The 72,089-nt window shown below is 43.3% G+C and overlaps 1 protein-coding gene across 1 annotated transcript; it reads right to left on the reverse strand.

The window, feature by feature from the left end:
• Positions 1-354: 354 nt before the first annotated feature.
• ASHH1 (SET domain group 26) lies at positions 355-48,874 on the reverse strand. Its single transcript, XM_087379385.1, has 11 exons — positions 48,464-48,874; positions 36,898-36,956; positions 35,985-36,049; positions 35,683-35,839; positions 34,753-34,839; positions 17,898-17,982; positions 17,553-17,646; positions 17,180-17,378; positions 8,579-8,613; positions 6,738-7,338; positions 355-884 (listed from the first exon to the last, which is right to left on the reverse strand). Exons 1-11 carry the CDS (start codon positions 48,534-48,536, stop codon positions 651-653), a joined length of 1,689 nt encoding a protein of 562 aa, XP_087235511.1. The 5' UTR covers positions 48,537-48,874; the 3' UTR covers positions 355-650.
• Positions 48,875-72,089: the final 23,215 nt, after the last annotated feature.

The raw sequence follows: 72,089 nt of genomic DNA on the forward strand, positions 1-72,089 counted from the left end.
CCCAACTAAGAGCATCTATTTAGACAAACTTCTTTGTACTTGGGTGCCTATCAGAGCTTAGAACTCATTTGCCGAGGTCAAAGACCTTTACTCTGTTGATTACTCATAGGTTCCTACTCCAAATTTTTTTAAGAAATTGTAAGATTTAAGCCTGCATAAAAGATTCACAATTTCACATGTACTGAGAAACGCTCAGAACAGCTTACTTGTTCAAATTTTGTATTAGAAGTGGGCTCAGGATTTTACGGACCTACTAATATGATCGCTGATTAATGGTACGGTCCAGAGAAATGCATAATTAGTTAGAGATTCATATACCCTGAACGTTTGTCCTGGCTGATATAATCCCCATGAATGCACAAAGCTAATGAGTGTCACATGGTACTGTCAATGATTAAAGCGTCACCTAAACCCCTCTTAAAGAGACTTTCATACGTCTCTTCACTTAACAAACATGGATTTACTTTTTAGCATCAATCATATAATAAAAGTTGGACATACTGTCATTCTTTCAAATTTTGTATGAAATGATCGTTTTGGTTTAAGTTCGTTCTGAGCATAATAGAATGATCATTTAACTGCATACAAAGCCATTTTTGGCTGGAATGAAGGGAACAAAGAATTCTTGACAGAATAGAGAGCAAGGACCCTTAACTTGGAAGCTGTGTTTCACTAGATATTCCAGAGGATAAGTAAGACAAGTTTCTCACAACAGAAAAATTGAGGTCAAAAACTGCTCTCAATTGTTTGCACGTAGCTGTGATCCACTCTTCTGCTGAAGAGATGGAAAGGTTGTCTTGCCCATCTTTTCCAAGGTCCTCAACCAATGGTCGCAACTGTTTATGTAATCTATCTAGCTCCGCTGATGCTGTTGTTGCTTCTTCCTGTCACAATGACTGCAAAGATTAGAAAACCAATTCCATGCTTTGAATAACAAGAAATGAGGACAGGATCAGAGTCATTTCCTTGGTGAAGGCAAGAAACATCTGTAATGAGGGAAGAGACTTGAAGGTTCATACCCAAAGGAATTTGCAGCTTCCATTCAGGATAAAAGATCACCAACAAGGCAATCATATAAGACCCGTGACTAGAAAGTTTATATGCCAAAATTAGATATTTTAGCTTTCATTAAAACTGAGACCTTCAGAAATTTGAGTTACATATGAAACTCGTTAAGAGTATAATTTCAAAGACATTCTGACATGTGGTACATTTCAATGTCAATTAAACTGTAAACCTTTCCTGCTGAAAAACATTTACTATCAGATACAAGCATAGAACATCCCAGACGGGATGTCAACAAGCCTTTTTTATGAATTAAGTCATTGCCATTCCCTGATCCAAACTCCGTGCAAGGTTGAGATCTTAACAAACCTGAATGAGCAATATTTTATAGCTAACAGCACAATAGTGTATGAGGCTAATTCAAGATGTTAGTGTTGGATATTGAGAAGTGTGGTGTGAACACCCGTTGGGCACTTTTTACCTCCAGTTACAAGGGTTTCCCCCCCTTATTTTGGAGTTGGACACTGCATCTTTTGACATTGCAGAATGGCACTCCAGCTTTCTTGTGCTCTCCACAACAATTTTGTTCTACACCAATCTCTATCCTGGTCTACTGACTCTATCCCGAATCCTTATCAATTGGTATCAAAGCCCTCTCCCTCTATGAGGGGCTCAAGCTAGCCCTGCTTCACGAAAAAGTCCTCAAGTAAAACATCTTCCTTTCAAGGAGAAAACTTGATAGGTGAAGATAGTATGATGAAGTAAGGGTGCAATCAGCTTCTAGTCGATGCAACCATTTGTACGAGGTTGGGAAAGAAAACAAAAAAGCTAGAGCTGCCGCTACAAAGAGCTTGGACACCACTGCTTAGTCTCTCACCTCCTCAAGAGGACAAGACATGTTAGTGGAGTCAAATTCATCAGCTAACGACTTGCTCTAGGCGACATCTGCTGGTCAGAGGGTTATGTGTCCTCACATCTGTAGCCAAAGGACGGTGCACTTTGTGTATGAAACGCAGCAATTTTCCCTTTTCAGATATGTCATGCACAAACAAAGAAAGCCTCAAAAAACGCTGCAAATACTCCTAGACCGTTCCGGTCTGTGTTAATGCATAGAACTCAGCCAAGTACTGCTCTAATACGAGCGTATCCATACGAGCGAGGATACGGAGGTAGTGACCATGCCTTCTTTGAATCCCTTCCATTCTGAGGTGAATCCCTCATATAATGCCACCACATGTGAGTGTAATCTTGCATATGCATGCCAACAAGAATGATGCGATCCTCATCACACTTGGGGTAGAAGCGTAGAAGTGGAAGTAATCTTCAAGCTTCGTGAGCCACTCTTGAAGCTCATTAGGTGTACGAGTGTCCCCTTTGAACTTATGCAATGTGAGCTTATCTTTTACATCCTTGGCTGCATAGTTCTCATGATTGTAACCACAAGAGGAACGGGCATCATCGCGCTGAAGATTCACATACTGGTGGAAGGCCAATCGCATCACGAATGTCCACAGGCAAGCCCTGCTATGACTGCAAGGCATCAGAAAGCATATCATCAATAGCGACCAGCTGCCCAACACCAACACCTTGCTGAAAAGTAGAACCTCATGTCTGATGAACACGCTGCGTGTAGCTGTATGTGCTCACTATGTACTCACTGGTGGAGCTAAAGGAGCATGAACCCCCGGTTGTGTCTGTCTATCAAACGCATCCCTCTGAAACGATGGCATGCCAAAAGCGTGGGAAGAGGATTGACCTCTCTCCCAAGGGTGTAGGGTGCCTTGTAAACCAAATGCAGCTTTAGGCAGGCTCACCGGTGTAGGAAGAGGAGCATTGAACGCATGCAAAATAGATTGCTCCATCTGTAGAGGTGCAAAGAGCTATAAACTGTAGGATGGCCTCAAGTCCAAGAACAAGGTTGGTACTACAGAGAATGCGTCCTCAATGCCTTGATAATCCCCATACTGGGACGCAAGCTGCTCAAACTGAGGCTGACTAAAGGGCTGAAATCCCGCTGAGCGTGGGGCATCTGCCATAACCCACCACATAGTGCAGAGAATGCATCCTCGCTGTCCGAATGATCCCCATGCTAGGGCATAGTCTGCTTTCCCTTCTCAGATAATGTGCCAAGCTGCTGGCCAATCCGCTGAAATATCTACTCACCAATCTGCTACCCCGCTTGAAGGTATGTATTATGGAGCTTGGAGGGTAACGCTTCCAGGAATTGTGCTTAAGCATCCTGAGATGCAGGAGAGAGGGACTGCATAGTAGGGATATCTGTACCACCAGTGGATGAACCGCCTGTGGAAGGCAATCGCTCATGCTAAGCAGCCTCATCATTGTCATGAAGTGACTCACGAGGGGCATGCTTTTGGGTGCCATGGTGAACTGTCATGGGCGAGTGGAATCTCAAATGTAGCTGGCTTCCTGATATAAGGTGTTGAGACACGCTGAAGAAGCTCGAGAGGAAAGGTCGACGACGAGGCTTCAAAATGGAGCCCAAATGGGTAAATGGAGGTTGGGAAAAAAACCTACTTCTTCCTCTCTCTTTTTTTTAAAAAAACGAAGGGGGGATCCTATGTCACCTAGGACTATTAGGACAGCACTAACCTAAGACCTCCATGACAGTTAGGACACTAACTCGTACAAGGCAACGTATTAGGAGGGGCAGAATTGAACAGGAGCAACCCTAGCTTCGACGCTTGCTCCCACAGTAGCGCTTGTTCCAACTACAGCAACACCACTCGCTCCAATAGCGGCTGACATTGGAGATGTTGCAAAGGTACCAATGCCACGAATGGGTTCGAAAGGCTCTATCAAGCATTCTAGGACCACCGTTTTTCGAGCTTTGCAAACAAATGGGCTGTTGTGGCGGAAGAGACAAACGAATTGGCTGATTGTTGTCTTGCCGCTGCACGGCTTGAGCTGTCCGTCACTTGTTGGATTTAGGTGTCTGGTCCGCCTTGTGCCACTATTGCAAGCTGTCGACTGCCTAATGTTGGCATTGGTTTTGGTGGAGTGCTGCTGGAAAGCTCGGAATGAAGGGTGTGAGGGGAATCAAAGGTGCCTGAGAGCGGAGCTCTGATACCAATGTAGGAAAGGGGGTAGAGGCAGATTAGAGAAAGGGGGTTAGAAGAGCGGAAGGGGAGAGAGAAAGGGGGAGGAGTGAGAAGGGGTAGGGGGGAGAGAGAGAGAGAGAGAGAGAGAGAGAGAGAGAGAGAGAGAGAGAGTAGGCAGCAAGTAGTAGGAGGTAGGAAGGAGAGTAGTAGTATTAGATGTCACATCAAAAGGTACAGAACAAGGGGTGGATGGAGACTTATATAGTCCCTCCCCATTCCCCACCTAAAGGACCACTACCATAGCCCCTTTTTACGCCTTCATTACAATGGCAGAATCTCGGACACCTTTGGGCTGAAATAAGATCGAAGCGGACATCCTCAAAGGTGAAATTTGTGAGAGAATCAATGCAGCAACCCAATTCAGTTGAGAATATTTTTGGACCTTGCCTCATTCTATAAATGATTTATGTATTGTTTGTTAAAGGGAAGCTTCTCTCATAGATCTCTTGAGAGATGCCTTCTTGCGATCAAGGGAAGGACATGTCAGGTTTTAAAGACCTTAGTTTGCAAGGGATGGGAACCCTCTTAAGGCAAGAGCATATGGTGATAGCTTTTGAAAGCACAACGTTTGTGCATGACCAAGAAATGTTGCCAATCCTATATGTGCCTTAAAAAAGGGACCATAGCTTGTATAAGCACAGGACCGAAATCAAGAAAGACGACACGCCTCTCAGATACTTTCTTACACGTCATCAAGCAAAGCAAGTGTACACTTTGTCTACTGTCTCCAAGATGCAGCCAGCATAACCTCAGGCCTACAGAACTAGACCGAGATGAAGGAGTTCAATCTCTTCCATGGGGACAAACAATTGTATGTCATGCGTGTCTGGTGATTGGCAGGCCCAAACCAGAGAATAGAAATAGTAGTTAGCATAGGTAACAGTGCAACCAATGAGGTACGTCTTCCATGCATCTCTCTCTCTCTCTCTCTCTCTCTCTCTCTCTCTCTCTCAGTACAGTAGCCCGTGGTGGGAAGCCGACCTTTCAGACACAGAGTGGGCTCGAGTCGAGCGCCTACAAATACTGATGTTTGCTCGGATGATCCGCAGCAAACCATCGGTACCACACCAGATCATTCTAGCAGAGTTTGGCGCCTCACCCCTACAGCTTGATGCGGCTTTCCAGGCTATCACTTATCTACACAGAGTCAAGGATTTCAGCTCCTCATCCAACGGTCGCCTCCGCCTACCTTGGCTAGCCCTATCCTCCTCTATGGCCTTATCCGTTGATGGGGACCAGCGATGCTGGTATAGTCGTCTTTCCAGTTGGTTCACCCGACTGGGCCTCGACTTAGACCGGTTGCCTCCTTTTCAGTACAGCCTCGACGCTCCACCATCTCCCCTTTCCCCCATTGACCAGGAGGCCAACCGGCTCATTCGAGCGGATCTGCTCCAGCTCCACACCTAGCGGACATGGTTTCTTCACTCCGAGCTTCCTGTGAAGCTCAACTTCTACCGCCGACACTGCCTCCAGATCTCACAGGAGGGCTTCATCACACCTCCGGGTTACACACAGCTTCATCTACCACATGCGCTCCGGATCTCCCTCTATCAAGCAGTTCAGTTTTTGGTTTGAAGTGTTATAAGCATGTCCTAGATGAGCACATCACAAAGCTCAACTAAAGGAAGTCATGAATGCATCTCCATTGGCTAATCAAAGGTTATCAACTCCACAAACCAATCTGGTCAACATAAATGTGTTCCAAGAGCAAGACATCCAAGAAAGCGTTAAAGCCAAGAAAGAAGCTCCAGCACTCACAGAGGCAAGCCAAAAGAATGAAGAAGTGGAAGAAAAGAAAGCAAAGTCTACGTTTTCAAATGTCCAAACCTTTGGAAACATTTCGAAAGGAACCAAATGCGGTTTTTTGCAACAGAGAATAGCACCAAACATTTATCTATTGGGAGATGCGCCTGTTTCAAGAAATGTATGGATGCAAAGTTGGGATATCTTACAAAAAACGTGACTGTAAGCAAGAGATGACCATATGCAAGAAGCTCAAGCCAAGCAAAACAAGTATGCTGATCAACAAAGGAGGTACTTGGAATTTAAAGAAGTGATTTTGTGCATTTGTAGCACCACAAGAATACACATGCGTCCTTGAAAGGAGTGTTAATTTCCCTCATGGCAACTTGCACAAATCGTGGTAGGCAAGCGTGATAATCTCTGCTCATGAGTGAACATACTCACAAAAAACGTGTTTCATTTCATATAATATGTTTCCAAACATGTATGATGAACATGAGCCCCCCCCTCTCCAAAAAAAAGAGAAGCTTTTTTAAAATTTTGAGAAGACAGGATGCGGGGCGGTGTGAGGGATTCAATTAGAGACGTTTTGGACTTTCCAAGTCTAGTTTATACAAACATTGGACTATATTACTTAAATTGCACACTATCTAGGTTATTCACACTTGCATATTTTCTGAGCATCATGCTTAAGAACATTTTTGTTACTTGTTTGTAGCTTCAAGCTTCTTGTTGGGAGTGTTTTCTCATAGATCCCGAACCACACACACCCATGCACACACAAACAAGCACGCAGCCATGCAACCACGGGCACACACTGCACCCAACACTTGATAATGACTGGTGCAAGGAAAAAGTTTCACTGCATACCTCTGCTGCAAAAACCTCGTCACGAGCTGTTTCGGAAGGTAGCAACCGACATACAGAGCGCAGTTTGCCACGCTTGCTACTGGTACTCTTTGATTGGTCTGGTGCAAGAATCCTAGACCTTTTGTTTGTCAAACCCAGGTGCTCTGCCAAGCATGTTCTTTCCTCAACTGTAGCCTCATTATTCGTTATACCATCATTTTTTCCACTTATTGGACCATCGCGCATGTTTTCTTGAGCAGTATCCATAAGGATGGATTCCTTCTTGACCACTGTCTCTACGTCCTTTTCAATAGTTATGCCTCTGTTTTTTGTCGCCACTTCTTCCTCTACTAAATGTATCTCTGAGACGACAGGCAGCTGCTGGCTACTTCTTTCTGCTGTGATGTCCAAAGGTGGTATCTTCATTTCCAAGCCATGTTCTGGATCGTTTACAAGAGGAGATTCTACTGCACCTTCCAATCCAGGCAAAGGAGGTGGTGCCCCTACAGTGGGTTTTGTGCTTGCTTTTCTCAATTTAATGGAGACTTGTGCCCGCTTCAAGAAATTGGACAGAGGTTCATCATCCTCAGAGTCATAAAGGGGAACGTTCTCGACAGAATACCTGGACGAAACAAAATGCAGTCAATTTCTCTCTTGTTTCAGAAAGATATCAAGTAAAATCTTGCATGACGACAGTCTCATTCCGCCCCAAATCCCTTACTTGACTTCCATAAAATAAAAACATATACTCCATTGACAAGTCTTTCTTACTGAATTTCTCCTTTTGAATTCCTTTCAAAGAGATTCCCCTTCATCATTTCTTTCAAATATGCTTCAAAGGCCTGTAAAATAGACTATATCTATAATTTATCACATCAAGTAGCAATTAATGGAAGTAGCACAACCGTTTCTCACCGGTTTTTCATCCACCATTCAATGAGTATTCTACACACGTCTCAAATACTGAATTTGGTAAGCATTGTTGCAAAAGGGATGTCTACATGCACTGCTGTGTGCATGATATAAATGAACCATGCACCCCTCTGTTTAGAATTCAAAGAACAGGATACTCAACTAGCAATCTTGCAGGGTGTTCCACAGTGAATCGCAATACACTAATCTACAAGATTTGCTGAATCCTAGGAGTTCATCAGTGATGAAATCCTCCATCGATACAGCTGAGATCTCTCAAATTGAGAACATAGAAAAGAAACAAATGATGACCAGCTAAAATTGGAAATTGACAAGATGGACAAAGGCACAAAATCCAGAGAATATCAAGGGCAATATTACATAAGATGCTCCTTCAAAGTAGAGAAAGTTTTAAGCTGAGTCCTTTAAACTCAATATAACGCTATTTGCATCAGATAAAATGATGTGGAACAGAATTCCTCTACTCTTGTTTCTTCAACTTTGCAAAGGACTTCAGCATTAGTAAGAAAACAGGCCTTAAACCAATGCTACGTCGCTTACCTTCATGCATAGATCCCGAGCCAGAAGTATACATAGATACAAGAAATAAATGTGAATTATTTGATCAATTTAAGTCTGGGAGACCATACAAATACCATACCATTTGATTTTGGATTTTTTAAATTGTTTTGAAAGACAAATAACTGACAAATTCAGTTCAATTTTGCACTTACGGACTTGCAGCATTCAAAGAATTCAAATGGAACCGTTTGCAACAATAGCTCATGCTACCAAACATCTCTTTCATGCCTATTTGTTCCTTCCCTGTCCTCATTTAGATACAGACAAAATGTCTAAAGGCAATGCAATAACTCAGCTGTTCATCTTTAAAGAAAAACAAACAGTAATTAAGTTTTTAACTAGGAACAATTCACATGACGGAAATATACCTGTCGTCATTATCTTCCCATACATAGGAATCCTTCTGCAGAATACCAATAAAGGACTTCAGAAAGCTATCTTAAAATATGTCAGAAAAAGAAACGACCATTTTATGACAAGACAACAATGGAAACAAACCCAAAGAGCAAAATATCAGTATATCTAAGAAGGAATTGTGCATAACAAAAACAGTCAAAATACCGATAACCAAAACCGTCAGGATACTGATAACAAAACCCGTCAAGATACCAATAACAAAACAGTCAACACACTGATGCCTCTGCTATGGTAGCCAAACTTGAATCACAAGAACATGAAGGGGACTGCATAGCAGATGGGAAACGCCTTAGAAAAGAAATCCTTGATAATAGGGTTTGTCTCGGTGGATGTCAAGCAAACTATCCTTCAGGGCCACACTAAAAGGGTCTCACACATATGGAGGAAGACTTAACAAAGATACATCTGAAGCAGAAGAGACCAGGCATGTAGAAATTTGCAAGCAACAAAATGGAGGGATGGGAAAGTTCACATGAGGAATAAGTAGGGCCCCTCTATGAGAGCAACGAGTCCATCCCAATCTCATGGCAGACTTCAGTGTGGAATAGCAATGGCTCACAGTGGTTGTTACCAAAAAACTTTCATGCTTGTACTTACTTCTGTTATTTATTACAAAAGAGGGTTTTACTTGCCCTCTGTGATGAGCACACAAAACTTGATATTACCCTCAGCCCTACTGGTGAGATTTGGGTGGTTTTATCAGGTCCCTCCTGGTGGGCAACAATGAAGATGCTAAACATGTGTGGCTGAAATCAGAGAAACATGTGTATGATTGCCACACAATTTATATATGGAAATAAGTTACCTCCCCTAAGACGCGATCTGGAGAATGCAGAATGTGTGCATTGCAACCTATACCTCCCCTTAGCCAGATCTTAAGATGCAAGATTTTCCCAAAAGCAATTATGTGAGCCTTGCTTACTGTTGCCACATTAACCTGGGCTGTATTAAAACAGTTATTACAGTCGGTATAGTTAGTACTAGCCCCGAGGGTTAGTACGCTTACGACATTTAGTCCTAAGTTAAGCCTATATGGCTATACTTGTACTTTCATTCACATTATTCTTGAAAGTACACTTGATCTTTTTCCCTCCATTGCATTCCACTCAACAGTGGTATCAGAGCCAGCTTGCTCAACGCTGTCCAGCCCCTGCTCTAGTCAGCTCCACCCACCATCTGCTCAGCCCAGGGACCAAATCCAGCCAACTGTGACCAACAGCACTAATTTCGACTTGCAATTTCGATCTGCAACAAGTCGCCTTCAACACTCAGATCGGCAACAGCATTTCAGTGTTCCATTTGCTAAGTCCAGCTTCGACTTGCAGTCGCAACCAATTGAAAAAGTTGTTGAGGGTAGTCTTCTCAACAGCCTGCTCAGTCCCGCCATTTCCAGAGAACTATTCCTGGTTTAGTTTGTCACCAACAACAATGCAGTCCAATCCCCGCCAAAAATAGTCATGCCAATGTTTTGGAAGCGTTGCTCTATCGCGAGATTGCTCTGGAGGTTCAACCTGTTGTTCACTTTCAGGCTGTACGGACAGTCCGCACGGCTATATAGATTTTCTGTCCAATTGTACAACTGGTTCGAGTCCCAGTTAGCTCCAGTAGTAGGCTTTATTCTCATTTCCATTTGCAGTTTGCACCTCACATTTTGCAGACTCGTCAGCTTAATTGCCTTAGGCATTGCCAGAACAATCAACATTTGGGGCTTTTGTGTCTATTGACAGCATATTGCAATAAGATTGGACTGGCATTTGCCATTTTTAAAGCATAGTTGGCCTTTTCAAATTTGGCTGGACTTTAATGGAAATGGCCAGGTGTGTGCTATAATAAACGAATCCAGAAACCTCGAAAACTCTCCCTGTCATAAAATCGTGGCCTCCTGGATCAATTTGCAGCAGGTCTGGAGCAATTTGGAAGGCTGGGAATCCAAATCACAGAAAGAGGTGGCCTCCTGGTGGCTGGGAAACAGTTCAAAACAGGTACTCTCTCTCTCTCTGTGGACAGCTCGCATGTGCAAACGGGACAATCATACAACAATTGGGACGGCATGGAAGAACAGGAGAAGGGATTCGCGGCAAGGGAAGGAGATCGGGAGACAGAGGAGAAGACAATACACAGGCAAGGGAAGGAGATCGGGAGACGGAGGAGAAGACAATACACAGCCAAGGGGCCAGAAAGAAAGGCTATCCCCCCCCCCCCCCCCCAAAGGTCTTTATGGCAATAGAAAATAGCTTTGTACAACTAGCTCTAAGAAGAGTATGAAGCCGAGTACAACTCTTGAATGAATCTAGGAGCTATGAAGCTCTTCTTTTATAGACTTGGCCTAGCAAAAAGCTAGACCTGTTTTTCTAAAGCTACTTTTTACAAAAGCTTAAGCTGTCCTGCTTTGCCCACCTTGGGGCAGCTTTTGTAGCCCTTTTAGAACCCCTGGGGGGCTCATTAATGGGCAATGTCTTCCTGTTGCTTTTTTAGTCCTACGCAAACACCAACACTCTAACCCATTAAAGGTTAGCGAAATGCATACATTCCTAGTTCTTGGACTAATCCTAGTTCCTTGTGAACGTCCCCACAATTCTCTTTTACAAATGCAAAGCAAATGTAAAAAAACAAGACTTATTCTAGTTAACCTAGGTTGGCATTCTTTGACCGGAGTCATGTCCAATCGTACAAATTTAGATTTTTTGTTGTTCTAAAGTCCAAAAATCTACACAGAAAATAAAAGAGAAAATGAAAGAGAAGAAAAAAGAGGTAACAAATTTTCTCGAAAAAAAAAAGTAAGACATACTTAGCAAGCAAAGAAACACTTTTGTCATCATCAGTACCCAAGCTTAAGCAGCTATACTCGATTTCTAAAGACCCACGAAGTCTCTTGGGCAAACCCAGTGCTTACTAAAATACATCCCAAAAGAGAGAGAGAGAGAGATGATATGATATGATTGTATTAACGTCCTCGTGAGACCCTTCAGGATCTATGGGACAGTGATCACTATCAACAAGTAGTGATTGTTTACATCCATTGAAAGAATATAGCATAAATAACAGCATAAATGTGCTATGTAGTGAGTACTTGTGCTAGCTTGTGTGCTAGACCAAGTACTTTGTTGCAATATTCTAAAATTTCCTTTATGTAGTTTCCTAGCTCTTTGGCTGGCCACTCCAGTAGGGATTTCAGGTTGCTTCTATTGGCCCTATAACATTCTCTGATTTGCGCATATGCTCGACATGTTAGGAGTACATGCTGCTCATTTTCTACTTCTCCTACGGGGCAGATTTTACATACTCTTTCCTCTCTTGGTACCCTGGGTCTTGCCCATCTTCCCCTCTCCACCTCGAGATCATGTGAGCTGGTTCTGATTTTGCAGATTAAATGTCTTTTAAATATTGATATGTCTTCCCCGAGGTATTTCTGCATTCCATAGCTGTCCATCGGATTGATTTTCTGCTTATAAAACTGCATTTTTGCCCCTGGTTCTTGCCATAGCTTTTGTAGCATTCTCTGTGTCACTAACTCCTTGATTTCACATGCATCTTCGGGAATATCAGCAGCGGTTATACCCCATAATTCCATCCATTTCAGCCCCTCTTTGTAGCGATTCGCGTAGCTTCCATTGCTTTGTGTGATATCCTATTGGCGTCCATCTTTCCAACTTTGTTGAGGTATGCCATGAATTGGCACAATGCCTCTCCTTCAAGAGGTATCAGACCTATCTCAGCCAACAAGATGGAGTACGGTGTTTGTGCCTTCACCCCTAACTCCCCTATGAGAAATCGTTTATGCAAAGTCTCTATTTGGTTCCAGTAGGCCCTAGAGAGCCCAACCGTAAAGGACCACTGTTTGTACGAGCATGGTATACAAAAACTTTCTCATTTCCCAGTTCCATAAGTGTGCCTTTCTGCACTTGTTTTGGAAGCTATATAAAGCTTTCAAACCTCCCATGATTCTTCTTTCCACACATGCATTCCACTTGTAAGTGTCTGCAAATTCCAGCCCCAAATATTTGTATGTAGTGACACTTTCCAGAGACTCCCCCTCAAAAGTGAAATCAACCTTTTTATTCCGAGTCCCAATCAACATCACTTTTTTCTTTTATATGTTGACTTCCATTCCTGAGTGTTTGCAGAATTTTCCCAGTGTATCCAAATGTGTTTGCATCTCTTTCTTTGCAAAAAAGACCACATCATCTGCGTAAATAAGCAATAAGAGGGCATAACCTGCAATCTGGACACCTTCTCCGCCATGAATCTCCATCGAGATACGGCCCACACCCTATGTAGATATATCATTGTCTGGAAGATGGCATCAATCTGCAATGGTGTCATTGTGAACTCAGCTTGTATGATCTGGTGAGGAATCGATGGCTTACTCCTGATCATCCTGGACCCATGACAACCTGTAGTCTCTCAAATCTCCGCCACTCAGCTGCCAGTAAGTCACATCCCCAAAAGGGTGCTTCGTACATGGCTATCGGTCTCACTAGTGTATCAAAAAGCCACCCCTTCATCAGGCTATCTTGGAAATGTGACTGGAAGCACTGTCTCTCCAGCCTAGCTAAGGCTCCATGTCCTCATGTGAGTCGTGCCCTAGCTACACATGTCATCGTGAACATAGCCCTGCAAAAACAGCTCCGAGATATGTATATGTCTGTACTATCTCCACTGGCTCCCCTTGATGCGCGAAGTTGTGCTGCCGAAGTACTGCTCGTGAGGTGTTGAAAAGCATAACCTTGGTCTTATCAAGGTTAACTGTCAGGTATCTCTCTCTGCAAAATACCTCTAGAGCCTCAAGATGTCATTGTAAACCTGTTGCAGAGTAGGAGATGAGAACTATGTCATCTACATTCAGTAGGATCTGTATCATCAAATCTAGAGAAAAGCTCGTCTCTTCCAACGAGTCACTCGGCATAGCATCTGCTACGTTTGAGTCCTCATAAGACATCCAAGGGCTTGCTCCCGTATGACATAGGATCTCATCTCTCGGCACTCATCATCGAACCATGGGTTCTGGGGCATCTTTTGTACACTGGGAAGCGTGAGGTAGATCGGGATGTGGGGTAAGATCAAAGTCTGAGGCATGGACCAGGTTTGCATAGAGAGCTAGGACAATCCCATAACATAACTTTAGGTTCCCATACAAGGGTAGGTATATGACTATGTTGGTAAAGAGGAATATTAGAGGGCTTGATATGAGTTCTCCAAGGAAGAAAGTGTATAAAGTTCTCATCCAAAACAATTCATGAGGTCGAGCAGCCTTGTAAAAATCATTGGCACTATTAAAATGGCCATCTATATGCTCAATAGGGAAGCAATGAAAACATTTGAAACCACATTATGACATTGCTGCATATAAGGATTTTGAATTAAGAGTTTTTAATTTGGAAGGATAATCAACTCATCGTATGAATAAAAGAACCTCTAAAAAGAACCCTATGATACTTAATCAAGAAATTCTTCTTATGAACTTTTCTTCCTATATAGATTCTTCTTTATTCCTTGAGAGAAACACCAAATGGTGACAGCTATAGGGTAAGTCTTTGCCCAACAAACTTTGGTTGGACTATGAGGCATGGACAAGCCCTAATTAAGTGATTTCAAATATGAGGGTCTTTGGTTGTTTGGCATATGCACATGTCCCATCTCAATTGCCATACAAGTTGGAGGATAAGGCAGTGAAGTGTATTTTTAATGGCTAAGGGTGACAAAGTAAAGGCTACAAATTATATTAGCCTCGCACTGGAAAGATTATTGTTAGCAGAGATGGTGTTTTTGCTGAGCAAGCAGCTTTGCCTTGGCTGGACTGTACAAAACAGCCTCCTATTAATGCCTCAAATGTCTTTGACACACTGATGCCCCTTTTTAAGTCTCGTATAAATTCAGATCAGCCATTGGAGAGTTTACCTCCCCCACTGCTAGCATTTCTCAGATTCAGTCAGCACATGCTCAGCTTGATTTGACTCCGCAAGATGACAATGCTATTGAGCAAGCCGTTATAGAGGAAAGGACTGTCATTAGATAGCACAAAACAGTCTCCTGATCATTGTTGGATACACTTAAGGACTGCAAGCAATTACCGAGGAAAGGACTGTCATTAGATAGCACAAAACGGTCTCCAGATCGCTGTTGGATGCACTTAAGGACAGCAAGCAAGCTGAACCTTTGGGGGCCCGTACCATAGGTGCACAGCGTCAGACGCATGGACATTTTTTAGATGTTGCATTCATTGCCACAGCCTGTAATGGAGGAACCTTTATGCCACAAGGAAACTCATCCTCTAAAAACACAACATAGTGCAGTTTCAATCTCACGATAGTCACTCATAAGATTGAAAACCATAAACTCCATCATGCATAGCAAGGACTAGCTACTATGACATCCCCACTGACGTCATCAGCGCCCAACAGTGGGTGTAGGCCATAGTATAAAAATATGCTCTCACACATACAAATCCACACACCCACACATACTTGAGCATCCTTTTATACAAAGTCTTCGTACTGAGTTTTTGTCGGCACTCCGGAGGTGAAGGGCAAACTCAGCCATGACGAAGGCTAGCACTAAAGGAGAAGGCTAATCAAAAAGTAGCCCAAAATCTCTTCAATTGCTTGTGAAGTCTAAACGATTTCATTTTAGTCTCTCCCAAACGAGCATCTAAATCTAGCTGATAGGGCAACGCACAATTTTATATAGAAATAATTATCACAATACCAACATGCCGCAACTTGGACGAAAACTTCACAAGGTGAAATTTGCATATCCGCTAATACAGCAAAAGCATATACCTAGATGAATCCAAGAATATTCCCAAACGCATCCTCTAAAAACACAACATAGTGCAATTTCAATCTCACGATAGTCACTCATAAGATTGAAAACCATAAACTTCATCACGCATAGCAGGGACTAGCTACTATGACATCCCCACTGATGTCATCAGCGCCTAACAGTGGGTGTGGACCATAGTATAAAAATATGCTCACACACATACAAATCCACACACCCACACATACTTGAGCATCCTTTTATGCAGAGTCAGAGTTGGTTTCCATTAACCGAAATGACACATGGGAGTTGTGTGACCTGCCTCTTGGAAAGTGTGCCATCGGTACCTTACAAACTTGGACTCAAACTCTTGATCAGGGTATAGACAAGGACATATTTACAATTGCAGAGCAAGAGTGCTCAAACTGAGCTATACACAAAGAATGACTCAAAAGCTGAGAACTAGTGGGAGCTGAACTCCGTGGGCACCCCAACTTGCAAGGAAGATGCCTGCATAATCACAACCTCCATCCCACATTAGTTGCATGCACTAGATCACTAGAAAAAGAAAACTTTACAATGTAAAATCTAGACAAAACTCAGATTTCAAACTCCCCTTCCAAATTGAAGCAGAAAGCTGATGGCAGCATAGACCAGTACAAAGCTCAGCTTGTTACCAAGGGCTATGCTCAGCAACATGACATTGACTTTGAAGAAACATTTGCCTCCACTTCACACATCACTAGTATCCGTTTTGTCATTGCTATTGCAGCTCATGGTAGGCATTGGAAAGTACATCAACTAGACATAAAGACTGCCTTTCTTCATGATGACTTGCTTGAGGAAGTATATTACAGCCAACCTCCTGGCTTTGAAGTAAGGGATCTGAAAATAAGGTATGCAGGCTGTGCGAGGCATTGAAGCAGGCATCCCCGGGGTGGTATGCCAAGATTCATGCACATTTGATACACCTTGGTTTTCAAAAGAGCCCTACGGAAACAACACTTTATGTCTGGAAGTGTGGAGCAGATTTGCTCATTCTGATTCTTTATGTAGATGACATGCTTATCAGTGGGCCATCTACTCAGCAATTGCAGCCTTGAAGGCTGATTAGCAGAAATCTTTTGCCACGTCAGATATGAGTCAGTTGCACTATTACCTTGGCATCCAGCTTGCTCATTTTGATGCCGAAGCATCCACTTACATGTTAACACTTACTTGAGAAGAACAAAAGGTGATGCCAGCTTCAAATTTTTGTTAAGCCTCTCTTACAAGACTGATTTCAATGATCAAAATAAGATGTTAGATGTGTGACTCAAGACATTGTTTCGTGTCACGCTATCTCTCAGATCACCCTTAGTGAAGAGACTTGTGAATATGTAATGTCTATTTCCATTATTTAATGCTTATGGAACATAACCCTAAAAAACAGAACATTTCACGCACATGATCTTGTCGTGCGTGCTATCATCGCTTCTTGCTAGGCAAGTACACATCCAAAAAGTTCTCTTTCACATTCTTATCCCTTACATCATACACAAAATACACATATACAAGTTATGAATATATACTAGAATATATCGAATCTTACAAATTAAAATAAGGAAAGAAGGGAATTTATAAGCAACTTTAGACCAAGTTGTGCGTAAATGAGAAAAAAATAAAAGAATAACTTAGTAAACAAAGCTACGCTTATGTTCTCGTCAGTACCCAAGCACAAACGTATATATAAGAAAACAAATGAAACACCACATACATATACAAGTTATGAAAATCATATCAAAAGGGACCACCTGAAAACCTCTGGACTTGGCTCCCAAAAAGCCTACACAAGGTGCAGCTCCACAAAGGCACCGAACCTTTGCACCACCATACCATTCAAAATTGTAATTGTATGTTAGTTCCATCCCTTCCTCAATGTCCTTCTTTGCAAAAATTCCTACTCTTACTTCTCCAAGTACTGTCCATTTCCGAGTTTCACAGTTTGGATCACTGCACAATCACAATGTATAACTTTTGCATAAATAGCAAGCTCTAAAATGCAAAGGTAAGCATAAAGGCAAATATAAGGCATCCATAATGACACAATATTAAGCCACATCCACCTTAAGACTGTTCTTTCCCACAATGGTATCAAAAACATAGTATACTCTATATTACGCTGACCAGGAGTGATTGATAAACCGAGCCAAACTCCCCTTCTTAGTTGCATCAATGGACTCTGATCCACTTAATGAAATGATGTAAGCATCTTGCAGCCCTGTCCAAATCCATCTTTTGGTTATATTCAAGTGTAGTGCGTGTGCACACACACACACATAGGGGGAAAGGTGGGGGGGTCGGTTTGTGGGGAGAGAGGGAGAGAGGGAGAGAGATAAATTCAACGAGTATCATCACCAACTCGAATACATATACGCAGCATGGTTTGGCTACTTAATCATCACCGTTTATAGCAAAAAGAATACAAAAATATAGCCTTTCTTGTTTTGTAAAACGATAACCTTTACTTACCATCAGCCTCATAAGCCTGTGAACGTATCCTCGCTTCTTCACAAGAAATCACTTCACCACAGTATTCTATGATGAATTCTCCCATCTGGCTCAAAGGAAGAAACACTTTTATAAAAAGAAGTAACCCAGAAATTGAATCTATACAAGAAACTGCGGATTGTGTGGATAGGTGAATTGCAACTACAAAAGTGATTAACAAAAAATATTTTAAAATGTTTTGCATCCATTCTGCAGGCAGTTCTAATGCTGACTTCCTAGATTCAGGAAACCAGGTAGATCGTCTAGCAGCAATACCACAGATAGAAACCCTTCTGCTTGCAATTTATTGCATATATTCTGCGGGCATTTATAGTGCTAAAGTCTAAAGATTTATGCCACTGGCATGTGATATCAAAGTTGCAACATAACTCGTACAATTCAAGGGAAAATCATAGAGCAGCCACCTTACTAGTTCAGATAGAACTCAAAAACTCGCACTCCAAAAAGAACACTTGTTGAAAGGGGGAGCAAGAAGCAAGCAAAAGAGCAGAGAGCAAAGCGTTGAACTCGAATAGATAAGATAGAGAACTACAAGTGAGGAGGGGGTTTTGTCTAAGTGACAAAACCACACTAACCCACTCATTGTGGTTAAGGGAAAAAACCACTTATGGATTACATTGATCATTGCCTAGAAAATGCCAATAATTCTAACACTCCCCTACAGTGCCAATGTGATGATGTACAAGAAAGTGATCAATCGCCAAAAGGAGATTAGTTCAAGGCACTACGATGTCGCAAACTTCTCATGTGGAAGTGCTTTGGTGAAGATGTCTGCAACATTGTCAAGTGTTGACACATAGATCATACAGATCTCCCCTACATGCAACTTCTCTCTGACATAATGATAATGAACCTCAATGTGCTTCGTGCGAGCATGAAACACAGGATTATTTGCCACTGCTATAGCACTCTGACTATCCGTGAGAATTGGAGGAGGACCCCCTCCAATAAGAGATGAAGATCAGCAAACAAACAACGCAGCCAAACACATTCAACTGTCGCTGTGAAAGCTGCCCTATACTCAGCTTCACATGAGGAAGTAGCCGCAGTAGATTGTTTCTTGCTCAGCCAAGAAATGCAAGCTTTGCCCAAAAAGAAACAATTACCACTTGTGGACTGCCTAGTGTCATAGTCTCCAGCCCAATCTGAGTCACTATAAGCATGCATCTGCAAGTCACCCCCTTGGGGAACATCAAGCCATAAGACTTTGTGCCTTGCAAGTAACGGAAGATGCGACATTTCAAACAAAATTTGCAGCCATGGCAATAACTAATCTGATGGTGGTCATTCGGGATGTAGGAGCAAAAGTCTCCACGTAATCTATGCCCTTTTTTTTAGCATAGCATTTGGCAACCAGCCGTGCCTTGTACCTGTGAATAGACCCATTTGGCTTCCTTTTAACTTTGAAAACCCATTTGGTACCAATGGCATGTTTTTCTGGTGGTAAATCCACAACATCCCAAGTCTGATTTTTATCAATGGACTGCAATTCATTGTGCACGGCATTCATCCAGTGCACATTATCCTTGGCTTCTTCAAAAGTTTCAGGTTCTTCTTCATCAAGAAGAGTACCTACATAAGCTGACTCAACAGAAAGAGCCCCCCCTGCACGCCTTACTGCACTACGAGTCCTGCCAAGCAAAGGTGCCTCAAGTCTACTCTCCCTGAGAGTCTGCAGCAACCAATTCGGAACTCTTGAATCTCTTGCCTGACAACATCATCCACTGCCTGGGAAGGAACAAAATCAACATGTGGAGCAGGTGTAGGTTGCTGTAAATTCTGATTTTCAGCATGAGCCTCAGTTGGGTAACCAAAAGCAATAGGTAGCAACCCCTCAAAAACATCATTTAAAGAAGCTGGAATAGTGAATTCAGCATGTGTATGAGCTGAATTCTCTGAAAAAATGACATCTCTACTTACAAAAATCTTGCGTGTGGCAGGATTGTAGAGACGATAGCCTTTGCTTTGTGCACTATACCCAACAAAGATACACTTTAGTGCCTTATCTGACAACTTATGTCAAAACTCCACAGGCACATGGACATATGCAACACATCCAAAAACACGAGAGTGACCCACTGAAGGCTTTCTCCCATGCCAAGCCTCATAGGGAGTGATTGTCTTCAAAGCCTTTGTGGGAGCCCGATTCAAAACATAATTGGCACACATCAGGCCTTCGAGCCAAAATCTATGAGGTAACTTCTTGCTAGTGAGCATGCATCTATCCATCTCCATGAGAGTTCTATTTTTCCACTCACTGGTCAGCGGACCTAGTTAGTTAGCAAATAGACTGTGCTCAGAGACAAATATAAAAGCAACACTTATATATTTCCGTCCGTCCACAAACTGGACAAGAAACAATACAAAAAGGTTCTCCTACTATATGCCTGGCGCCTCTAGATCTCTGAGCCCGCATGCACCACTAAGCATATGTAGACTCTATGTCCAAAGGATCTCTTCCACCTTATTGTCTGGATACTAGCCTAGGTGGGCAGCACCTTGAGCTAAGTCTGCAGCCCTTATAGGTCTCCTTCACCTACTGTGTATAGGCCCAAGGATGGTCCTCCTGCTGCTCCTTACTACTCCAAGTGATGATGAAATGAGGCCAAGGGGCCTTCCTTTTATAGGGTGTCTGCCCCTACCACAAAACCGATTGGGACAGGGCCTGTAGCCGACTTGACTCAGCCTTCCAGCCTTTAAATACCCCTTTGGAGGCTCATTTGCTGGCCTTTTGTTGGCCCTACCTAGCCACATGGTTGATTGCCGCTAGCCCAGGTAGGCCTACCCATAATCCTGCCTCATTACCAAGCCCCTAGGGTCCCAATAACCTTGTTGGACTGGTTCCCTGTGTATTTATGTCCCCTCCATGTATGGACATTATCTGGAACTAGAAGCCCTCCATGATGGTTCTCCTCTGCCAAGTACTTCAACATTCTCTCTGCTGCTGACATGAAAGCTCATGTGTGAAGAACCAAACTTCTCAAGAATGCAAATGTGTGCAATGCATGCAGAACTTGAATGCCAATTGGCCCTCCAATGGAGAAGAGCGCCCTTGTGAGAGTACTTGTTTCTATTTCAACCTACATGCAAGGAGGGAGAGAGATGGCGGATGAATGCAATGTGAATAGAGAGAATGCTACGTGAGATTTACAATAAAAGGGAGACACCCTGTCATTAATGTCCCTTGAGATCACTCAAGTTCCATCTTCCCATTTATACCTACCCTTAGCCTATGACCCATGCATCTACCATTTGCCCCTAGGACCTAGACACGTGTGTGAACATTTTTATTAATAGAATAAGTGTCACATGTCCAAATTCGATGCCATCTGACGCAGTGGCTCTAGCTAAATGAGTCCTATCTATTGAGATGATCCACCGCCATAACAAATCGGTCGGTGTTCATCATAAATACATATACATATTACACCATTGGCGTATAATATATAATAATGTTTTAATGTCTACTAATCACAAATTAGTGATTTCTCGTCATGACACTCCCTTTTGCTTGGATGGACAGAAGTCCTCTTCTGGATCCTCTCTTGTCTCTTTCTTTTGCGTACGCTTCTCTTATACTTCTACATTTGCATCTCCTCTTCATAATCTACAAATAGTCTTCTCTTGGTAGTACACGATCTCTTCTGAATCAGAACTTAAACCTCATCTTCAAGTTATGGTTCCCCCTGATGCTGAATATCCAAAATGCAAAAGTACCACCACTGCAGTGCCTCTTCAATACCTCTTTATGCTCAGAATCCTCTTCTGAATACTAAGGTGCTGAAATCTCTTCATAATAACCTGCTCAATCAGCTGAAACATATTCTCAACAAACAGGTCAGTATTAAAAAGATGTTCTCTCACCTAAATGCTATTGAACTAGGTAGACCTTGGCCCTAGTTGATTTAATGATGGAGAACTACTGAGTCTATAGAAACAATAGACCTTCAATCTCTTCACTTTTTTTCTCAACTCTTCTATTTCAGCTCTATTCATCATATAAGACGCTCTACATGGAGGAGAAAATCATTTATTCTATGTCCATACTCTACAATGAATATGCCTACTCTCTATTCAGTTCACACATCCATACACCAGTGCTGGCTAAATGGATAGCATTTACTCTTGGTTCTATATTCACCGTAGAGTCTTGGGATGAGGAGGTAGAAGCCTCACCCTTTTCCTTGGATCCTTTGCCTTTCCTTTTTACAGAATTGGTTTTGGCAATTTTGGCTAATACTGTAGGACATTTATGCCATGGATGCTCTAGCTTATGTTTCTTACATCTGGCTATTCAGTTCACACATCCATACACCAGTGCTGGCTAAATGGATAGCATTTACTCTTGGTTCTATATTCACCGTAGAGTCTTGGGATGAGGAGGTAGAAGCCTCACCCTTTTCCTTGGATCCTTTGCCTTTCCTTTTTACAGAATTGGTTTTGGCAATTTTGGCTAATACAGTAGGACATTTATGCCATGGATGCTCTAGCTTATGTTTCTTACATCTGGAACATTTACCCTCCTTAATTACCTTTTTCTTCTCATCGTCACTCATGGAAGGAAATGGTATCCATCCAGGACGTGATTGGTTGTTAACATTTTGTACAACAGCTTTCTCTTTTCCTTTGTTGAAAGGTTTCCGAGGATTCAATTTCCTCTCAACAATCTCAGCCAATTTAGTGAGGTCTTTCAAGGTGGTTGGGTTGAACATTTCAATCTCATACCTCACTTTCGGGGTTAGGGCTGCTAAATACTTCTTCCTTCTATCATCCTCGCTCTTCTCAGGTAACTCTAAAGAGAGTTTCTAGAACCTAGCTGTAAATTCAGCATTACTCTCATTATCAAATTGCCTGAATCTTTCCTAGCGGAAGGTCAATTCTTCTTCATGCCTCGGAGGCATGACAGTGGCCTTAAGCTGCTCTACAGATTTAGGCCATTGAAGAATAGGCTCTTTCCCTGTTTGTAATAAGAACCACCACATCAAAGCATCCTTTTGTAGATGCAGAGTGGCAAGAGCAAGCTTCTCGTGATCGGTCTTATCTTGATGGGCAAAATATAGCTCAAAATGGCGAATCCAATTAAGGATTTTATCCGCTTCTCTTGCTCCATCATACTTTGGAAACTCTATTCTCTCTCGAGGTTGAAATTTGGCTCTCTTCGAAGGGGTACCTAAATCTTCATCCCCAAAATTCAGCACTCTCTTAGTCCCAAATTTTGTCGTAATGGACTGTTCAATCATATGGCTAAGCTGAGAAACCAGCTTATCAATGGGAGACTCCTCTCTCCCTCTTGCACTTGGATTATAATCCATGTGTACGGGATTTTGAGTTAAAGGCGTAAACTCAGCACCTTCTTGCTCTTGGATGGAACTCGTTTCTCCCTTCATTTCTAAAGGAAAACTCCCTATCAAGAGATTCTTGAAGGAGCGATGAAAGTAATTCTATACGTGGGTTATCATACTCAATATACATGTAGCTCTCATCTACATTATCCTCTTCAGGAGGAGGTGATGGTGTTCTCTCCCTATCTCCTTCTGGTAGTGGAGGAAAAGGACAACTTCATTATTAAATATACCTTCTCCTTCTTTCCTTTTAATAATTCAAGAGAGAAAATCACTTGCTGTAATTTCAGAAAAGGGGTTTATTTTACAGCAAGAGTCAAGTGTTGTAGAGTTGGTAGTACTTATCCGACTCCTGCTTTACTTGTGTCGAAAAACTATTTAAAATGACCTCTTCTTCCTTATTTATTTCTTGTTTTTATGCTGTAAACTGCAGTATACACTCCATTTGGGCTACTTGTTTAGAGTGGATTGGAGCTGTAGATACCGTTGTAGGGGGTACTTAGTGGGTGGATCACCCCCTTGAAACCTTGTTCTGATCCAACTTTCCGTTTGGGAGAACAGGGGGGGCTCTTTTCCTCACAATTTTAGGGTTTTAAGGGTCTATTCGCACCGGGGGGCGCGGGGCGGGAGGGGGGGGGGGGGTCACCCTGTTGGGACATCCCCTTCCCTATCCAAAGACCAAAAAAATCAGAGAAAGCCCTTACCTTAGGGGCTCCAAATTTCAGGGTTTCCAGGGCCGGAGAGAGCCTTCCTCAGACTCGGCCTTTACAGCCATCCTTCCTTTCGTCAGGCTTCGTCGAATCTCGGCCAAGACATAGTTTCACGTACAGATCTACCTGCAAGCCTTCCGCGTCCTTCTCCGAACGGGGCTGCCACGCGCCTTGCCTCCGTCTTGCTCTCCGCACGCGTGGCCTTTGTCCTCCACTCTTCCACTGTGCCTTCCGTGCGGTCTTCCCTACGCGCCACCTTCTCGTACAGCTCCCTCCCGTGCACGCTTGCACCCTCCCTCGTGCTCACTTCTTCTCCTTCTCTTCCTATCTTGGTAGTGGATTGTCGTTGCTTTAATACCAATGTGAAGAAGCGGACTTCTCGAGAATGCAAACGTGTGCAATGCATGCAAAATTTGAATGCCAAGTGGCCCTCCAATGGGGAAGAGCGCCATCGTGAGAATACTTGTTTCTATTTTGACCTACATGCAAGGAGGGAGAGAGATGGTGGATGAATGAAATGTGAATAGAGAGAATGCTACGTGAGATTCACAATGTGAATAGAGAGAATGCTATGTGAAACACCCTGTCATTAATGTCCCTTGAGATCACTTAAGTTCCATCTTCCCATTTACACCTACCCTTAGCCTATGACCCATGCATCTACCATTCAATGCACCTTAATGCCATCTTCCCTTCCTATTGCCCCTAGGAACTAGACACGTGGTGCACATTTTTATTAATAGAATAAGTGTCACATGTCCAAATTCGATGCCGTCTAAAGCAATGGCTCCACCTCGACGAGTCCTATCTACTGAGATGATCCACCGCCATAACAAATCGATCGGTGTCCATCATAAATACATATACATGTTACACCATTGGCGTATAATATATAATGATGTTTTAATGTCTACTAATCACGGATTAGTGATTTCTCTTGTCATGACATCATGTACTGCCCACGTGGCAACCCCATGCCTATTACTACCTTACGGTCCCCCTCCCCAACGATGCACTCCTCATTTGGGGGCTCACAAGCCAGGGGCTAACCAATCCTATTCCTCCAACACCCCCTCTTACCGACCTACATTGGCCCGATCCCAATCTGTCGATAAAGATGCTCCAGTAGCTCTCGTATCGAGCCCTCTAGAACACTTTGGCATCGTCATAGTTTTCTCCTGGCTCTTCAACAATGGCTCCTACTCCGCCACATCCAATTCTGCTTTCACACACCATTTTGATACACAGGTCCATCTTTGGCAACACCTAATAGCACCCACGAACACGCCTCTGAACTTGAGCTCTCCAAGTACTAGCATCCTCCAACTGTCTCCTTCATGATGGGTGAACAGCCTAAAGCCCTCCAAGCACCAAGCTCTCAAGGTCTGTTTCAACCCATCCTCCGTCCGGCTAGGTCTACAACCAAACAATTTACCCGAGACATCATATCCCAATCACAAATCCAGATTACTTGGACCATCAAGCTCCAATTGTGGTTCTGTATTAATGTCCCCTCAAAGTCACAACCACCATCTTACTTGGCATCCTCAAGTCATGTCCAGGAATTCCCCTCTGCTTCAGTAACACCAGTGAAGCACCCAAATGACTCCAAGCACTCATCATTGTCCGTCACCTTCACAAAGGATCCTGACTCCTTTTCTGACCAATCTTAAATGTCTAACATTCTTACAGTATCATCAAAGTCCACATATCCAATCTCAGCAGCACTCGGAGTTTTGCCACCAAAAAAAGTTCTCTTATCACCGGCTGAGCTGACTCCTCTGACTCTGAGCTGGCACCCTTCTTTTAATCAGCCTTCTTCTTTTTGCAATCTTTCACAAAATGCCCTGACTCATCGCAATAGAAGTACTTCCTTCCTTTCTTTGTCTTTTTTTATTGTCTTCATCTTAAGAGTCCTCTCCGTCGTCAGATTTGGGCTTGCCTTTGCCAGCCTTACCCTTGCCCTAGCCTTTGCTCCTGTCCTGAGCTATTAGGGCCTTGTCATCCTTATCTATGCCATCGTACTTCTTTTCCCGAGGTTCTTGATGCAACAGCTCCTCGAAAGACACCGGCGCCGCCCTATACCCTGCGTTCATCGTAGTCACAAAACTACTATAGCTCCGAGGGAGCATTTCCAACAACAACCTTGCCATCTTAGTCGAGCTCTCGTCCTTAGACCAATAGCCGCTAGTTGATCTCCCAACACCTTCATCTTGGTGATGTGGTCCTATATTGATGCCCCTTCATCCATCCTCATGCCGTACGGCTCTGTCTCGAGGTCCAAGGTTCTCACCTCATTGTTGAGCTCATACATATCCCTCAATGTCGTCCAGACCTTGAAAGAAGTGTTCGCCATCTTTTCTTTTTTTTTGCAAAAAGAGACTTCTATTAAGTATTAAAGAAAACCGTTAGAGCAAGCTCCATACGGGATACACCATGCAATGCATGAAAAGCTCAAGAGCCAAAAAGAAAGGATTGGGGCCGATAGTGCCATCTCAATCCAGTAGAAACCTTCGAGAAAAAGGGAGAACCCCTCCAAACTCGAAGAAATATAGTGCTCCTAGAAGAGGCTACCCGTGAAGGGCCCTGCATGCTAGCCCATATGGCTATCAAAGTGTGAACCATGTTAGTCCAAATACCCGTGAACACCTGTGATGGGTGTATCTGGGTGTCATCCAAGGCCTCATCTGGCTCTCCAAATCTGCCAAGAGGAAATGCTGGCCAAAATCTCCCAAGCAATGTCCACTAAAGCATGAGAAGCTCTAAATGAAGTAAGTGGTACATCCTGAAGAGAGCAGGGCTCTATCACCTGCTGGCGGACCGAGAGTGCCCAAGAAGAAGGCTCACCCTCATAAAACACCTTTGGCCCAGTAAGGGATAACCATGCGACCAAGCCCCAAGTCATGAAGAAAGGGGAAGTATGAAAAATGCTAAGTATCCGAGCAACCCCTTTCCAAACAGTCCTCGCCTGACTGCAGTCCCAAAGGCAATGTCGCACTGACTCCTTTGCAAAATGACAGCGAGGGCAAGTGGGATCAGCCCCAAATCGTGATCTCCACAGGTTCACTGCAATCCCTCCATGAATAGAAAGCCAAAAGAAAAGAGTGATCTTTCTATTTCTGAGAGATTTCCAAAGCCTCCTCCAAAAATTCATACGCAAATCTGTGATGATGAAGAAGCTGTCCCAATGGGGGGCTCTGGAAGGAATCCAACCCCTACTGCTCAGCTGAAATCTCCTGGCATTACCAACCGTGAAACGAAAGAAGGGAATCCCCCTCTCTCGGTGCCCATGATCTATCCACTCCCACTCTCCTAGGTCCCACTGCAAGCACCTGATAGGTGCACCTCCATATAACCACAATCTCCAGGATCCCAGGGCCAAGAGCAGAGGGTCGGGGTCTAAGTACCACTGCAAGCCCACTCCATGGTCCACAAAACCAGCAATCCTCACAAGCTGAAAGTCAACCTCTAGAAGAATGTCATCCGTGGATCTAGAGAGTATATCCACTCCCACTCTCCTAGGTCCCACTGCAAGCACCTGATAGGTGCACCTCCATATAACCACAATCTCCAGGATCCCAAGGCCAAGAGCACAGGGTCGGGGTCTAAGTACCACTGCAAGCCCACTCCATGGTCCACAAAACCAGCAATCCTGACAGGCTGAAAGACAACCTCTAGAAGAATATCATCCGTGGATCTAGAGAGTATACCTCCATCCCCAACGTCAAAGACCAGTGCATCTTCCGCGAGACCTCGAAGAGAGCGATCACCTGTAGAGGAACTGCTGTCCTCGAAAAAGCTCCCATCCAAGTGGTGGAAGTAATAGGCATCTCAACTATCCATTCCACCGGGATGGTTGCATCTATCTGCTGAATCCTGCGTGCTAACCCTCTGAGGTGACTCACAGAGTGTAGTCTCTAATCCTCAGGTAGCCTGATAAATGCCTTCCAAGTGCCTATTGTGTAGGCGGGGCCTCTCTCCCATCTAGACCACTGCATGTAATGGGAAGTGCCCAGTGGTCTGCCATGCTCATCAAGTATACTATCGTTCCAAATGATCGGCTGCCTATCAATCTCTTCGAGGGTAGAGAACGGAACCCTTCGAAGAGTGTTCCTGAAGCTCCCCCAAGCTTTCAGGATGGCAGTCATGAGAGGAGAGGCAGGAGATCTGAGAGGGGCGGAAGTAAAAATCCAGCAAGGGCTGTCTACCCAATCATCTCCCAAGGTAGGTGTGCAAGCCTGAAAGCGTCCAAAAAAGAAATCCTTCCAAGGTTCCTGCCCAGGCATGAGTCCCCTCACCACCACCTTACAAAGCAATGCCCTGCACTGCAAGTCCGAGTCAATGATATTAAGGCCCCCTTCACATGTAGGGAGAATAATGGTCTCCCAGGCCACCCTCGCTGCAACATCTGCCGTGCCATCAAGTCCACTCCATAAAAAATTCATGACTAGTCTAATGAGCTGAGTGATGCAATCCCTAGACCGGCACCAACAAGAACATAAATCAGGCGGTGGCCAAAAGAACCCGGTTCACTACCACAACTCTAGATGCAAGGTCGAGTTTGGCTGAGCTCCAAAAAATGAGCTTTTTCCTTTTACTCTCCAGTACTTGGGCAAACTGTTGTGCTGGAGAGATGCCCAATCCTACCTGGCATCCCAAATACCTGACAAGAACACCCCTCTGAATCCAGGAAAAGCCAATATCAACTCCCGAGCCTGAAGTGTCCTCATCACTGATCCAAAAGCCAAAGGATTTATGCCAATTAATGTGTGCCCCTGCAGCTGAGCAAAAGATATCCAAGGCTGTCCGGAAAGAATCAAGTGACTGCGAAGAGGCCTTAATAAAAATAGCAGTGTCATCAGCCAACTCACAACATTAGGCAAGGCCAAACTTTCGTAAATCTTTAGGTGGCTTGTTGGCCCTCCGGGCCATTTGTAGCCTCCTTTTTCAACCTTGTGTGTTGTTGTTCTAAGAGCAGCGGTTGAGCCATTTTCAACTACAAGATCTTACCAGTAATATAAAAAACTCAGTTGCTGAATCCCGGTGTCATTACACCACCTCCTTCATCACACGTGAAGAGTATCTCATCACCTGCATCCCTGCAATTGTTGGAATAGGATTGGTCACCTCCCCACTTGTGAGCCCCATAGGGGGGGTGGACCATAGGGTAGTACTAGGCATGGGGCTGCCACATGGGCCGTGCATGAGCTGTCATATGGGCAGCAGAGAGAATGTGGAAGTACGTGGCAGAGGAGAACTACCATGGAGGGCACATCTGGTTCCAGATGCTGTTCAAACGTGGAGGGGTACACACGGAAACCAGTTCAGCAAGGTTATTGGGACCCTAGGGGCTTGGGAATGAGGCAGGATTATGGGCAGGCCCGCCTGGGCAGTGGCAGCCAGCCATGTGGCTAGGCAGGGCCAGCAAAAGACCTGTAAATGAGGCCCTAGAGGGGTATTTAAAGGCTGGAAGGCTGAGTCGGCTACAGGGCCTGTCCCAGTTGGTTTTGTGGTAGGGGCAAACAGCCCTATAAAAGGGAAGCCCATTCGCCTCATTTCATCATCACTTGGAGCAGCAATCCAAGAGCATGAAGGAGCAGCAGGAGGACCAAATTTGGGCCTATACTAGGATGTGAAGGAGGCCTACAATGGTAGCAGATTCAGCTCAAGCTGCTGCCCACTTAGGCTGGTATTCTGACATAAGGTGGAAGAGATCCTTTGGACAGAGAGTCAACATGTGCTCAGTGGAGCACGCAGGCTCAGAGATCTAGAGGTGCCTCGCATATAGGAGAACCTTTTGGTATTGTATCTTGTCCAGTTTGTGGACAGACGGAAATATATAAGTGTTGCTTTTATATTTTTCTTTGAGGGCACAATCTATTTGCTAGCACGCATACAAATGAATGGTTTTTGAAGTACACACGTGTTGATGAAGCTTGATTCCATAGTGAAACACTTCCGTGTCGAATTCCTAGGCTATCTATCAGTCTTTCTCCGTAGGATACCCTCTGGTGGGATTTCATTTTCTAACATGGTATCAGAGCCATGACAGAAGTTCTCGAAAAATGGAGCTTGAAGGCAAGGACCTTGCTGAAGGACAACCTTGATTCATTGCTCGGAGGAATTAGCTTCAGTGTCTGAAGGATTCACCCAGGCGGGAGGCTCAGGTTTAGGCAGTCGTCTGAAGGATTGTACCCAGGTGGGTGGCTCTAAACTCTTTACCTCTTTCGGTTCAATAGATGCCAGATCCCAAATTTTGGTGCGATGGGCAAGCTCGGCGGGACTAACTAACCGTTGTGGAAAATGAAGTTTCGGAGCCACTTAGTGTTGAGGGAGTCGTGGGGGATTGTGAGACAGGGATGGAGTGATACCATAACTACTCCAGCCACATCATCTCGATGGCGGTGACAACACCAGCAAACCCTGTATTAGTGAGAGCATGGCATATCCGGGATGCGGAAGCCTTGGCTATCATTGTGGGTAAGACGGCGGATATGGTGCTGCCTCATATTCAGATGACGAACACTAAAACTGTTGTCCTCCCTCCTCCTGCTGCTGCTCCCCGCTCCTCCTGCTGCCCTCCCTTCAACTCCCCTCCTTGCTGCCTCCTCCCTCCCCTCCATCCCTACCTGCTGCCCCTTCCCTTCCCCTCTCCTCCCCTCCCTTTCCCCCCCGCGCTGCTGCTGTAGCCCCTCCCCCGCTGCTATCTCTCCCCCCCCCCACTGCTGCCTGCGCTGCCCCCCGGCGCTGCTGCTCCCGCACCCCCCCGCACTGCTGCTTGCAGCCCCCCCCCCGCGCGCTGCTTGTCTGCTACCCCGTCCCTCTCCTCCTCTCCCCCCCTCCTTCTCTCCTCCCCTCCCTCTCTCCTCTTCACTCCTCCCCCTCTCCTCTTGCTGTCCCCTTCCCTTCTCTCCCTCCCCCTTGCTGCCCTCCCTCTCCCCCCTTCCAGCTCCCCCCTTCTTCAACCTCCCTGCTCCTTCAACCTACCCCCTTCTTCTTCTAGCTTGTTCTCTCTCCTCTCTCCCTCCTTCCTTCACCCTCTCCCTTCAGGTGTACCACTATTTTTTTGGGGGTCTCCTGGGCATCAGGAAAGCGGACGGAGTTTTTTTTTGGGTGTTTGAGTCGGCCTTCCACACCTTGATTGACGAATGGGCACCTACTCAGTCAATCCGTTACTGCACACACCGGCCGCGAGAACCGTCACATTTTCAAAAGACGAGCTGCAGCAGTTGCAAAGGACTTGGAGCATGAGTGTTCCACAACTCTCTTCCCACGCATCTTTGGTTCACACCCCTCCAGATCACAAGCTAGAGATTGGATGCTTGCGGTGCTTCCCCGGGAGCTCGCCCCCCACCTTAAGGATGTTCGTTTGTTGGGGCGAGGTTTTTTTCAGGTGTGCCTAGATTCCCTGGACGTTACGAGAGACTTGCTACAAGCTGGGTTTCTATTTCTAGGCTACAGGAGGATCTTTTTGTTTCCCTTTCAACTGGGCTTTCACCCAGTTGAAGAGGACAACCAGGGAGTTTCTGTTTTCATCAGGTTTCCTAGTCTCCCCTCAGTTTATCACCGGCTTCTTTCAGTTATTGGCGAGAGGTTTGGTGTGGTAGCAGAGATCCCCCCTCTTCCTACCGAGCCCTCTTTGGCTGTTGAGGCGATCAGGATGGATGGGGTACCCAGGGTTAGGGTCATTGTCCAGGACCCTAATATTTCAAATGACCACATCATGCTACAGCGACTCGATGGGTCATTCTTCCGCCAGAGATTTGAGGTTGCAGGTCGACAGGACCAGTGCAAGATTTGCAGATCCTCGGGGCACTTCGCCAGAGATTGGCCAAAGAAGCAAAAGAGGCCCAGAAAGCAACCAGCTCGTACTAGCTTACAACAGAGAGCAGGAGCAAGACCTACCGCTCCACAGGCACCGCCTCAAACACGGGCTCCTCCTACGGTTGCTCGAGTCCCTCCTGCACCCCGCACCACCTCTAGCCCACGGTGGGTTAGGCCCTCTACTTCAAATCATACTTCCGCCGCTTCGGAGGCTACCCCCTTGGAGCCTCGGGAGGCTAATGCCTTGGAGCCTAGTGTTCAGGAGCCTTCTTCCACTCCACCCTAGGATCAGGCTGTACCTCCCTCAGCAGCCCAGGTTATTGGCACCTCATCCGCATCACTTCTTGATCATGACCTAGTACAGGTGTCTCCTTCCGTGGATAGAGGGAAGGGGGTCTTACATTCTCTCCTTGCTTCGGTAGGAATCCTTCAGACCCCCTCCCCAGGACTGGCTCAGCGGAACTCCTTTTTCGCTCTTGAGGACCTCTCTGACCTCCCAGATGATGATATTGTACCTTCCACTTTCGGAGAGCCAGTTATCGACATCCCTATTGAGAGATCTTTCTCTCTCTCTCACCTATGGACTTTCCTCCCCTTGGACCTCGGGTGTATGGCAGGAGGTCAGCTCCGATGGAGGGTTCTTTTTTCGCCACCAGGTCGGGTAAGGTATTCCAACCCGCTTCCTCTCGCCCATGAGGATAGCCAGTTGGAATATACAGGGATGGGGCGGCATCCCTCATTGCCGTCGCAGACAGCTCATCAGGAATCAGCTCCATCCAAGTGTGTCAGGAGGTTCCTTAGACATTCTTTTTCTTTAGGAACACAAACTGGATGCTAGAGATTGCTCCAAGTCAGGTAAGCTACTTTTAGGCCGGACTTTTTGGCTTCCTGCCTTGGGAACCAGAGGAGGTACATGCATATCAGTTTCAGATTCTATTCTCCCTCTGGTCATTGGACACGGTATCATCACCCCCTCCAGGGCTCAGTGGATTTTACTTTTGATTGACGGACGTAAGGTTGGTTTTCTCAACCTCTACGCTCCGAACAACAGAGGGGACCGTGTTCTTTTTTGGAAAGAGTTGCTCTCGTGGGTTGACATTGCAGATTCGTGGATTATTGGAGGTGACTTCAACATGGTTGAGGCACCATCCGATAAGCAAGGGGGCAGAGAAGGCGGTATTCATTCCCTCAAGAGAGCAACTTGGGATGCCTTCTTGTTCAGGTTCAGTGGTAGAGATGTTTGGTCAGATGATGCATTTCATATTCAGCCTCAATCACTTTTGTTTTCGTGGTCGAACCGTAGGGTGCAGATGCCTAACCATGCTCAGATTGACAAATTCTATGTGGATGACTGGGCTCTTGATAGAGAGGGGGACAGTTTGCATTGCACCTAGTGTTTCCATCTCCAACCATTTTCCGGTAGTTTTGTCTATCTCAGAGCCCCATCTGAGAGGACGGTATCACAGTATCAAGATCCCCGATGCCTTATACACAGATGAGACTCTCACAGCGGCAGTCTTGGAGATCTGGGTTTCTCACTTGCAAGGGGGTGGCCGATACTTCACATGTGGCCACAGCACTTGCCAGTATAAGCGACTTTTATTACTCTGTCGCTAGTGCTCAGCGAGGTGAGGTACTCAGGCGGGAGATTGGTATCCGTCGGCAATTGGCAGCCTTGCAGAGGGAGGAGCAGAGACGACCTTCAGATGCTTGGATACAGGAGCGCCTTGCTACAGCAAGGGCTCACTTGCAAACATTGCTTGATCAACGAGCAGAGTATGCCTTTCATGCACGGGAGTCCTTTTGGATACAGATGGGAGGGAGAGTCAATAAATAGTAGAGAGAGTGTCACGCAGCTTATTGACTCTGACGACGTTTTGCAGTCTCATTTGGATACCGTCATGCACTTAGCGACAGATTTTTATGCCTCCCTTCTTTTTGCAGATCCTGACACACAGGCTAGAGATGTGGCTAGAGATGTAGTTTGGCAGAGTTTACCTGTGTTGGTCACACCAGAGATGATATGCTCACTTGTTGATGCACGCTTTACCAACAGTTTAGGACTGCTCTCTCCGCCCTTCATAAGGACAAGTGCCTGGTTCCGATGGTCTTACTCCATCTTTTTTTACAGCCTTTTGGGATATGATAGGTGATCATATTACTTCAGCCCTGCAGGGCATTTGGGACTCGGGTGAGATGCCTGACTCACTGACCGAGGGACTCATACACCTTATCCCGAAAGGTGGCAATAGGAATTCTGTATCCCATTGGAGATTCATCACTCTTTTGGGCACTCTATACAAAATCCTTGACATGGCGAACAACATCCGATTGCCCCCTTCTTCCAGACCTCATCCATGATACTGAGATAGGCTTTGTGTATGGCAGGAGCATATTTGATAATATCTTTTCCTTTTGGGAAGCCACTGAGTGGGCTATGCAGAGCAGGTAGAGGCTGGCAATTCTACTCTTGGACTTTGAGAAAGCCTATGACAGAGTAGATTGGGGTTTTCTTGAGGGCACTCTTCTACGATATGGATTTTCAGATGCATGGATTAGAGGGGTGGCCTCCCTTTACAGATCGGCCAACAGCCAGGTTTTGATTGGAGGGGTAAGGGGTGACAGGTTTCAGATTACCAGGTCAGTTCATCAAGGATGCCCTTTAGCCCCCTTCCTCTTTCTTTTTGTGGCACAAGCTATGAGTATCTTCCTTAGATCTCAGGCTGATCTTTATGGGCTGAGATTGCAGGAGCTTCTTGACTGTGAGTTGCAATACATAAGCTAGAAGATTGGAGTGGCCAAAGCCGATCATAATAATTAGATTTGATGACATGACCATTTCATTCAAAAAAAGCACGACGGTTTGAAATCAAGCAAGCAACTCCCCAAAAAAAAGATTCAGTCAAACACAATCATGTGGGAGCAGCAATCTGAGTATACCTTCACAGCTTGATCTGCTAAGAGACCCCACCCTCTTTCATCAGTCTTTACCAGCTTCGTTTTGACATACTTTCTCCGTTGAAATCTCTGCAGACATTTCAAATAGAATGACAGTTTTGAAGGATGCCCAGAAACTTCGGGAACAAATATATATCAATTTTGTAGGTAACAAAAAAGGGAACCTTACATCAACATTTGTCTTCTGAATTCATTTACAACCAAAGTTGTCATCTATCCATTTAGGATAGTTTCACATCACATCGAGAGTCTGGAATATAGGCATGCCATAGGGAATAACGCATTTGCTATCTGAATGGTATGCCTTGATTTTGAGAGATAGTGAATAAGGCATCTAATGTTTGATTGGGTACAAAAGAAGAATCTCATATGATCAAGGTAAATTTGCCCTGACAAATCCTATACAAGCAAAACGTTTGAGCTTACAGTACCTACCCAGCTGAGACCAATCACATACATCACACATGCAAGGGATTCTATATTATTGCATCTCTAGCAAAGTCACCAGCACCGTACGGTGGGTGTAGAGGTGGGTGTAGACCAATGTACAAGTATATGCTCTCCCATGCACACACCCACTCACACCACAACCACTAAATGCTAGTTAAAAGGTACTCCCCATTCTCTTCATCCAAGTTACAACTGCTCGTGAAGACGAGTTTTTCCTTTCAGTCTGTCCCAACGAACTCATGAAAAAAGCTTTGAAAAGGTGGCCATAAGGGCAGGATGCTGCTAAAAATAGAAAAAATTATCACAGTATCACAAAATCCCATATTGTAAGTGGATACAATGTAATAAATCTCAGGTCAAAGAGAAGTAACCCTCATGTCAAAAAAGTTTGGTGAAAACCATGACAAAAAGAGAATGTATTCCTTATATTCATGACATAAAAAACGAATTACCAATACATACCTGATTTTTACAAAGTTCTCCACAAGGACAGAAGCCTGGTGTGCATTCATTGCTGGTGAGAACATTTAAACATCGATCTCCACAAGCAGATTCAGGATCACCTTTCAAAACTTTGCAAGAACATACAGGTATATCATCCTCCACCAGCTGCTTATGCCTAATTTCAAACTAAAAAAGTCACCGAATGTCAGCTTAGACAAAAAAATCCAATACCAAAAATTTTAGCATTAATAGAATCACAAAATGGTACTACCAAATCTCCAACAAGGATTACCAAAAAAGAGATTCTGGAGCTAGCTTACCCACGGTGGACAAACTCATTGCATTCAATATGCGTGTATGGTAGTGGTATGTCCGTTAATATAGTCTGCAAACCATAGAACACAAGTAAAAAGGATGAAACCGAACATGATGACTAAGATCCCAGTATATACCTTTGTAAGACTACAATATATCCAATCGTACAAATTTAGACTAAGATCCCACTTAGCCTAGAATGTTTAAAATTTTTCACAAGGAAAAATGTTCAATTGGTTATTTGCGTTCTAGGGTAACACTTTTTCCTTTTCATAAATAATCATAACAAGTTTGGAAAATGAATACTTGAGAGTCCTAGTGTTAAGCCGACGTGAATATCTATTCTATCACATAGAAAAGCAAATACATGGATAATTCTTTCGGTGATTGGTTATTCGATGGTAGAAAGAAATGATATCCACTGCATAAGAGCCTGTACCAGCACGCCTGCTGCTTCCAACAGTCTTTTGGAATTCCATACATGAGGGTGCACAACACGAAATTACTAAGTTGCCTCCTCAGCCAGGAATCAGAAAACCCCCTATCTCCCACAAGTGGTGGCATTCCCAAAGCTTACACATACAGCATGCTTGTCACTTGCAGAGTCTCCTCCCGTCCTCTTGTCTGCATGCTTACCATGCTCTTTCAATGACAGATATCATTCTTTGTTTCCTTCCCTCTTTTTTTTCTTGCCCGCCTTACTTTCTCTGTTCTCTTCATTAAAATACTAAGCATCAACTTGAGATGTGCACTTTCCACTGCTCGAAAAAAATCCTTTCGTTGCAAAGATAAACATTTTGGTGAATTTAGCATGCTTGCTAACTCAACACAGTACACACAAGAAAACCAAACAAAATCAGACTCAAACTCAAACCATATTGCACAAAATGATTAGGATCATGGAGAAGAGGGAAAAACCTTCTTTCGTGGTCTACTAATGCCCAACTTTGGCCTTTTGACTCTCTCTGATCGCAAACCTGCACAAAAAAAGAAAGGTGATCCTTTGTTGGACACTTATGAAGCAAAACTTCCCTTACATTTTTTATTACACTATGTGAGCTCTTCAAGTCTTCAAGTCTCCAACCCAAAGGGATAAAAAGGATTTAAAAATTGTACTCCTAGTAGTTTTTTCTTTTTATTTACCACTTTCAAGATTTTAATACAAGGCATTCAATACCTGTTGCAAAGAGGCAATTAGGATGTTTCACAACTAAAGCAAAGTTGCAGAGCATTTATATATCTACATGAATCCACGAAGCCCAAATTCATCCTCTAAAAACACAACAAGTTTCAATCTCATGATAGTCATTCATAAGGCTAACTCCATCATGTTGAAAAGGTCACCTCCCCATCTGTAAACCCCCAAATGAGGAGAGCATGGGGGGGGTGAACCTAGGGTTTGAGGGAGTGCCACATGGGCAGCATCCTGGCTGCCATGTGAGTGCTAGTCAGACAACAAAGAGTGAAAAACCAGGAGACATCAGCATGGCTGCGTCAGAAGCATAGTTGCCAGCCGAAACGAAAACGGAAGAAACAGAAGAAACGGAGTTTTCAGCTCCCGCTGAAACGAAAACGGAAGAAACGGCAATATGATACAATTTATGTATAAAATTTTATTTTTTATACGTAATATAATTATCAATAGAATGCAAATCATACATAATACAATTATCTATACTTGAAGCATCATGCATGCTTCTATGATTCTAAATTTCTATGATAATTGATCTATCTCGTATCATCTATTATCCATGAATGATGCTTCAACAATCAACATGTGTCATGAACTAAGTTCTAAGTTCCAAGTTCCAAGTTCTAACAAGTTTGAAGTTATCACAATCCAAAGTTTGAAAGGGAGGATGCAGAGGTGAGAAAGGATGGAGAGGTAGAAGGAGGATGGGGAGGTGAAAGAGGATGGAGAGGTAGAAGGAGTCGGAGGAGGAGGATGAGAGGTAGAAGGAGGATGGAGAGGCAAGAGACGAGAGGTAGTGGAGGGATGGAGAGCAGGCTGAGGATGGAGAGCAACTGCCAGCCTGCAGGATGGAGAGGATGGAGAGCAGGTTGCAGCCTGTAGGGTGGAGAGCAACCTGCTGAATGGAGGGATGGAGAGGAGAGCAGGCCGCGGGTGCCAAGGCCCAGGAATCAAAGATGGAGAGGCTAGGGAGCAGCAGGATGGAGAGCAGCAGCACAGGAGGTGGCGGAAACGACGACATGAGGCGACGAATCGGCGAAAAATATTTTAATCAAAAGAGGGCAAAAAACAATTTAATCAAAAGAGAGCCAACCACCCCCAACAAAACAACCCCCCCCCCTTTACGCAAAGCCACCCAACAAACAAACCGACACCCACAAAACGGAAGGGAAAAAAAAAATGGTATTACGAAACGGCATTTTCTTCAAGAAACGCCGTTTCCGTTTCCTGGCAAGAAACGGCCGTTTCGTGCAACTATGGTCAGAAGACACCTTTGTGAAAGGGAGATGGCGGAGACAGGAAGTCTTGGATCTGCCCTGGCAGAAAGGATCTGATGAGGCGCATGATTGTGTGGTGATCCAGAAGAAGAGGCGCTTGCATGACAGGGTCCTTGGCAAGGTATATGGCAGGGTAAAGACCTGCAACAGGTGTCTACAGCAGCAAGGCCAGCACATGGCGCATTAATGGCGGGGGGAACCAGCAGGAGTGTCGGCCATAGAACTGGCTAGTTAGGGCTGGTTGCAGCCAGCCAACCAGGCCAGATATTGGGCAGAACTAGGGGCTGGACCCGGCCTTGAAGTGTGGGCCAAAGGCCCTAGAACAGAGGGCCCCAAAGGGGCATTTTTAGGCAGACCAGGTCAGGGCCTGGTTGGCCTGTTTGGGTCAGCCATAGGCAGCCTGACTGGTCGGCTTTTTGCCAGCCCCTTGGGGGCCTATAAACGCAGAGGCTCTTGGCCTCATTCCACATCATCTGCAGCAGCAGATCCTCAGCACACTGAAGCAGCAGATCAGCACCTATAGGGCCTACATCCAGGAGGTGTATAGGAGGCTGAAGAGCTGCAGACAAGCTAAGTTAGGGCTGCACACCTAGGCTGACATCCAGGGCAGCAAGGTGTAGAGATCAAGTCATGGTGACCAAGTCTACAGAAGCTCGACAAGGAGCACGCGGGCTCGAGTCTAGAGATAGCCGGCAGATAGGACAAGGACCTTGTGGTAAGATCAGAGGACCACACCATTGGTGGGACTCCGGATCTATCTCTTTTGTATTGAGTCCATAGCTTTGGACGGAAATATATTAGTTTTGGTGTCTTCTATATCTGGTTGGTTCATTGTCTATTGATGAGTCTGCACATCTATGTGATGCACATTAAGTAAAGAAGTTTGGGAATTACTATCAGTCTTCCGCTGTGCGTACCCTCTGTTGGGTCATTTCTAACACATCACGCATAACAAGGACTAGCTACCATGACATTGAAGGGAAGAAACACAGGAAGCAAAGTTGAATTGAGAGATGTGTTGGAAACTACAAGGGGTAAAGGTTTGTCTAAGTGACAAAACCTTATCCTAACCACACCTTATCCTAACCACTAACTGTAGTTAGGGAATCCTAACTGTGGTTAGGGGAAAAAACCTCAAATGAGGGAAAAATGTCCCTAGCCTACTGATTACATTACATTGGTCACTACCTAGAATATGGCAATAATTCTAACACCCCCCTGCAGTGCGAACGTGATTATGTACAAGGAAATGATCGATCACCAAAAGGAGATAAGTTTAGGGCACTGCGAAATGCCCTCAAACTTTTCATGTGGAAGTGCTTTGGTGAAGATGTCTGCAACATTGTCATGTGTTGACACATACATCATACTGATCTCCCCTGCATGCAACTTCTCTCTGACATAATGATAATGAACCTCAATGTGCTTCGTGCAAGCATGAAACACAGGATTCTTTGCAACTACTATAGCACTCTAACTATCAATGAGAATTGGATAAGGACCCTTCAATGAAAGATGAAGATCAGCAAATAAGCGGCGGAGCCACACACATTCAACTGTTGCTGTGAAAGCTGCCCTGTACCCAGCTTCATATGAGGAAGTAGATTGTTTCTCGCTTAGCCAAGAAATGCAAGCATTGATGGAAATGAGGAGAGGGTGAGAGACTTGATCACATGATTGAAGACAAGAGTTGAGGCATAAACTGATGTTGATAGATTGATTATCACAGCAAGTACATAGCCTCTTTTAGAGGCTGGGCAAGCCTTACAGACACCTCATAGATGAGGTCACACACAAGAGAATCTAGATCCTATAATCTACGTGAGGAATCACATCTACCACATGAGGTGGCACAAGTGGCCTCAAGACTCTTCACACTCACATAATTGTAGGACACTCCTAGGACTCTAGGACCACACACACTAGGACTCCGATTCCAACAAACCCCCCCTCGGAGCTAGGGTGAGAGACTGTGACATCATCCAGACTGTGCATCCCAGGCAATCTCAGAGGCTAACAGCTGAGCATAATTCAGAGGTTGAACCAAGCACTCTCATGGCTTAGGTGTCAACGTGATCAGAGACTCAAATCTGAGCATGGATGCATGACCAACTCATAGGTCGAGGGAGTACACCAACATCCTGGAACTCGGCCAGGCCTGATAAAGGAAAGACATAACAACCCCCCCTTGTCTCCTAATTGGGTACATGGAAGTAAGTGGAGCCTTTTATAGGACAAGGCACATAAAATGACAAATTATTATATCATTTTAGGGGAACTACCCAAGGCAGAGTACCTAACACACGTGACTCTAGAAAGCCCACTCTTCATCTATCAACTCATGGAGGGATAGACCAGAAGTAGCAGCAGTGCAGGCTTGTTCCTCAGGTCCAGAAGGTGTAGCTTCATCATCTTCGTCCTCGCTCTGCTCCGCAACCAGATTGGCATGTTCTTTGGCTTGTACCTTTGCCATTTTCTTGAAGCAACGATCCTCTGGATGGCCAAGTTTCTTACAGTAATTACATTTAAGAGGTTTTCCATTCTTCTTGGGCTTATTCTTGAGAAAGAATGCTTTGCCAGATTCGAAGGAAGATTCTGCTTTCTCTGTAAGCCTACGGTCCTCATCAATGAGATGAGCTACCATATCCTTAAAGCTCATATTGCGGCTGACTCTTAGGACAACAAGGATCTCATTGTACTTGGAAATGTCTTCAATACTGGAGAGAAGTACAGCAACTCGATCATGATCTTCAACAATGGCTCGGATGGCAGATAATTGTTGGAGAATTGACCCAAGATTGCTCAAGTGTTCATTGAGGGTTTCAGTTTCCTTCATCTTGAGCTTGAAGAGTTTTTGTTTGAGAAATACTTTGGAATTATTGATCTTATTTCCAAACAAATTCTCTAACTATTCCCAAACGTCGTTTGCTATCTTATCAAAATCCACATGGTGGATAAGGTTGTCAGCTAAAGCTAGGCCAATGATAGCCATTGCTTTATCATTTTGGTTCTGCCACCAACTGATTCTAGCATCATCACTTTGGGGTTTTGGCTCCTTGCCATTGGTGATATTCCATATCTCTTCTCGCATAAGAAGAAGCCGGAGTTTTGTCTGCCAAGTTGGAAAATTGCTCCCTGAGAATTTCTCGATGAGCAAGGAGTTTTTTATGCTATCCATTGGTGGGAAGGTCTTAGCTGTTATTACAGCCAGTGTCTAAATCCCTTACAATGTTTACTCAGATTTCAAAAAAGGCCCAAATTTTACATGGTAGAAGCTTCAATTATGCCAAAGGAAGACACAGAACAGAAAAGCCCTAAATTTTAGGGTTAGGGTTACTGCAAAAATTAGGGTTTGCAAAAAATTGGGGCTTTTCAAAATTTCCTAGAGCATAGTGTTCTAGCAACACTAGGGGAGCTTCAGACCATAAAAGCCCCAACAAATTCACCCAAAATGAGGCAAAAATCTTCAAAAACGCAGAATATCTCAGACGGACTGTTTGCTGGTCAATGGAGCTCATGTGGAGAGGCGTACGAAGAAGATCAACAGCGTAGTTCCAAAAGAAAGAGGAACATCATTAGATCAGCCCAAGAGATACGCGATGAACAACTGCAGATAAGCAATGCAGCTTCAAAGGATATGTCGGGCAGGTGACGAGTTGATGCGCTCAACCAGAGATGACGAGTTACGGTAGTACTCAGGATGCGGCGTAGAGCAACAACTCAAGTCTGTTGTGCGAGTCGATGGCCACAGCCCTCAAATCGTCAGTCGCCAAGTCAGCTCCATGGCTGGCGCCGTCGCAGGTCTAGCTACGTGGGCAACTAGAAGCAGCGTGGAAGCAACAGGTTCGGACAGAAGTCGAACCAGCAGGTGTTCGGACAGAATGGCGAGCTGCGTGGGCAACAGGAGAAGCATGGGCAGCAGGAGCAGCTGCGTGGGTAGAGAGGTGCAACAGATGACAAGCAGAGGAGCGAGCAGAGAACGAGCACAATGGCGCAGCGGAAGGAGCTCAGTTTGTCGCAGCAGAGTGACGACGACGGATGGGCAAGCGGAAGAGTGGTGAAGGATGGGCAGGACGCTTCATTGCGAGAGGTAAGGCTCAGTCCGGGAAGACCCGCTCTGATACCATTTGATGGAAATGAGGAGAGGGTGAGAGACTTGATCACATGATTGAAGACAAGAGTTGAGGCATAAACTGATGCTGATAGATTGATTATCACAGCAAGTACATAGCCTCTTTTAGAGGCTGGGCAAGCCTTACAGACACCTCATAGATGAGGTCACACACAAGAGAATCTAGATCCTATAATCTACGTGAGGAATCACATCTACCACATGAGGTGGCACAAGTGGCCTCAAGACTCTTCACACTCACATAATTGTAGGACACTCCTAGGACTCTAGGACCACACACACTAGGACCACACACACTAGGACCCTTCTTCTGAGCATAGCCTTTAGCAACCAGCCGTGCCTTATACCTGTTAATGGACCAATCTGGCCTTCTTTTGACTTTGAAAACCCATCTGGCACCTATGGCATTCTTTCCTGGTGGCAAATCCACAAGATTCCAGGTCTGATTTTTATCAATAGACTGCAACTCATCTTGCATGGCATTCATCCAATGCACATTGTCTTTGGCCTCTTCAAAAGTTTCAAGCTCTTCCTCATCAAGTTAAGTACCTGCAAAAGCTGATTCAACAAAATGAGCCCCCCTTCGTGCCTTGCTGCACTACGAGTTCTGCCAGGCAATGGAGCATCAAGCCTACTCTCCTTGAGAGTTTGGAGCAACCATTTCGAAACAGTTTTGGCTGCGTGTATTTCTGTAATCTCTTACCTGACAACATCTTCCAGCCAGTGCAGAAACTAAATCAGCCGGTGGCTAAATCGGGGCATGTGGAACTGGAGAAGCTTGCTGTAAATGCTGATTTTCAGCAGGGATTTCAGATGCGGAACCCAAAGCAATGGGTAGTAATCCCTCCAAAACATCATCTGATGTGGAAGAAGCTGGCATATTAAATTCAGCATGTGTATGTGCTGAATTTTCTGAAAAGATTACATCTCTACTGACAAAAATCTATCATGTTGTGGGATTGTAGAGACGGTAACCTTTGCTCTCTGTGGGATATAGATGCAAGCTGCCCACTGCTCAAAAATTAGCCAATCAAAGGCTCAAAATGCCACCAGAATGTCCTGCAAATGCCCAAAAAGTGCCAAAATAACAATGCAAAAATGGCAATTGTATGCAATGTCACTCCATCTGAGTCCAAAACTGCCTGCAAAAATGTGAAACAGCTTATACACTGCAAAATTGCATCCGAATGCCAAAAGCCCCAATTTCTTCAGGAAAATTGCATCCAAAGGAATGGAGATTATCTGAAAGCCCCAAATTTAGAGATAATTGCAGTGCAAAACCAAAAACTCCAATTTGCAGGATGAAATTGAGCTGAAATTGGGGCAAATCAACGAAAAGCCCCAAATTTTGCAAAATGCTCAATTCACAAAAATTGCACCAAACGTGCACAAATCTTGAATCTCAGTCAAACACTGGTTGAATCCCAAATGCGCTTGCTTACTTCAAAATCTGCAAAAGGACCCAGCAAATAGAACCTGCAAAAAGACCAGCAAATAGAACCCGTACGGAACCGTACAGATGTATGGTGCAGGTGTACGAATGAGGGAGCTGCTGGCGAGTGTATGGAACAACTGACGCAGGTGTACAAAGCAACTACCGCAGGTGTACAAGAATGCTAGCGCAAGTGTACAGATGCCGGGAACAAGTGAGCGGATGCATGTACGATGCCAGCTGCATGTACGTACGGCCAAGAACAAGGGTATGGCGTTGGAGCTCCAAATGCGTATGGCTGGGAACATGTGTACGACGCTGGAGCTGCAGGTACGTACGACGTACGGTGGTACGGCCTGACAACAGTACTGATAGGTAGCCTGTATGGATGATTGGAGGTGACAGCAGAACGGCTGGCTCTGATACCAAATAAAGGGAAGAAACGCAGGAAGCAAAGTTGAATTGAGAGAGTGTGTTGGAAACTAAAAGGGGTGAAGGTTTTGTCTAAGTGACAAAAACTTATCCTAACCACTAACTGTAGTTATGGATCCTAACTATGGATAGGGGAGGGAACCTCAAATGAGGGGAAAATGCCCCTAACCTACTTATTACATTACATTGGTCATTGCCTAGAATATGGCAATAATTCTAATAGACATCCCCACTGACGTCATCAACGCCCAACAGTGAGCGTATGTAAGAAATCCCACCAGAGGATATCCCGTAGCGAAAGACTGATAGAGCATCCCTAGGAATTACACGCAGAAGTGTTTCACTATTGAATCAAACTTCTCTACTTGTGTGTACTTCACAATCATAGATGTGTGTGCAAGCTAGGAAATAAACAGTGCATCCGAGACAAATATAGAATCCACAATTATATATTTCCGTCCAAATCGGACATAATGCAAAAAGAGATGCGGAGTCCCACAAGCCACCGATCGGGCGCAAAGACACATCATCAACTTCCATGTCTTTGAGTCAGCCCTAGGACAAACTAGGGTGAAGGAGATAGCCGATATGAGGGCAGCATGGATCGAGGGGAAGAGATGACAGAGCAGTGGAGCCTGCGACACAGAGGATGACCAGAGCCCACACAATAGAGGTCCAGCCCCATCACTACTCTACTCAGAGGAGACTAACTGACCCGAGGTGTCACCCTCGATATGGCTCATTGGATACAAAGATCCTGAAGACCACGCCCCCTGCCACAACGAAAGACAACTCGACAGCTACAAATACGTGACATCTTTGTGTTTCATCAAAGGGCTACCACAACTCCCGGATATGTCCTTGGAGCTTTCGTACTACCCACTAGAGTCTCTTGAGAGCTTTTGAGATATTTCAAGATTTTGAGACTTTGAGATTATTAGCTTAGCTTAGCACTCAGCAAGGGCCTTGGCAAGCCCTTTGCTTCAACACATAGCGGCTTGTACAAGCTATTATATTGATTGTACTTTCTCATAGGCCCTCGAGTCATCCTCCTCTATCTGGACTCCCAGATCCACTAATTGACAAATGATCGTTTTTATTCTATTTAAATGCTCTCTGAGTGTTGCACTATCCTTCATCTGGAAGCTGAAGAATTCTTGCTTGAGAAGAACCTTGGAGTTCTTGATTCATGCACCAAGCATAGTCTCAATAGCAATCCAATTTTCACGCACTGTCTTCAACAAATTGAGGTGGTGATAAAATTTCATCCCTAAAGCACGGCCTAATATTCCCAGAGCTCACTCATTTTTGTCGAAAGCATCCTAGCTAGCCTTTCCAATCGGCTTCTTATCAATGCCCGAAACCATGCCCCGCAAGCCTTTTTCCATGAGGTATGGTCGCAGACTGAATTGCCATGCAGGGAAATTAGAACCATTGTATACCACGATCTTTGCCACCGATTCAGCTTATCCAGATCCGATCATAGAAAACAACGCCTATTGGAGGCCCAGAACTTGGTACACGAGTGCCAAGAAAAGTTCGAGCGAACCTGCTCTAATACCAATAGTGAAAGCTATGCCTATTTCTACAAAGACATATGCAAAACGTCGAAGAAAGAAATCACTATGAAAACTAATAGAAAGCTTTATTACATGTAAGAACCTTAACTACAAAGCACCATCTCGGGTTCTCCTCATCCCTACGAGGCTTGTTGGAGGACCTTGACTTACATTATTAATCACAAGACCATAAAAGACTGAAACGACCGTCTACTAGGACTCTTCCTCTTGAATCCAAGACAACGAGCCATTTTATGCGTGTGATAATCCACGGGCGTTGAGGCTGGCACAGCAAATCCGTGAGCTCCAGAATTAATGCAGAATTCCACACTACAAGCATCTAGAGCAGCTGAGAGAGTTTCACCACTGATCTTGGAGGCAATATCCACCACCTTTGGCGTCCACCACCAGCCCTTCATGCATGCTTACCATGTGTAACTCTACAGTCACCCATGCAACCCTCTAGTCACCCATGCAAATCTCAACACCTAGTGGTTGCAGCCACCCAACACTGCAGAGACCTCGAACTGTGCACCCTATGTGACACACACGAGGTGGAGAGAGAGGAGCATGTGCTGATGAGATGCGCTTCTTACTACAACATTCAGAGCCGATAGCACTGCGGGTTCACTCAGGGTTTTATAGACATGCACCTGATCATAGACTACTCAAGCCAGAACTGTGCGGCAATCTTTGTGGGAGAGGACACCATACATGTCAAAATTTATGGGTCAACTCCCCGTTTCTAAGCCCCAAATGAGGAAAGCATGGGGTGTGACACCTATAGCATGATAGGGCGAATATGGAGGGAAGTAGGGTGCCATGTGGGCACAGGCTGCCAGATGGGCAGCTCATAGATCTCCTTCTTAGGTTTTCTTATGATCCACCTCTTAGGGCAGATATATCCCACAGTGGACAGCCATGGTGTTGGCCATTGTTTGGGCCACACATGAGCAATGTCATTGGGAAAGATTGCAGAAAAATTATGGCCCCATTGGGGAGGGTATGAAGGGCTGTGCATAAGCCTGCATTTAGGCAAGTGTGCAGCCCAGAATGTGGGCAGAAATTTAGCAGCCTGGGGGGGCATCTATAGACCCAAAGAGCCTGCCCTGGTTGGCCACTCTACAGAGTTGGTCAGCCAGCAGTCTGTTCCAGTTGGCCAAACTCCAAATGTGTCGGCGAGGGGGACTTGAGCCCCTATATAAATCCCCCATTGGGGGGCAGACAAGCATTGCATTGGGCTGTCAGAACAGCAGTACAGGACAGCACCAGCCACCCAATAATTCAGCAATTAGACAGGCAATAAAGGCACTAGAGAAGGCGGACCAGAGGGTGCAGCAGAGGCACCAGCAGCAGATCCTAGAACTTGCGAAGAGCTCAGGTGGTCAGAAGATCACAGCATTGCAGAAGCGAAGCTGACGGAGTGTTTTGGACTCCTCCCTAAGCCACTGAAGACCTCATTGGAGAGGCACACAGCAGCAGGACTGGGCAGCAGATTGGGCAACAATACATGGCCTCATATCCAGCACTAGTGGAGCAGCATCCCGTCATGCACTTAATGTAGATAGTGAATGCACTTTTGTATATTCGTTTTCTCAGTGGACATCTCTATTCATTATTTTGGTTGCCATATCTTGCTGTCTACTAGTGAATGCACTTTTGTATATTCGTTTTGGTCCTTTCAGTGGACATCTCTATTCATTATTTTGGTTGCCATATCTTGCCGTCTACTTCAGATCTGAGTGTGGTATTCACTTACATGTATGTGTGCACATCCCGAGTATGATCTAGAGTTCTCAAGTGTGATCTTACTTTCTGCTGCATGTTCTGACAGGATTCGAGCTAGATTTGCTAACAAGAGACACAAACTCATGAGCGTGGGTAATAACGGATTTCTTCTACATGGGAGATGCATTGACACTGACGACCACAGGGCGCAAGGCCCATAGCCTACCACAAAAAGTCACCAGACCAAGATGGTCCTATCATTCCTCATCCCAACGTCAACCACAGCTTCCTGCCAGCAGCCTGCCTCAGGTTATAATAAATTACAGGAGTCTTCAGCCTATTACTCCTTCAAACAAATTAGCGCGCTGACTGTGAAAAACTGCTGATTAATTGGGCGATCTCTTTCAATTTAAGTGCTACCAGGCTACTCTTGCGCTCCCACACGTACACAATAAAACAGTACCAAGTCTCTGTTCGAAGTAAAAAAGGGCTTGAACGCTTAGATTCCACAATTTCCGATGTGTACAATTGTATAGTTTCTCCCGTCTATAACAGCAAATGCTAATATGCGGCAAACCTCAGTCGCGCCTTCTGCTGGCCTGATCTGGCAGTCTAGAAGGCTTCCAATTGAATATGGGGTGGTGATCTCGTTCAAGGCATATCAAACATTTTTCCGAGTTAGTACAGTAGATGCATGTAACTTTGTTGTGAACAAACATACGAAGAAGGTACCTTTCTTGGTCCAGCTGCGGGTACGAGTTCTGTTCCTCATCATGGATCGCAGCTGACGCGCAGACTTCTTCATGATGGAAGATCCGAAGCGTGCTGCTGAGCTAAGGTAAACGTTGAGTGCTCAATCGTGAGCTGTGATCTAGGGCTTTATCAGCCAAGACGTACTGCCCGTTTCAAATTCAAGAGTCAACGCCAGGTCGGCGGTCCCGTCGGAAGGCCGTGGCTCGGAGCCGGTTTCACCAGTTTCCGACCCAGGATTGCGAGGTCGCGTCAATGCAACACATGGTGGACATCTCCGGTTTTATGAAAGGATCGAATGAACAAGTTGTGAGAAAAAGCACATCTGATATTTGGGGGAGACTTCTAATTTCGCCTAGATCAAAATGCAGAAATGTGAAAATAGAGATGCGGAAATGTTGCATGCTTTCTCATTATGAAGGTTGTGGATTGGATAGCTAGGATTTCTCCTCCGCCGACCCCAACTATTGACGGAGTGTTCCAAACACTAGTCGATTAGCCGTGGCTTTACCACGGCACACACCTCTCTCTCTCTCTCTCTCTCTCTCTCTCTCTCACACACACACACGCATGCACACGACCTTGTCGCATCATCATCTCCAAGCGTTGCTTCTATCGGCCCTCCATTGCAGTCAGCTCAATTGACTTGACGTTTTCATCGGCTTGCCTACTATTGCCAAACGAAGTTGCACATGGATTTATCTCATCAAGGAAATAGTCTCTCTAAGCTTGTGCCTCATTAATTAATTGGGCCAAATGAGGCCTCTTGCTGGCAAACGATAGCTTAAAAAGTTGCCTTGTGCCTCATTAATCAATTGCATAGCATGAGGCCTCTAGCTGGTGGGCGATTGTTTGTAGATGCACTTACATTTCCTTCTTTTTCAAATTCCACGCTTTACTCAATCCACCCCATTCCATACCTCCGTTCGCCATCTCCTCTTGCAAACTTAGCTCGATTGTTGGCAGTAAAGCAATTTATCAATGAGCCGCATCTTTGCATGTAACACACAGAAATGCACTCTTTGTAATGGAATGTTTAAAATTGGATCCCAATTTTTATCGTTCTGATCTCTGTTGGGTGTAGCATCCTGATTGTAGCTCATTACTCCATTGCTCCAATACATCCGATTGTTAGCATCATCATCTATGATGTCATTCATTACATCTTTAGCATTCCCAAAGTCTATTCCTCTTTTTATTTGCTCTTTCCCTCTATGTATTCCTATGTTACTGCCTCGAAGTTGTTGTGAGTGCATACAATAAAGACATAGATATGTCGCATTTGCACTTCAATGTCTTAAGATCTCTTGCCATGTGCCATTCAACTTTAAATGATCCGAACCCTTCAATGTTCACAAGAGGCATGGCACAAGGAAAAGTAGCTGAGGAGAAGATAGAAAATGATGTTATGATAGGCAAGTATTTGAGTAGAATGATGAAATGGCACTGAGATCATCGAATTAACCATAAAGAAGAACAAGAAACATGGCCAAGGTTTGCGGAAATTCTACTGGGAGCATTGTATACGATGCAAGAGGTCCTTCTTTTAAACTATTTGCAGGAGCGCTTGGATGATCATCACTCCCTGTAATTCAGCTAATAGACTTAAGGTGGTGGCTTTGGCCTGCACTCTTGCAATAGTTCAGATCGCATCCACAAGCTTCTCTTACAATAGTTCAGATCACATCCATAAGCTTCCTCCTCAAATCATGTGCTTTCCCATCCACATCAGCTCAAATCCTCTCGTAGGAGAGATCTCTTTCATAGTCAAAAACATGGATACGGCTCCCTAAACTGGCCTCCATTCTATTGCTTCGGTGAAATCCTGCTCAAAATTGCAAACACATGGCTTTAGTGCCATCCTTGCTACCTCCATTAAAGCACGCTAACAAGCTACAACTCACACAACCTAGAAATAGGAATCCCAATACTTGACCTTTCAAAAGAGGCTGCATGAGATTGCATCCTTATCCTACTGTGGTACCTGTGGCCCATAAATTATACTCTCGTCAATCACATTTGTGAATACTACTCCCAATAGCAAACACACGGTTCTAGTGCCATTCTTTGCCACCTTCAAAAAGCCCTCTATCGCCTCTGCGAAGCTAAAACAGATGCAACTTAGCAATTGGGAAACCCAGTAGGCTCCATCAAATACTAACACGATGGTGTCCTCATGAGTGTTGAAGAGAGAAATAGGAAAGACGTAGACAAAGATAGAAATTGATAGCACCCTTCAGCTGAAGAGATTTTGCAAAGGGTGAGAGATATGGCGAAGCAAGTTCGAACTTCCATACCGATACCTTAATAGCTAGCTATCCATAGACGGTGGTTGTGACAACTCGTTCAAGGTAAGTTAATGAAACGATGGCTATGATGATTTGCCTCATGTACTTTGAATCTAATTGAATCTCTAGAATTTGAAACGATGATGCTCCAAACATTTTACGATTGACGCATTGCAGCTGCTGTTGTGTAGTCTAGCAACAACTCATGTGTCATGGGAATCTTGTAGGAACGCCAATGGAGTACTCCTCCAAGCAACTATGAGTTGAGAGCAATGCATGCAAATGCCATCAACACGTGTCACTCTAGCGACTCTCGGCTTGTTGCGATCGTGAATTCATAAGGAGAAGAAGCGGGAGGGGAGAGGGAAGTGGGGAAGGGAGAGGAGGAGGAGAAGGAGGGAAGAGGAGAAGAGAACATGACATTCACAAAAGGCACCATGAGGGGACAAGATACAACTCCAAGAGGAGAAGGAAAACTTGTAGTCCAATATGTGCAACCAACAAGTGAAGACCAAAGTCACTATTTGGCCTTTTATACATGCCAGCTTTTGAAGGGAGGGCCAACCCTATTCTCTTTATACCACTCTCTTTCCTCATTCTTTACAATCAACTTGAGCCTATTTGGCTCCAAGGCACAATCCTAGATCTACAGACTTGCCACTATCCATCAAATGGCCTAATGTAGTTAGCATACCCCCCTTCTTGTTCTCAATCCAATCCCCTAGATCGTGCAAAGGGCAGGGTTGTTCGAGGATCATCGATGCAGATCATTCCTTTTGTGCCGTTGTGGAAGCCTTCCCTACTGGCCTTGCCTCATAAGGCTTCAGTGGATCATTGGTTGTGCAATTGTTGCTCATACGATGGATATATGTTTGGTGAGGTGTTGGTTCCACCAGCACCAAATTCCATTGTAATTAGTATGGCATGGTATGAGTGATTGCAATGGCTAGATGTTGGGTGGATGGTTTGGAGTTGAGTACTTGTGATCTTTCAAAGCAAGAGGAAGAAAAGGAAAAATCTAAGTGTAAGTTAGTGGGAAGAAGCTATTAGTAGGGTTTCATGTAAGATCCTAGTAGGGATTCATGTTAGCAATCAGTATAGTGTATTCTCATGCTCCTCTTTAAGTCCCATATTTTGTTTGAGTGGGACTTTTATTGGATTGTCATCGAATTATGTCTTTGACATGCCATGCTTGTAAGTCTGAAGGTTTGCATGACATTTTGTCTTGCTGCTTTGCATAGAGTTTCCTTCTTAATACATTTGATGGATTACATTACATTGAGGGCTTTGCTTGGTAGTTTCTTGAGCCCAATGAGGTTGCGGTGATCCTCTCCCATGTTCCACTTCCATTGTATCATTGTAATAAAGTGATATATGTCCTTTGTAGCAAATGTGAGTAGGAGCGCAATGTCTCAAGATCCTCGGCTTTTGTTGAGCCTAGGTTGCTTTTGAGAAAGTTGCCACTGAAAATAATTCGTAATTCTCATTGGAAGGTTCTTGTGTGACTTCTTTTGTGTCTGGCGTGGTTGATATGACATGTTTCCGTGTAACTACCATGAAGCTTGATGCCAAATTTCTCACTACGAAAGGTTCTTATGTAGCTACCAAAGTGGATTCTATTCTTGTCTTGGCAGGTTCTTGTGTTACTATCTCTTTTTTGGAGATAGGTTCTTGTGTAACTACCATCCAAGATTGTCATCACGCTCTTACCTTGGTAGGAGATGGGAAGTACTGCGTTGATGTCGTCACTTTCAAAGTACTAGCCCAATTTTTTGATAGGTACCCTGGGAAAGTGTCACGGGGTCAGTCGGGGGTTCGACTATCTCAAGATCAGTGAGCTCAAGTTACTATTTGACCATTCATCCAATCTCAGATGTCTCTCCATAAAGTAGGATTACCCCATAATAGTATTGCGATGGGCATCTTGACCTTAATGGATAGGAATGCAAATAGTCTGACTTCATCCTGGGGTTCTGTGGTTTGTTGGTTCACCACCAACCGACTGTGGCTCTTCAAACCCATAAAAGGACATATTGTTCTCTTCTCCTACTTGGTGCCATGCAGGGTCCTCCTCTAACATTTTATTGCTTAGGAGTGAACATCCTGCCGATGAACCTTGTGATTGTTCCTCATCCACCCTTTCAAGTATGGGAGAGGCTTTAGGGGCTCTATTGAAGGTCTAATAGTTGGGATGGCTGTTTTTTGGCCCATTGCTTTGAGCCATTGCTCAAATTTTGTTTGGTAGTCATGCACCAATTGTTGTGCCTTAGTGAGGCATTGTTTCTCAATGACAGGGTCTACGTATTCACCTTGACCTAGGGGTCATATGTTTCCTATGAGTCAATGCTCCCCAAGTGTCATCCCCTCCTTTTGGTTGTTGATTGAATTAGTTATCACATGAGGGAGCATGACTAGAAGCGGATGAGGTGGAAAAGGTGACAATGTCCTCATCCAACCCATTTTGGATAATCATCTTGTCATAACCTTTTCCAACCTTAACTGCACCCTTGTTGTTTAGCTCTCTAGGCTGGGATGTACTAGCCTTATCTCTTTTGGCCTACTTATGAGGTTCCTTTCTAAGTTTCTTAGCCTGGGCCCTTGTAATTACATTCAAGGATATAGAGGGCAATTGGCCTCTCTCAATGTTAATGAAGATTAAGAGTTGCATTAGGTGTAGTAGTTGGCATTGTTGGTCTCCGCATTGAGCAATCCTTATAGAGGTGGTCAACTCCAAACTCAATGCACATTGGTGCTTGTGTGTTTGAAGGGGCCGTGGCTGGTCTAGATGGGGTGTTCCTGTAGGGATAGCCTTTGAATGAACGAGGTCCTTGATATTTAAAACATGAGATTGGAGGATTACCTGCTTTGTTTTATGGACACACATTAGGCTTATGAGGACCTTTACACGTATAGCATCGAATTGGTGGCCTGCTTGTCAAGGTGTTTATATCTCTTGCAATTGAGAGACATAAGCCATTTGGTTAATAGGGACATATTGGTTGCCCTGCATAACATAATGACTTATATAGTTAGACTGACTCATAGTATTACCAGATTGAGAACGAGTACTTCCTCTAAGGGCATGAATCATTTCTTCCCAATTACTCTGTAGTTCCTCCACCAATACTTGATCATGGGAGTGATTCGTGGTGGTGGGGGTTTGTTGAGAGACCACGTTCAACATCATGTGATTACATGTGAATAGCATTAACACTTATAGAGTGCTATAAAGGAAAGGGTTAGATGCCCTAACCCTAACCCTAAATGGGTTTGTATATATTATACATTTTTAACTAAATCTAGTGTCCAGTTAGTCATTTGTGGTGTGCTCTCTAGCTGTGCCCTCTCTCCTCTTCTCCACTCTTCTCCTCTCCCTTCTTCATATTTTGGTCATGGTATCAGAGCTCCCTTCCCTTTTGCTAAGGCATTGCGATCAATATGCGAGAGTATGGGAGAGCGTGATAGTTTGAGAGATTGAGAAATTTTCGTCTACACTTCGCCAGAGGTTCTTGAGTGATTTCTTTGATTTCTTTGGTAGACTTCATTGTGAGAGAAAGAAACATAGAGTCCATTATATTTCATTCAAGAGAGAGATAAAGATCTCCTTGATTTGTATTGTGAGAACAACAAGAGAGTTCACTCGGAGATACCTTTTATATCTTGTCCAACTATAGCCGACCTGTAGTGCAAGCAGCTTCTAAGCTGCAAACTAAAGCGAATCTAACAAACAAGGCAAAAGCTCGAGTCTATAAGAAAAATCCTCCATCAAGCCTATCAAGACGAGCTCCAACGTGCCTTGTCGACTTGTTGAGTGCTGGCTATAGGCTTAGGCGGATCTAAAGGCTCCTACTCAATCGCAAGCAAAGGCTCGCAACAAGCATAGTGGCAACTACAAGCTTCCATAGTGGCTCTCTCGACTTGCCAGCAAGCAAACGACCTCTTGGCGAGCCGGAATGCAAAAAAGACCTATAGCCCAACGCTCACACAAACATAAGAAGCAATCATGACTCCAAGCTTCGCAACAAAATCCACTCAGCCTATCTACACAAACATCTAGTAGACCAAGCGACACATGCGCCACCGCATCAATGACCTCAATGACTTGCATGCAAGAGGCAACGCATACAATGATAGACCAACAACATCTCACAGCACCACCATAGCTCCATCAACGAGCTGGTCCATTGACGGACCTACAAATGGGTTGCCAAGAGTCAACTGAATGATTGCAAAGTACACAGCAACAAGCTCATCTAGTAGACGACGGTGACTCACGGGCTCATGAACCCCTGGATGACCGACTGCTCCATGGCTAGAACCACACCATATTTGTTCATGGATCTCCACTGACAGACAAAACTCCTACAACACAGCTGACTACCAGAGTGGCTTCCTTGCTCTAGCCTTGCCATCTAGTTCAATGACGTGCAACCCCTCTGTCTCTCAAAAGACAAAATCTACATCCTCAACAAGCCCTACGGTCAACCTAACGGCTTCAATCAACCTCAGAAACTCTACGGCAAAGATGACCTCCAACCAAATGTCCAAAGTCTCCTACATGGATAGACCAGCAACGTGTTGCAACATCAAGTACCTCCATGCTCACGGGCTCTAGCACCTCCATCAAGCATGGCTTCTCTAGTCAACAATGACGTGATGACGGCCAGCTCCAAGGATCTCCAGTCCGCACTCGCAACCGAACATACAAGCACGCTACAACAAAGGTAGCAGTCCACGCATCAGTAGCAATGCCATCAACAGACAATAGTCAATCTGACCATGGTTGGGTCAACATAACCATGGGTTAAGTCAATTAGTGCCACGTGGCAGTCCCCTGTCAGGTACAGTTACCTCCTGCAAGGCACACACAGTCACTGTATGTGCACCCAATTGCCACATCAGCACTGCTCCACTGGCACATCCCTTGGCAGGCACAACCCTACATGTGACCTTGAGTGCCACATCATCATTGAGCAATTTGCACCCTTTTTGCCCCTCCACTTAGATCAAGTTGTATCTCTTGATCCAGAAAGAATTTGAGGGCGCTCCAAAAGGAAAAATCGATCAAATTTTTGTGCTCTACGCGCTTGTCACATCATGCACACATTTTGGCACAAGTATCACTCACTTTTCATAATAAATCCACTCCCTACATGTAGATCAGCCTCTACATCGACGCATTTGACCCAACACATAAAAAGAACCAAAGAAAAAGAAATTATTTGCTATTCTTTCATCGATCGATGGTTGGTATAGATCTAAATCATAGTAGAGTAGATCGCCATAAAGGAGACACTTTGAATTTCTCCAAGATGCCAATTTAAGCCACGCCCAAAATTCTTGACTAGTTCCTACTCGAAACATGACCCCATTTGGGTTTGGCAATTACCCCGGGGGGTCACTCATAAACATGTAACATAGCACGTTAGTGCATTGAGTGGTATTTTTTAGTGGGGGGACTTACATGCTGTTTATGTGCATGAGGGGATTTATAAAATAGCAAATTATTGTAATTTATATATGTATATTTATGAAGAAGTGTCATAATTCTAAGATTGAAAATGAAAACACATACACCGTTTTAACCATTTACATGAGAAAATGTAAAAATGCAAGAATAAGGGTAATTTTTAACACATGCTTGCTTGCACATGCTTTATGGTTTTATGAAGAGTGATCCACGGAGTGCAATCAAAAGGGATAGAACACAGAGGAAGTCATTCAAGGTTGCAATGTGATAGTGACTATGCCTGAGATCATGAGACCAGGAGATCCACAAAAGGATATGCATTTTTCCTTGTTCAAGGTGCTATATCATGGTTGTCAAACAAACAACCAACTGTTTCTTTGTCTTCGATTGAAGCAGAATATAGAGCACTCACTAGAGGTGCATGTGAGGCTATATGGCTCAGAAAACTATTGTCAAAAATAGATTACTTTGATGAATCAAAGCCAACAACAATATACTATGATAATTAGTCTGCTCAAGCATTAGCCAAGAATCCAGTATATCACTCCAGGACAAACACATTGATATCAGAGAGCACTTCATCAGAGAAAGAGTGTCTCATTTACAGATTCATGAAAAGGCTGAGCTTACACACAATTACTCTACTTGGGGCATTTGATCTTTCATGTCAAACTCTATAGAGATAAGTCTTGTTTTAATTTCTCGATGAAGCTATCCTTGCTTCGAGTCACAATCAGATCATCTACATGCAAAAGTGCAATAGTAATCTCTTCCCCTTGAACTTTGTAGTAGAGAGTATGATCTGCATTATATTTCACGTATCCTAGATTAGCAAAATACTTGTTGATTCTGCTATACCAACTTTTGGATGCTTGCTTCAAGCCGTAGAGACTTTTCTTAAGATGGCAAACCTTATTCTCCTTTCCTGGTTCTCAACATAACCTGTGGGTTGTTGCATGTAGACTTCCTCATCTAGTAACCATTGAGAAATGCATTCTTGACATCGAGCTGGTACACATTCCATTTGTTGAGTGTCGCTAGTGATATCAAGAACCATATGGAATCCATCTTTGCTACTAGAGCATAAGTCTCATCATAATCTTGACCATATTGTTGTGCAAATCCTTTTGTAACTAGCCTGGCTTTGTATCTTTGAATACTTCCATTTGGATTGTACTTCACTTTGTATACCCATTTGTTTGCTATGGCTTTCTTTCCTAATGGAAGGTCGCATAATTCCCAAGTATTATTCTTGTACAAATCATCCATTTCTTCATTCATAGCAGTTTGCCATTCTGGCTTGTCTACTGCATCTTCGAAGTACACTGGCTCTTCTGTAGTAGCTATGATGGTAGTCATAAGAGCATAGTTGGTGGTTTCAACCTGAATTGCTTTGCCTTTCTGAGCATATGTTAATCTATTCTGCTTTCCCTAATAGACTGTCTGAGTTTTTGTGGCTCTGCTTGGGGTGTTTCTGGCAATTCTTGCTCTTCTTCATCGACCTTTTCTATGGATGATTGTGAAATCGATGCGTCTATCTCCTGTATATTTGAGGTTTTCCATTTTGATTCCTCATCAAAGATTACATCTCTAGAGATAATGAGCTTGCGATTGATGGGATCATACAACTTGTATGCTTTGCTTTCTTCACTGTAGCCAACCATGATGCATTTGCGTGACTTCGCATCCAATTTTCTGCGATGGTCATCATGTATGTGGGCATATGCTATGCAACCAAATATGTGGAGATGCGTGGCTTGTGTCTAGTGAATGCTTCATAAGGTGTCATACCCTGAATACATTCGGTCAGAAGCCGATTAAGCAAGTAGTTTGCAGTGGCTATTGCTTCTTCCCAATACTGATTTGGAATATGCTTCTCACTAAGCATTGCGTCTACTAAAGTACAATTCTTCCTTTCAGCTCTTGCATTCTGCTAAGGAGTATCTGCACAAGTGAATTGTATTCAAATGCCGTGACTTCTATAAAAGTTCATGAATGCTGAAGACATCTATTCACCTCCTCTGTTTGATCTCATGACTTTGATCTTTCTATCTGTCTGGTTTTCTACCATGGCTTTGAATTCTTGAAATCTGGAAAAAACTTTAGATTTCTCTTTCAGAAAGTAGACCCAACAATATCTATTGTAGTCGTTGATGAAAGTCAAGTAGTAAAGTGAATCATTGATACTGCGAGTATGGGCATAACCCCATACATCTGTATGTATCAAATCAAGAATACCTCTTGCTCGAGATGTGCTTTTGCCAAAGTTGTTTTGCTTTTGTTTGCCGAAGCAGCATGCTTCGCAAACTTTTCCAAGAAACTATAGCTTTGGAATCCCAATTGCCATATTCTAATTCTTGAGATCTAACAAGCTCTTGAAATTGACATTTCCATATCTCTTGCGCCATTTTGTGGATAGTGGCATCTATTGTGGTTGAGCTGACATGACATGCAAATCCCGTACTATAGCTAGCATTCTATACAAGCATCCTTCCTTGACTCCTTTTCCTACTAGCTGAAATCTATTGGATTTGTCTCTGATAGTGCATTCATCTCCATTGAAGATGACTCGGTAGTTGTGTTCCATCATTTGTACTGAGACAAGAGGTTCTTGCTGAGCTTCAGAATGTAGAGTACATTGTTCACCAATCCTTTCATACCAGTGAAATTGTTCATAGGGATAATGCCTGTCCCTTGAACTAGATTCGGTGTATTATCTGCCGTGTAGATGACATTCTTTTGATCGGGTTTCATCTTTGTGAACCATTCTTGATGATTTGTCATATGAGATGTTGCACCGCTATTGATGTACCAAGGATCCCAATCTGCTTGGTCGACTTGATAGCTGAAATCCTCTTTTGGATTGCAATCAGTGTCTAGGTACACTGTATCAGTCTTCCGCATTTCCTCATTTGCAAAAAACATATTCCCATGTTCATTTGCATAATGAGTGTGACTAGAATGTCCACCACGATGATTTCCTCTTCCACGGAAATTCCCTCAATTATTGCTGGATTGATCGCCTTGGTCGTACTACTTCTTGCAACAATCTCTTTCATAGTGTCCAAACTTGAGGATTACCCAAAAAGCGAGCGGGCCAAAAAAAGCGAGTAATAAAAAACAATAAAAGATTTATAAATCCCCCATTTCAATAGAAAAAATTTATAACTTATTCAAAAATCCATATGTTTCCTCAATGCTAGAAGGTTAAATATGTATATAACTTAAAAGCCACTAACACTAACTTCACATCATCCATGAGATAGTTTGTATGTTTAATTTCCAACTCATTGTTTGTATCAAAGACAAACCCTACTGCAATCAAGTTCTCTCTTTCCACTAGAGTAATTGAGATCATGAGTGCAACCTTCCACACAAGTGGGGCGCTTCCAAGGACTTCTTGCATGGATTAGTCTAGATTCCATGCATATGTAAATGCTTAGCTTTTTTTAACATCCCTTCATCTTTTGATTGTCAAACATAAATGCCATAATGTTACATATCAAATCAAATGACAAGGCATGATTTAGATCAATATCATGCCTTTTAGGACCATCTAAAAAAACTGTGCACTTCAAAATAAGAATTTTGTGAAATTTTGTCCAATTTCTTGCACCAAATTATAAAGCAAGTTTTCTCAGCGAGAAGACACTGTCTACTTTGGCAAAAAAAAAACAACCAAAATTTAACATCCTCTACCCTATCTTGTACCTCTAATGTATCTCAAGACTCTTTTGGATGCATTCCAATGAGACTGTTTTGGATTTGCCATACACTGTGCTAGTGAACTTACTGCATAACAAATATCTAGTCATGTGATAGTCAGATTTATAAGAGATCTGACGAGCTGCATGTAGTTCTTGTCATTGACTGCAGGCTTTTCTAAATCTTTAGTAAGTATCAAACTCTGCTCCATGGGAGTGGCTACAGTCTTGCAATTTGCCATATGAAACTTCTTCAGGAGACTGTCAAAATATTTCAGCTGACTCATAAAGGTGCTATTTGAATCTCTCCAGAACTCAATACAAGACAATAGTGCATAAAGGTTAGATCTTGGTGAAGCACTCTATCAAAATTTTGAAAGGATGTTAAGTAGAATAGGAAGGTGGTCTGAGAGGTAGTAGTGGCTGTAATGCGAGTGGTGCCACCACAATAAGCGGCCCACTCTACAATGTAGAGCCTGTTAGCCTGCTGAGATGTTCCAAAATCTCCCTTTTGAGACGTCAATGTACCGAGGAGGAGAGGTTGCCCTGTGACCTAGGGTGCGCTCGCAATCCTGCACGTGTGATGAGAAGGAGGACATCCCATGCATCCTGCTCCACAGATGGTGAAGACTCATAAAAAAGGACACCCCCTTGCTTATCCTCGATGGCCTCATGATTATTGAAGGCTCCCCTAATAATCCATGAGTCCCTCACTGCAAGCGAGGTAGAAAGGATCTGCCAAAAAGTCATGCGCTCGCGTCCAGACCACCCACGTAGCATGGCCTGCCATAAGAGTACTAGAGAAGTTCAAGGTCTTAGTGCTGTAGCTCTTGGTTTTTTGACACAGAGGAAGGACATTCCTATTAAAGGGGTGTGATGGAATGTAATGTTCAGTCCTTCTTTGATTCCCCAGAATCATCATCTCAAGGGAAGGCCTACTTCATGATGTTGATGTTGATCTTGAGGGAAGGTGTTGAGAGACCACGCTCAACATCATGTGATTACATGTGAATAGCATAACATTTATAGAGTGCTATAAAGGAAAGGGTCAGATGCACTAACCCCTAACCCTAAATGGGTTTGTATATATTCTACATTTTCAACTAAATCTAGTGTACGGCTAGTCATTTATGGTGTGCTCTCTAGCTGTGCCCTCTCTTCTCCTCTCCCCTCTTCATATTTTTTTCGGGGTTGAGGTCCCATGATAGCTAACAACATTGGAATGCATCATGATTCCCCCATCATGCACGATGTGTTCAATAGAGTGCAACTAGGCCTTGCCTAAAGATGAGGGCACTCAATGGTGGGATGGTTCCCGATATAGATCCCACACGGCACGCCTTGGGAATAGGTGGGGATTACTAGCAGATTCCTCGGCCATCCCTCCCTCCAATTGTTGGCTTAACTAATTTAATAAATTAGTAGCCAGTTTCTCTATATTTGCACCCTCAGTGGGTGGGGTTGTCTCCTTGACTTCACTTGAAGTAGTGGCCTTCAAGGTTTGGGATACCTCTGAGGAGTCGGATGTGGTATTCCCTTCTTGGGCCTTTTCTTTCATGTTGTCATCTAAGTGCACATCAGTCTTACATTACAACTCAAATGATGTGGGATTCATGGCAAAAAGATGGTCATTAGCTTTGAATCCCATAGTCCAATGAGGAAGCATGGCAATAACCGTGCATCGCTCATCCTCTCATGAGGCTTGCACACTAGGAGTTCAAGTGTTTGATTCTAGCAATATAATCCTGAAGAGACTTGGTCTCTTTTTGCTTGACCTCATAGAGTTGGTTGATTGGGTTCCAGTTGGGTCCATTGGGGGTAAACCCCACTATGAAGAACTTTTGCAACGTGTTCGAATTAATTTTTGCCTTTGGATTCAGTGCCCTAAACCATTGTCCAGCTTTGCCATCAAGACTTGAGCCAAAAGCATTGACCTTGTCTAGATCCCCGATATCACCAAATGTCTCACAGATTTGTTCAAAGTGCTCCACATGGGAGACTGCATCTCCATCCCCTAAAAACTTTGTGATTAGCTTGGAGATTGTGACGGGTGTACTTCTAAAACGGTTTTGCTCTCTCCCTATAAATATTGGAGGTATCTCCCCCCTTCCTAGTGCTTGCACTAGGATCCTCATTGCCTCATTGGCAAGTGTCATTTATGGAGCAGGTAGAGCTTGAGGATATGATGACCCTACTATGTACGTTGGTGGTCTCGATGGAGGGTTTAACGTATTTAGTGGCTATACAAATGTAGGAGTTTGAGGATCCTAACCCACTAGGCATTTGTATTGTGACTTGGGGATGGTTGGGCCTAACAGGCTAGGTTGGAGGTCTTCTGGACAATGGCATGCTCACCGCCATAGGCATAGGCCTATAAGGGGCAGTTATTGGGTATGGCATACCTCCCATGTTTTGTGGCCAAGTGGGAAATAACGTGACTTTAGATGTAGGGGGTCTTATTTGTGGACCTTTTGGATTATTCCTTTGTCCACTATGTTTGGGCATTTGAAACTCCCAATGGATTTTGGTGACAAATTCACCCCAATATGATTGGCTTTCATTAACGTGGTAGTTGATTGCCAATAGGTGACAATGGGACTTGGTTCACTAAATATTGATTTTGATACCAATGGTTGGGTTGAAAGCTGAGGTTCCAATGCCCTATTTTGCCTAGCAAATGGTTTTAGCAAGTCTGTAGGTTTAGTTAGTCCATTCATGTTGGAAAAGGTTTCCCTTAATCTAGTTGTTGTAGAAGGGGTTGGAGATTGGGGATCATTAAAGCTAGTATTTGGACCTACTGAGCTCTAATGTGGAGGGTTCTCCCATGTCTCTGTCCAGGCTTATGGACTCTTTTGAGCTAGACAAGTCACCTTGTGGTGGTTCGTGTAAGGTGTAAGAACCACCTTTTGAGCTTGCTAACCCTAAGGATGTAGAGCTAGGTGTGTAGGTTGACATTAGGGTATTTGAGGCACTATCCTCAGCCCAGGCTTAGCTCCTAAGACTCTTCTTGATCTCAAGTGCATGTGTTGGTTAGTGTAGTTGAGGATCCAATTATAAGTTGATTCTGCTATGATGCGGGGTCAAAGGGCAACAGTCCCTTGTGGCTTCCTATAGCAGTTGGCAAACTGCCAATTTTTTGTCACTGTGTTAATGATAATGCAACCAGTCGATAACACATTGGGTCAGATATAGCAGCAACTTGGATAATGCAACAGGTTCATAATGCAATGGGTTGGGTGTCATTGCTTTAGCACTACTAACACAACGGGTTCATAATGCGAGGGGGTGGGAGTCACTGCTTTAGCACTAATGCGGTGACTTGATAACATGACAACTTGATGAATGCAATGACTTGATTAATGTAGCGAGTTGGGAATTGTTGCTTTAGCACTAATGTTGTGGGTTGACTATTTTATGTAACAACTATGGCATGTGGTAAGTGGTAGGTGGTGTCACCATTTAATGCAATGGATTGTTGTATTAATAACACAGCGACGTCTGGCTCTCGCTATGTTAAATTTATAGCAGTTACTCAAGAACACATAGTTTTATCGATTGGTTTTGGGCATTTTCTTGATTTTTGGAGTTTTGGTTTAGGATTTGAGGTTGTGGGGGATGCTATACTACTTAATTTACCTAGTAAATGCAAAAAACAAGATGAGAGAACAACTTTTGAAGGACAAAGAGGATGTTTTGCAAAAAGTGATAGTTTTCTCCTTTCAAACCACTTCAAAAACCAGTCCTAGCATCATTTCTTAGTGTTTTTGTTGGAATTTGCTATCATACACACCTTAGCAATCACATAAACTATCTTTTTACAAACTTTGAACACTAAAAAACACCAAAACCACTTCAAAATGACTCCAAATGACTTTCCACAAGTCTCTTTCACTCACATCTTTTTATACACTGAAAACCAACAGCTTTTCTTTACAATACTAAGCGTTGGGCAATGGGTGGAGCATGAGAGAAGCAAATGCAATGCAAAAGCACACCTAGTACTCCTCATCAATAGTGGCACCAAAAATGTGAAGTTTGGTGGTGACTTACATGTCATGGGAATCTTGTAGGATGCTGATGGAGTACTCCTCCAAGCAACTCTGGGTTGAGAGCAATGCATGCAAATGTCATCCATTCATGCCATGCGGATGCATCAATTTTACGAGCAAAAACCTATGAGCGGATTTATCCGAGCGTGTATTTCAAGAGATTTAAAAATTATATTTCTTTAGGAAACATGGTTTTTACACTTTTATTTTCACTAGAACTAGATCCCTTTATCATAAAAACATATAGAATTTTCACTCATTTAATTTTACATAACACAAATTTTCTTTTTCATAGACATCCTTTGTACCCTTGCCATTATCTTCAAAAAGTGTTGAAAAATAATTCCGTTAAGAAACATCCCTCATAATCACTCTCAATGTAATAATATTATACATATATAATTACTTATTAAACACATTTATATCAATATGACAAGAGCTTTCTAGCATTTTAATAGCATAGATAACTAGATATTTATGGATATATTTCTAAAGAAGTTTAAATTACTATAAATAAGTATTAACTCTGACTTATATATCACTCTCATATAATATATGTAATATTTAATACTAAAGATGAAAGATTTTTCAAAATATAACCCCATAGATGTCCTCTAATGGGGTTTCCCGATCAATTTGAGTGGTTGAATGACTATATTTGGACATTGGATGTGAAAGTTATGCCACTTTTAAAAGTGCTATCCATGGTAGTTTGCCAGTGAAACTACCTTGGAAGACCTACTTCAGAGGGGTTTTGCTAGCGAAACTACCTTGATGGCTTACCTCAATGAGGTTTCTTTGGATAAACCCTTTCATAGGCTAGGTTGAGAGAGGATTTTAAATGTCACCCCCTATTAAGTAAAAGTTATAAGAAGGATCATAAGGAAATTTTCATAGAGAAGTCTACTCTTCATGTGGGTTTCTTAAAAATCCTCCCATTATGTTACTCACCATTCCCAAAGATTCATGTAAATATTTGTGTATAAAATAGACATTGCTATAATACTTTGCATATTTCTAAGTGAAAGTTTTGTTCTGATCTATTTTTGCCATAATTTTACATAGTTGGAAGCTTTTTTTTTCCTTCGCTTAGATGCTCGGAAGATTTCGCTCGAAAAATGCTCGTCCCCCATGCCACTCTAGCCACTCTTGTCTTGTTGCAATCATGAATCCATAAGGAGAAGAAGAGGGAGGGGAGAGGGAAGTGGAGAAGAGAGAGGAGGAGAAGAGGGAAGAGGAGAAGAGACATGACATTCATAAAAGACACTATGAGGTAACAAGAGACAACTCCAAAGAGGAGAAGGAGAGCTTGCATTCCAATGTGTGCAACCAACAAGTGAAGACTAAAGTTAGATGCCACCTTTTGAAGGGATGGCCCACCCTATTCTCTTTATCCTACTCTATTTCCTCATTCATTACAATCAGCTTGGGCTTATGTGGCTCAAAGCACAATCCTAGGTCTACGAACTTGCCACTCTCCATTAAATGTCATTGCTAACTAATGTAGCTAGCGACTACTACTATTCTTGTAAGCTTCCATGTGCCATTGGTTCCCCCCCCCTTTGTCCATGGTTAATTGGTTATAGATTTTTCTCAACAAATCACAAAACTTAGGGTTTCCAATTTTGAAGGTTTTCCTAGAGAATTTGTAAAATTTTAGCTAAAATATAATTAGATTGCCTAAAATTTTGTAGATTTTTCAACATTTGAGAAAATACTTTTTACAATTGAAAATGAAATGTTTTAGATTAATTCTATATAGTCTATAGGTTTTCTATGAACACTAGCCTGAAGTTCTTAAAATTGAGATTGATTTCATTGTCATTGGAATGCTTGGAAATTCTACATGTCAAACATAAAATTTTAAATTTTTTCTTTTTTCCATTTATGTACACACAATGAGGGATCTATTTTCTTGGCAAATAAAAGTAGGTATATATGATGTATTTTCTGGTAAATGAAATCTATGTTAGGGCAAAGCTTGTCATAGAAAAAGTAGGCTCATTTTGAGATTCATGCACTCACCATAGGCTCTTGCTATAACTAGCCTTGATGGTTGGTGCCTCCCAAGATTTAAACCCATGACCTAACATTAGGCGTAAGCTTTAGAGGCACCAATCGTCAAGGCTACCTTCCTATTACCTTCCTTACTACCTTATTACCCTAGGCAACCTTGGTGTCCATGTTACCTTAGCCCCAATTTTCCCTTTTCTAAGCTCCCAAGAACAACGTGGATCCAATGGTTTGGAGTCAATCAACATCTTCTATTTTTAAATTCTATTAGTGCCAAGATCAATGAAAAGTGATTACATAATTAAAAACTACAAGCAACTACTTGCAAGAAAGTTAAGGTATCATTCATCTTTTCTTTCCATGGCACTCCTTAGGTTTCCATTCGCACTGTCACAAATTCCACAAGTCCCATGCACTCGCAATAATAGTCCCTATTTGCAAGTCCTCCCACCTCATCGAAAAGCTTAGAGAAATTGTCTCAAGTCAATCAAAAAGTCGACAAATTTTGAGCAAAGTTTGAAAAGTTGACAAATTCTATTGTGAGTTTGTGCAATGAAGAGAACTAGGTAGCTCTCTTATGGGGAGCTATAGCTACTATCTCATTTTATGCAAAATGAGATAGTAGCTACAACTCATTTTATTTAAAATGAGTTCTAAGCTATGATCGAGGTCAAATTTCAAATAGAGACAAGAGAATTGGACAAAAATACGTATTAAGGCTCATTTTGGTGGTGCTAGAGGTCAAGAGAGATGCACATCAAGCCTTGAATTGTAGTTGTAAGCAGTTGCTTGTAGTTTTTGTTTATGTAATCACTTTGTTTCTTGGCTTTCTTATTATTTCCCTTCATGGTGTGCAATTTTATAGGTTGTTTAGCTTAATCTTGGGCATTTTTAAAATTTTGTGCTTAGACTTCACCATGAAGCTTTATGGAATTTTCCTAAGTCAATGGGTTTTGGAATTCACTTTAGTTAGATTTGTTGACTCTTCACAGTCAAGCCTATTCTAGAGTTTTGTCTCTCTAGTTTGTGTTTTTCTTTCATATATATATATATATACTTTCATTGGATTGATGTTTTTGATAGGTTTGTGTTGTTGATTATATGTTGTTCTCTGAGTTGAAGTCAATGTAGCTCAAATAAATTTGGCATAATTGCTCCACAAGACAATGGCATTGATAGTGTTTGTTTTGAATACTAGCCCTAGATTTCTTGTGCCACTAGCATGTTTGGGTGATTATGAAAATTGCATGAAATCAAAATGGTAAGGCCTAAGATGCAATTGCATGTGTGTTTGACAATAGTGCATGTGCGGAGAGGGTATGGAGTTGAGGATTCCCAAACGCATATTGAATATTTCTTATCACCATTTTGCAAGTATACACAATTGAAGTAAGGGCAACTTTGCTAATGCAAAATGCAACAAAAATTGAGCATCGTGATGGGCTTAGTTTGTAGTGCATATCTAGTGAGAAAAGTTAACGAGGTGATAGTACGTGGATTGCAAGGTGGCAAGCATTAATACTGACTCAATCCACATTCCAATATAGATTGAATGCATGTGACTATGCACAACAACTTTTTTTTTCTTACAAAGTCCCTAGTGAGATCAAGAGCTATCAATAGGCAAGCTATGCAAAGACAATAGAGATGCCTGACAAAGTGGTGGGAGCTAGAGCTAGGAGGAAAATAGATTATAGGAAGCAATAGAAAAAAATATCTACCGGTGCAAGGATTTCTCTCTGTAAAGAACTGAAAGCTTCATGTGTTACAACCAAACAACATGATCCTATCCAGATGGTGGTCAAAGGCATTAACCTTCACAATAGACATAAAGGTCACAAAAAATTGTGGAGAACAAAGATATTGACTATGATATTGAAATACATGCTTTTGTGACTTTCATCCCAAACTATTGTAGCAATGTCCATGTACCATCTTCAAAGTGGCGTTCAAGGTTCAAAGTGAGCTAATACTATCATTACATAGTGCCATATGCTAATGTATGCAATAATGATGCAATATTAAAGGAAATTGGCCCTCCCAATGGGGTTAAGAAGCACCCACTCAAGTGTACTTGTTTCTATGGACACCCAACATAATCTACACATTCTCCACACACCATATGCACGTACATATACCCACATTCCATGGATGTAGAAAAGGGTTCGACCTCTCATGTCTTTTGGGTTGACAATAGAGCATCCCCCATTATTCTACCCTTAAACTATGACACTTCATGCATACCATTTGTTAATGCAACCTAGGAGCTACAAATGTGAGTACATATTGCTATTAACATCAAATAACCAAATACATAATCCATGTCTCTTGGCCATTATATGTATCTAACCTCATGTCATGACATGCCCTCTTGTTTGGAGATCAACTGCCCTCATTCAATATATCTTCATGTCATCATCATTTTTCATAAGCTCTACTATCATTCATATGTCATTGTATTGATTTTAGGATGTCTACATAATGATTAAACATCTTCATTATCTTCTATAAGATTCATTAGCTCATGTCCTTTATTTATTATTTAATTCCTACATTGATGCATGCTCTATATTTCTTGAATTCCATGTTCATGCAAAATCTTTCTCTTGTTCACCCATTAGGGTTAGTAAGATCTATACCTTTTTTTTTTTTGTATGGATTGAAGCTTCAAGTAGCTACCTTAGAGTCCTTAGTCTTGGGTTTATCATACTTAGAAGTAGCAAGATAGTAAGATATTATTGAGAGCTCTCATGGATCCACTAAGATATTGGTAGGAGTCCACATTCCTAGTGGAAGCCTATCTAATGACCATGCACACAAGAATCACTGGCTTCCTAGAAATGATCCTTTCCTAGAACAACCACAATAGACTATTCACATTATCCCAAGCTAGGGCTACGAACAGCATGGGTGTTGTTAAAGTAGGAAGAGGATCGGTTAGAGTGATTATTCAAAGTGGATCCTATGAGTACATAGCTACAATGTTCACTTCTTCATCTTGAGATCACACCCTATTGGTTCCAAGAATAATCAAACCATTTCCTAAGGGCAGAGACAATACAAGGGGATTGCCAACTTACAAGCCAAACCCTACCACTTCCCCTTGACCCCGCTATAAAAAAAAAAAGCCTTGCTGAGGCACAACAGATGCTATGAGATTTCAAGAGAGATTTGAGTAGTGGCTCAAGACCATAGCAAGGGTATAGATATGATCCTTTCACACTACCAAGACCTTAACAAAGCCCCTAAAGCCTCTCCCGTCTTGGAAAAGGTGGATGAGGTGGGATGCTCTTTCTTGAGGCACAAAATGTTCAAAGAGGACCCCATATGGCATCAATCTATACAAGAGGACCATATGTCCTTCTATGGGTTCAAAGACCCATAATCAATAAGTTGAGACCATCACCCAACCCTGGGATGTGGTCGACCTAGCCATGCTATTGTTCTCAGAGGTGAGAATGCCTATTGCAGCCCTGCTAAGATGGAAACCCATCCTTTAAAGAGATCTCTCTAATTGGATTAATGGGCAGATGGTCACCCCCAAGGAGGTGCCCACCAAGGATGACCACCTCAAATACCTTAGACTTATTTTTGAGAGGTGTTTCCTCTATAGGATTTTCCTCAATTCTCGTAAGTGCTAATTTTGGGTTATACACGAGGTGATCTTAGGCCATGTTGTATCCAAGAAAGATATTTACATGGATTACAACAAGATCAAGCTCATCTTGGAGCTACCGCCCCTACTAATGCAAAGGGTGTGCATCAATTTATCGATGGGCTACTATTGTAGATTCATGTATAGCTATGTCAAGATTCCTCACCCCCTATATAAGTTGTTAATTGTATTTAACTAGATGGAGGCCTGCCAAGCCTCCTATGAGACTCTTAAGCTCTTCCTCACTTCCGCCCCTATCTTGTGGCCACCATACTAGAATTTAATATTCCATGTGCATATTAATGTGTCCAAGTTCACAATAGGGTGTGTGTTGGAATAGCCAAGAGAGTATCACCAAGACTATCCTATATAGTTTGCAAGTCACCAACTAAATGATGCATAAATGAATTACACAACTATAAAAAGGGAAGGCCTCATGCCAGTCTATGCTGTTTAGAAATTCCATCCCTACTTGTTTGCAAACAAGTTTGTGTTCTTTGTGGACCACCAAGCACTTCTTTACCTAGTGAACAAACCCTACTTGACCGAACACATAATGCGGTGGATGGAGAGTCTATAACTGGCATCGATGATGATCTCCCAGATCCCTGTTATTCCTATTATGATCCCATGTTATCCATGTTATCCCTATAACTAGCATCGATGATGATCTCCCAGATCCTTGTTATTCCTTGTAGACCTAATACCGAAATGGGCTCCAAAAGTTGGTCATTTCTTGGCCAACGGCTTTTCACAGGGCCGACAAAGATATGACATTTCTTGGCCAACGTCTTTTCACAGGGATAGGGCCCTCAACAAAGATAGGGCCTAAAAACTCATCAAGGATGTAGCACCTTATTAGTTGATAGCCAGCAAATTATACTAAATGGGTAAGGATGGCATAATGCACTGCTACATCCGTGAAGATGAATTTGTCGAGGTATTGGAAGAAGCCCATGCAGGCATTCCAAGAGGACACTTTGTAGGAGAGGTCACGGCCCATAAGGTGCTTCAATCTAGGCTATGGTGGCCCACTCTCTTTATAGATGTAGCCGAATTTGTGCAACCCTAGCCAAAGAACTTTCATACCTCATAAGCAAGACTACATGCCTCTAACGGGGGTTCTCACCGACTAGCCCGTCAAGAAATGGGTCATAGGGCCTATTAGTCTAGCATGGAAAAAAGGACATAAGCTCGATATATTATCGTGGATATCAACTATTATGAAGATCCACAAACAAGAAGACAAGATCATAAATGGCACTCCCATAGCTAGGACCTACAAATAAGAGACCCATGACTAGTAGTATGGGTAGGTGGCCTGATCAATCATGAACTTGCAACACAAGCTACTTGTGTCAAGTTGAAAGAGATCTTGAAAGAAGGAGCAACTCATGCTATGTTGTGGCATGGAGCAAAGAAGGAGATAGAAAACCTAAGGCATCACAAATAGCTCTAGAAGAAGCTAGAAAGGCTTGAGAGGAGAAGGATTGAAGCAGTTATGTAGGTCGCCATGACCTATAGTCGTTTGGAGTTGGAGAGGTCATGTAGGTGGAGAAACCCAAGAGCAATAAAATAGAGACTCATATGTAGCTAGTGAAACTGCACAAAGATTGAAAGGAAACTTGAAGTAGAGGACATGACAATTGCAATAGTGGAGGATTTCCCACTATAGATACCTTGGAGAGAGTTAATAATGACGAAGATCTATAAAATCTTGAAGGTGGAGCAAAAGATCAAGCAGTAGCATACTAAGGAGGGAGCACATGCAAATAGAGAAGTGAAGGGGGAGCAAAAGTAGCCTACTAAGGATGGAGCTCATGAAAATGGAGAAATGAAGGAGAAAGAATGTGGTAGCATGCAACAAATGCAAACTTTTTTTTGGGAAATTCAACCTAGTTTTCAAAACTTAGGGCACTCCTCCTCTCACACATGTCATCTCCATAAGTCAAGGCCATCATAGCCTTAGTATTGACATATTCTCTTCTTATCTCATGTGGTTTCACATCCCTCAACTCATGCAAAGTAGGTCTTGAGTCCAAGTCCCCATGGTGCACTTGAGAATATCTATCTTTTGTACTAAATATCATCAAAAATAGGATTCCAAATTTGAAGGACCTTGACTTACATTAGGTGTGGGTATGCCATATAAAACCAAGGAGTGCTTTGACAATGAGAATCTCACTACAGATTAGAAGGAAAAATATCATCGCAATGAATAAATGAGATGAAAAGCAAAAAGTTTCTGCAACATGTATAATTTATTTGGGTAGAATTTGCTGCAACAAAAATTACAAAGCGTCACTTCAAGAGCACTAATCACAAAGAGCCTGTACATTAATAGTGCAATTAGGCATGATTATGATGAAGGGAACCACCAAAATGGGTCACAAACTCCCAATAAAGGATCCTATTAAATGGTCATGATT

Source organism: Dipteris shenzhenensis, chromosome 9 (assembly GCF_047967505.1).
Source record: "Dipteris shenzhenensis isolate YYH24624 ecotype China chromosome 9, Dip_SZ_1.0, whole genome shotgun sequence".
Taxonomy (NCBI): Eukaryota; Viridiplantae; Streptophyta; class Polypodiopsida; order Gleicheniales; family Dipteridaceae; genus Dipteris; species Dipteris shenzhenensis.

Bases quoted from the DNA above. Each gene is read 5' to 3' on its own strand.
- ASHH1 (XM_087379385.1), bottom strand. From the start codon at position 48,536: ATGAAGAAGTCTGCGCGTCAGCTGCGATCCATGATGAGGAACAGAACT. The intron at 34,840-35,682 runs GTATGTATTGGT...AAATGTCTGCAG, and splicing joins GAGAACTTTGTAAAAATCAG to AGATTTCAACGGAGAAAGTA. The intron at 8,614-17,179 runs GTGGTCCCTTTT...GGTATTCTGCAG, and splicing joins CCAAGTCCAGAGGTTTTCAG to AAGGATTCCTATGTATGGGA.